Source organism: Triticum urartu, chromosome 1A (genome assembly GCF_056163025.1).
Source record: "Triticum urartu cultivar PI428250 chromosome 1A, HENAU_Tu73, whole genome shotgun sequence".
In the NCBI taxonomy this organism is placed as follows: domain Eukaryota; kingdom Viridiplantae; phylum Streptophyta; class Magnoliopsida; order Poales; family Poaceae; genus Triticum; species Triticum urartu.
Genome location: NC_141873.1, coordinates 151912815 through 151984903, shown reverse-complemented (window position 1 = coordinate 151984903; position 72089 = coordinate 151912815). Strand labels below are relative to the sequence as shown.

The 72089-nt window shown below is 47.1% G+C and overlaps 2 protein-coding genes across 3 annotated transcripts; both read right to left on the bottom strand.

Moving 5' to 3' along the window:
• Nucleotides 1-23868: 23868 nt before the first annotated feature.
• Nucleotides 23869-33167, bottom strand: LOC125532783 (Actin-like ATPase superfamily protein). 2 transcript variants are annotated; one of them, XM_087516247.1, is made up of 4 exons: nt 32461-33167; nt 25592-25747; nt 25065-25467; nt 23869-24585 (listed from the first exon to the last, which is right to left on the bottom strand). In XM_087516247.1, the coding sequence occupies exons 1-3, from the start codon at nt 33046-33048 to the stop codon at nt 25066-25068; spliced, it is 1146 nt and encodes a 381-aa protein (XP_087372373.1). In that variant the 5' UTR covers nt 33049-33167; the 3' UTR covers nt 23869-24585; nt 25065. The 2 variants fall into 2 exon arrangements, with proteins under 2 accessions (XP_087372373.1, XP_087372371.1); XM_087516245.1 differs by having other exon boundaries at nt 23869-24535; nt 32461-33164.
• A 5078-nt stretch (nt 33168-38245) lies between these two features.
• Nucleotides 38246-57274, bottom strand: LOC147990428 (uncharacterized). The gene is made up of 4 exons (XM_087538219.1): nt 56808-57274; nt 39301-39325; nt 38621-39215; nt 38246-38364 (listed from the first exon to the last, which is right to left on the bottom strand). The coding sequence occupies exons 1-4, from the start codon at nt 57272-57274 to the stop codon at nt 38246-38248; spliced, it is 1206 nt and encodes a 401-aa protein (XP_087394345.1).
• Between the last annotated feature and the right edge of the window lie 14815 nt (nt 57275-72089).

Genomic DNA, 72089 nt, shown 5'->3' with positions numbered 1-72089 from the left:
AAGCGGCTCAAACAAAGCGGCTGCAGATTTAAAGGCCGAGCAGGTCGCCCACCGCCAGTATGAGGAGAGGGTGACCGAGGTGGAGCAAGAGCTCAAGGACGCCACCGACAAGTGCAAGACCTTGGAGGAGAAGAATGCGGCCCAAGCGGTCGATCTCGCCAAGGCCCTCCAAGAGGCCAAGGAGGCGCGGACCGAGTCCCGGGCGGCTCGCGAGGAGATCCAGCAGGCTGAACAGATAGTGGCTGATAAGCCCTTTCTTTTGGAGAGTAAATTTGGCAGTCAGAAATATGCGTTGCTCACTCAACTATGGAGTTCTCCAGACACCTTTGTGAATCTTCCGAAGATCGCTGCTGACGCTGCGTAGTTATTCCGGGCCCAAGAGGGAAACACGACGGAGAAGCTCTTCTGGTCACAATACCTGGCACTGGAGCGTCCGGCGCTGTTGAACAACCAGATGATGCAGCTGGCGGAGCTGCATAGGATGTCCGGCTTGGCCATGAAGGACATCATAGTCCGGTTGTGGCCAGCCAAACCCATTCCTAGCAGCTACTTCGGCCTGGTGAAGCGACTCGCCGAAGCCCTGCCCCGAGTCGAAGCTGTAAAGCGCTCGGCATGCATAGAGGGTGCGCGAATGGCCTTTGCCCATGTCAAGATGCACTAGGCAAATATGAAGGCCACCGTCGTGGCAACCGAGGGCCCACCCGAAGGCAAGGACCACCACAAGCCGGAGCGATATTTCAATGATGTCCTGGAGGGTGCCCGGATAGTAGAGGGCCAATGCTCAAAGGATATCATGTTCGAGTAGATGTATCTGGGTTGTCCAGACCTTGTTTTGTGAACCAACGCTTTGTAATATATTTATGCCTTTATCTGAAATTACTTTCCTCCTGTGCGGCCGTTTTTTTAATTCTAAGAGTTTACCATTCGTCGGCTTCAGCCCCCACGTAGATGCTACGGGGGTGTTCGGAATAGCGCACGATCACACTTGACCCAACCTCTTGGTCCGTAAAGGAGGTGTCTGCATAATGAACCAGGCAATCAGACTATGCAACTTTATCACTTTCACTTAGCCATAAGAGTTTGACAATGGGACTAGGAACTAGCCCCTGGTGCGTATGCGGCTATCCGAACTAGGATGCCTTAGGCACGTGACCGGACGGAGGCCAGTCCTTCGTATAATACGGAAGAAATCGCAAGAGATTTGTAGTAGGTCGCCGAATCACCGAGTAGCTCTTGTCGTATCATGACAGTAAGTTTTCAGCTTTCTCAACTGAGGTGTTTGACCAAACAAACCAGAAACACAATCACAGTAGTTCTCCCTTTACTACCCTAGCCGAACAAGCGGAACGTAAGGTAGTAATCACAGGAGCCGAGCAACCCAACTATTGACCAAAGACATGATTCAGAGCTGATGCATATAATGCCAAATTCGAGACGCCGAAGTATACTCTAGAAGTGTTCAGACTTTTTTTTTAAATATATGTGGCCGAATAGAGCCCCTGGTACTTAGGCCATACCAAACTATATATGGCAATCTGACGCAAAGGAGGAATAAAGATTTGAGGAATAAACCAATATCGAACATGAGTTGGTAAAAAATTGTTTCCATTATAATCTGATTGATACGTCAAAACATGTTTTACAGATAATGCCATAAACATCAAGGCTATTTTACATGCCGAGAGTTTGTAAACAAGGGAAAGTTGTATACTGGTCTAAAAAAGAAAAGGAAGTCTTGAAGATCCCTATGGACAGCTTGCCGCACGTCTGCGCTGCTTTTGCCTTGGTGAAAGATGCTTTGATAGGAGCAATCGACGATCGTGTATATAACAGGGGCCTGGGAAAGGGCCCTTGTGCAATCGCAAAGTGATTAGGTTTTAAAGAACCTGTAATAGGAGAAAATAGATTAAAGGAAAAAAGGTTAAGCTTAAGCTGGGTCAAGCCGCACTATAGACCTTTTCCGCAGTGTGCCTCCATCGTTTGCCCAAGGTATTTTGAGTGCGTAATTATGCACACGCGGTACATATACCGTGGTTGTGTGGGGCGATTGACGAAGGCGAGACTGCTAGTCTAGCTCTGGATTCACCGAGCTATCATTATGCGGAGTAGACCGGACTCGTTTAACAGTGTCCGGGGGCTTGATGGCCGATGAGGTGTTCAGCCTAATGAGGCCGCTCTGTACTTCAGCCGCAAGGGCCACGGTATGCTCCTCAGTGCGGAGGGAGCGCTCCATGTTTCCATTGACTATGATAACACCGCGGGGTCCAGGCATTTTGAGATTTAAGTAAGCATAATGTAGGACTGCATTGAAGCGGGTGAAGGCGGTTCGTCCGAGTAGTGCGTGATAACCACTGCGGAAAGGGACGATGTTGAAGATCAAGTCTTCGCTTCGGAAGTTATCTGGTGAACCGTAGACTACTTCCAATGTTAATGAACCCGTGCAGCAGGCCTCGACGCCGGGTATCACTCCTTTAAAGGTGGTGTTACTAGGCTTGATTCTTGACGGATCAATACCCATTTTACGGACAGTGTCTTGATAGATCGGGTTAAGACTGCCGCCGCCGTCCATAAGGACGCGGGTGAGATGGTATCCGTTAATGATTGGATCGAGGACCAGAGCTGCCGAACCTCCATGATGGATACTGGTCGGGTGGTCCCTGCGATCGAAGGTGATCGAACAATCCGACCACGGGTTAAATTTAGGGGCGACAGGCTCTAAGGCGTAGATGTCCCTTAGTGCATGTTTGTGCTCCCTTTTGGGGATATGCGTAACGTAGATCATATTCACTGTTTTCACCTCAGGGGGGAATTTCTTTTGTCCCCCTGTGTTCGATGGGCGGGGCTCCTCATCGTCCTTGCTTGGTGGCCCTTTCCCCTTATGTTTGGTATTTAACTTAGCAGTTTGTTTAAAGACCCAACAGTTTCTGTTGGACTGATTGGTGGGCTTGTCACGGGTGCCATGAATCTAGCAAGGCCGATCAAGTATTTTGTCCAAATTGGATGGACCATCTTTATTTCCTTTGAATGGCGTCTTCCGCTGACCAGATTTAGAGTCACTAAATCCGGCGTTAACCGTTATGTCTTCAGTTTCTTCATTGTTGTTACAACCCTTATGTTTGTTGCATCGTGGCCTGCCAGTTGCCATCCCTGGCTTTAGAGGTGCCAGGGTTGCTGGTACTACTGCTTCTACAGTCCAACCAGTTGTCCTCTCCTGCGCAAAAGCGGGTCATGAGTGCGGTAAGAGCTGCCATAGACTTTAGTTTTTCCTGGCCGAGGTGTCGGGCGAGCCACTCATCGCGGACGCTATGTTTAAAGGCCGCGAGGGCTTCGGCGTCCGGACAACCGATGATTTGGTTCTTTTTAATTAAGAACCTAGTCCAGAGTTTGCGGGCTGACTCTATGGGTTGCTGGACTATATGACTAAGGTCATTGGCATCCGGAGGCCGGACATAGGTACCTTGGAAGTTGTCTCTAAAGGCATCCTCCAGGTCTTCCCAGCTGCAATGGAGTTTTCTGGGAGGCTGTTTAACTAGTTACGTGCTGGTCCTTTCAGCTTTAAGGGGAGGTATTTGATTGCGTGGAGATCGTCACTGCGAGCCATGTGAATATGGAGAAGAAAGTCCTCAATCCATACCGCGGGATCTGTCGTTCCATCGTATGATTCAATGTTTACAGGTTTAAACCCATCTGGAAACTGGTGCTGCATTACCTCATCGGTAAAGCATAAGGGGTGTGTGGCGCCTCTGTATTGGGCAACGTATGATGGAGTACGGATGACATCCGTGTTCGGTTTTCAGCCCGGGTGAGGTTATGCCTATCGCGCCAAGCTTGATGGTTGTGTTCTCGCATTGGGGAACGCCCCCTTGACCCATAGATTGATCTAGCTTGACCGGCTCTATTGTCCAGCTCTTGGCGTAAGTCGTAGGTGTATCCGGGAGCCCCCGCCTCTTTGCCTCTACGACGAGGTGGTGCAGGTTGGTATTCAGCGTAAGAAGCCGCTTTGTCTCGCCCACGTGGTGGTCGGTCTGGTTCATCAGCGTGGTCATATCTTGATGGTATTGGCTCAAGGGCCTCGCCATCGAATTGTGGCAGTAGCCGACGCTTCAGATAACTCTTTGTTGGGCACTCAAGGCCATATTCTTCGGCGGCTAGGACCTGGGTCCATCTGTCATTGAGCGTATCCTATTTGGCCTGAAGTTGTTGTTGTTTCTTTTTTGGGACAATTGTATTTTTACCCCTAGTTGGTTCCTACCCATCGTTTTTGCCCTTACTTTTCGATCTTGCTCAGTTTTGCCCTTACTTTTTCCGTCGAGGTTCCTCTGATGCCCTTTGACCGTTTGACCAAAACTTTGAAAATTCATAACTAATTCATATGAACTCAAAAAATGCAAATAAGATATCAAAATGTTCAGTTAAACATTACCTTTATGTGCATATCATTTGCATTCAGGACAAAAGCAACCTTTAAACTACCTGAGGTAATTAATGTTATTAACATTATTAAAAATAAAAAGGTATAAACAATATTTTTTTCATGAATAAAAATTACATGCAAATGTAGGTGATGTTTTCTGAACATCCTGATATCTTATTTGCATTTTTTGAGTTTGTATCAACTTGTTATGAAGTTTCCAAATAATGGTCAAAGTCGTTAGAACATTCTTAATAGTAGCTTTGGTGGTGCTACTAGGTAGGGCTCACGCCGGCCTCCCTTTTCCTTGCTCATCTGAGCGCTCTGCGTCCTCGGGTCCTGACCCTCGAGCAAGACTCAGCAGTCGCTGGTATGCCAGGTCACGGTGTCATGGTCAAGGCCAGGGGTGAGGGCTGGAGAATCAGTAGGAGCTCCTGAGGCGCGATGCTCAGGAGCCCCCCCCCCCTTTAACGCGCAAGCGAATAGCGCGGAAAGGGGGCAGCCGGCAGGGGCCACCCATAGTTAAGCTCTGTAGATTCCTGTGAGTTAGTCCGGGGGGAGAATATAACCCAGAATCGCATTTGCTATCCTGCCGCTGATCCTTCCCCAAGAAGATGAGGGCACTAAGGACCTGGTGAGGTGACGTGCACGGGGCGGGCCGCGAGCCAGAGCTCGATCTCTCAGATTTGCCAGCGTTGCAGGGACGAACCCGAGCACAAGGGCCGTGCCAGCATGTGTAGCCCTCGTTGCAGGATGAGCAGGAGGCCGGTTAGCAACGCGGGGGGCGCGAAGGGTATTAAACAATCAGGTGAGCAGGTGATAATCATAAGTCAGCTTATGGGAGGAGGTAAGGCTAGTTTAGATAAATACAAGAACGACACATGCCGTAGGGACAGACCCACACGGCCTCGGGATAATGCAGCCCAAAGGGGCGCCCCCAATAGAACGACTGGAAGATGCAAGAAGGATACATGCCGTAGGGACAGGCCCACGCGGTCTGGGGGTAATGAAGCCCGAAGGGCGCCCCCAACAAAGCAAACCAGAAAATGTCACCTGGCATCGTTGCTGAAGAGATGTCAAAGTAGCTGAAGATGCCTGCTGAAGAGGTTTCTCCTCACGAGCCGCCTGGGTCCTGAACCTCGGGAGGCTCTGGAGGCTTGGGAGGCTCGTGAAGAAGTGTCGCCATCTCCACAAGGACCGCGTGGTGCCTGGCCTCCTGAGCAGCCATGATGCTTCGCAGGCGACGTTGGGGGGTAACAACCGCGTTCAGCAAGCTGAAAGGCATGCGAACATAGTTGTGAGGTGGACCCTCACATCGACCAACGCGCGAAGGCCAGAAGCGCTCCTGGGATGCAGCTCTGTTGAGCCCTGGAATGTTGACACAGACTCACAGCTCATTGTCCTCGCCAAGACAAGGGGCCACGCCAGGTGGTAGGCAGCAGTCGCCGCGCATGGCTCTCGCCTCCTGAAGCTCCTCGGTCGCCTTGGTGATGAACCCCTGAGCACCTGGCACCCCATGCCTTGTGCCCTCATGGGGGAAGTGTGTGACAAAGCACGCCTCCATGTGGTGCCCGAGCGGCTCCCTCATGACATTGGCTAAGTCAGAGGCCCTCTAGAAGAGAACCCCTGAGCCAGCCTAAGGAGGGCGTCGGGCGCGCCTTCCTATACACGAGAGGGAGGCGCCCCATTCGTGGGCGCAAGTCATGAGGTGGTGCCGCTGGAGACTCCACTATCCTGAGGCTCTTGACAGAGCAGCTGCTTGTTCTTCTTGGGGATAGCCTCAGGAGGGTAGATAGTGCCTTCGTTGTCTGGGTCTTCAACTGCTGCAGCATAGTAGGCACGCTCGAGAGAGCACACATCATCTTTCTCCTCACAGGCGATCGCGATGACGCCGCGGTTCCCCAGCATCTTAAGGACGTTGTAGCCATGGTGGGTCACCGCCGTGAACTTGGCTAGGGCTGGATATCCTAGGATGGCATCATACGGAAGGCGGATGTGAGCGACGTCGAAGTCAATGAGCTCGGTGTGGTAGTTGTCGCGTTGGCCGAAGGTGACATGGAGGCAGATCTTCCCTATCGAAGTGGTGTAGTCGTCGGTCACTCCTGAGAAGGGCTTAGTGGGCTGCAGCTGATCATATGGCACTTGGAGGCGGTCGAACGTCTCGATGGAAAGAACATTGAGCCCCGCACCGCCATCGAGGAGGGTCTTGGTGACAAGGACATTGCTGATGACGGGCGAGCGAAGCATCGGGAGGGCGCCGGCAGTTGTCGCGCACTTGAGATGGTCAGATGAGCTGAAGGTGATGGTGCACTTGGACCACCTAAGCGTATGTGTGGCCTCGAGCCTGGGGAGGGCCGCATTCACCTCACGAGCGAACTGCTTGAAGATGTGCTGGGAGGCTGGGGCCTGAGCGCCACCCAAGATGCAGGCAATGGCACGAGGCTCCTGGAAGCCCCCTGCCCCTTCGTCCTGGTGGTGGTCATCATTACTTCTTGGTGATGGTGGCAGCTTAGAGAGGCCAGCATTGCCCTGAGGACGGTCCTCACGAGACTGGTCTCTCCAGGCACCCTCGCGAGTCTGTCCTTGCCAGCGGCCCTCACGAGGCTGGTCGCGCCACTCCTGGCGGGGACCGCGGTCACCAACGTCCTCCACTTCTGCCTCCTCCGCGGCCGTAGCCTCGGTCGTTGCACTCGGGGCGTAGACCGAGGCGCCTGTCGCGGATGGCCCTGAGCTCCTGACAGTCATTGGTGTTGTGGCTGTGTACATTGTGGAAGATGCAGAATGGATGGCTGCCCTAGGATGATTCTGGGTGGTCGCAACCATGCTTCATTTCTGCTTCAGCCGCGAGCACGGCAGCCCCCTTGCACTTCACGTCCTTGGCCTTGGCCTTCTTGTCTTCTGTGTCGGCCGCTGGGAGTTCGAGGAGGGAGAGGTGCCCTTCCTCAGCTCTCGCGCACTTGGTTGCCATGTTGAACATCTCCAGAGCCTTGCACAGGTCCTCATGGATGGCGAGCTCCTCCTTCATCTTGACATTGCGAACGCCATCGGAGAACGCCAAGATGATGGCTTCATCCGAAACCTTGGGGATCTTGAGGCAAACGTTGTTGAAGCGTTGGATGTAATTCTGCATGGTCTCCCCTGGCTGCTGCTTGATGCGCCGCAGGTCACCCGCGGCATGCGGGCGGTCGCGAGTACCCTGGAAGTTGGCGATGAAACGCTCGCGCATCTCCCCCCAGGAGGAGATCGATCCCGCGGGCAGATGCAGGAGCCACGAGCGCGCACCATCCTTGAGGTCCATGGGGAACCATTTTGCCATGACCTTTTTGTCACCGCTGGCCGCCTTGATGCTCAGCTCGTAGAGCTACAAGAACTCCTCAGGGTCGGGGGTGCCATCGTAGCATGGAGGCGGGTCGGGCTTGAACTTGCCTGGCTGGACGACGCTACGTAGCTCAAGGGTGAAGGCGCGGCAGCCCGCTGTGGTCACCGAAGCCCGTCGTGGAGGTGGAGCATGATCTTGGTGCTCACGCACCACCACTGTAGGCAGCGCGCGGTCTTGACGTGGCGGTGGAGGGAGCGCTGGAGCACTTTCTTGTGGCTGTTGGACCTCTCGGCAGCTTTCTTCTTCGCGCGCGGGCGCCCTGTGTGGTGGGTCATGCCGTGGGGCCGCGCGTCTTGGACCGAGGGCGACGTCCTGACAAGGAGGTGGCGGAGGCGCTTCATGGGCTACGTCGCCCGCAGCAGGCGACGGTCGAGGCAGTGACAGGGACGATGCAGGGGAGCCCCCAGCTGCGCTCACAAGCTCGGCTATGCGGTCTAACCAGTCTTCATAGAGGTCATCGACCAGGCGGTAGCACAGGAGCTCACACGCCATGAGCAACGTAGCATGCGCGTTCGCCAGGCCGTGACGAGCGTGGGATGATGAGCCGGTCGGAGTCAGGGACGGGTGGCGGTAAGTTCGTCCCACCGCACGGAGGGGTGTAGCGACGAAGCTTACTGCTCGTGCCCCGCCGGGCCGGTGGCGGCGTTGGCATCGGGTGATGGAGAACGACGTGGAGGCCCACTAACAGGCACCGTCTGGGCGATGCGAGTGGCAAGATCAGCTCGACGCTTAGCACGGGATCGATGAGCATTAGCCATGTAGACAGTGGAGCAATGGCGAGTCGATCGACGGAAGAGAAGCTTTGAAGCACCCCTACCTGGCGCACCAAATGTTGGATTCAGGGTTCCGCAGACCCTTGAGAGGTTCGAACACTGGGGTGCGTGCAAAGAACTCCCTCTTCCCAACCTGTTGACTCAATGATTCCACAACCTAGCTTGACGAACCTGAGGAACAAGGGGCACAGAAGTTTATCCTGGTTCGGGCCACCTTGCGGTGTAATACCCTACTCCAGCTTTGTGGTGGATTGCCTCGAGGGGCTGAGGATGAACTAGTACAGTGGATGAACAGCCTCAGGAGGAGAGGTGTTTTTAAGCTCGATGAGCTGGTGAGGTGGTTCGGGTGGAATGGATCTGATCCTGTCTATCTGTCTCTCTCTCCCTCCCCTCTCTACGGTGGTGGCTAGGTCCTATTTATAGTGGCCCAGGTCCTCTTCCCAAATGTAGGCGGGAAGGGATCCCACAATGGCCAAATTTGAGGGGAGACAACTAGTACAAGCTATCCTGACAAAAGTAGTCTTCGCCTGCAAAAAGGTTGTGGTGGTGACACTGAAGTGGGCTCCGAGATGACCTCCGTCCTGTCGTCTTGGCGGTCTTGGTCTCGTTACACCAATACGGAAACCTTTGCTTGATTCATCGGGACTCCGCGCCTGCGCTTGCTTCCTTGGCACCAAAGGGGAAATTGGTACACTGCACTCGCTGGCGCCCGCCTGGCCTTGGTCGTCATGGCTCACGTCATGTGAACTTCACGAGGTGCACCTTGCATTGATATCTCCGCTCCTGGGGAGCTAGCCTAGTGAGGCCGCCCCTTAGGGAGGTCTTGGTGTTGTCCGCCTCGCGAGGCTTGGCCCCTCGCGATTGTCTTGGGTCGTTGTTGATGAAGCTGGGCCATACCGTGCCGTTGACGGAGCCACGCCATGGGCCGCAGGCAGGCAAGTCTGGGTACCCCCGTTCCCAGGACGCCGACACAAGGCATACTACGAACAACCAAAGATAGCATTTGAAACTGGACATATGATAACTACAAACAATCGAACAACCAAAAACCTTTAAAAGAGGCATATGCTAGCTATAATAGGCTTAACAACAAGCAAATATATGCATTCCTATCAGTATGTTTAAAACTGGTATTGATGAAAATGTACAACACAGTAAATAGTTGCACATATACAGCATCACATTGTGAACAACTGAAATAAACAAGACATACTGTAAACAACCAAATATGGCAATTAAAACTAGACATATTCTCACTACACTAGAAAAGGGACTCTACAAAACAAATCATGGGTTCCCCTGTGAAGAGGCACAGCAAAACAAATCATTGGTTTCCTCACTTGTCATAGATGGGCTCGTTCCCGTGGGAAGAGCACGAACCCTGGGTGTTGTGGAATTGTCACGGCAGATGTCCTAGTGTGAGGACTTAGTCGTGGAGCCATCGCAACTAGGTAAGCTTAAAGGGGTTAAACGGGACAAAGGACACAGGGAGTTTATACTGGTTCGGCCCCTTATGGTGAAGGTAAAAGCCTAATCCAGTTTGAGGTGGTATTGCTTATGTCTCGATTACCAGGGAGCGAATACGCTTGACCTAGCTTTCGATCTGATATCTCTTGCCTTAAACCGCCTCCGGGTCGTCCCTTTATATACACAGGTTGACGCCCAACGGCCTATAGAGTCTCGGTCGGCTCATAAACGTGTCTGGTCCGGTGACTAACTACACTTGCCTTATAATACAAGTCATACATATATGGCGGTTTTATCCCTATGGGCCTTAAGCCCCCCTTGGGCCTTGGGCCCTTTAGTGAATCTGCTTCATGAACCGCCAACGTTAACACCTTCATGGGCTTCAGTTTGATGAACCACCATTGGGATAACCCGGCCCCTTCTGGGCGGGTCATGCCCAATAGTCATATCCCCAACATTAGGCCCCTGGTTGATTTGAACCTGTTCATGTCAATCTTCAACACTTTAGAAAAAATCCTTCTTCACCTGCTTATGTAAGACATTGTAACCCACCATGACATCATCTCCTAGAATTTCGGAGACCCGCCATGACGTCATCTGTCATTAATTTTGCACAATACCCAACATATCTTAACGGATCCTTATCTTTAATAACCATCCCAAAAATCGAGGCGTTTCCATCGTCACATATCCATTTTTTAGTCTCCTCGATTCCCGCGCATGTCACTTATCCTTCCATCCTTATAAATAGGGCCAGGGGTCCCTTTCTTTTCTCCCCCTTGCCTCTTCGTCTCTTTCTTCTTCCTCGCATCACTCCAGCACCCAATCTCCACCGCCGTCCTCGACCTCCGCTACTGCATCGACAACGGACGCTGCATCAACCTGATCTGTCCAGAGTTTTGGTCCCGCGCCTCCGCTGCTTAACAGCTCAAGTACGTTTTCCTCCTTCCCTTTCCTTTAGATCTCATTAGGGTTTCCTGCAGTTAATCAGAGTTCATCCTTGTTCTTCGTTGTAGCTTGTAACTTTGATTCGTACTTAGCACTCCTCCTACACGGCGGCATCCGTGATACTTGTTTTTGTTGTTAGACCATCCCCTTCACATAAGAAAAACCAATCTGAACATATGAACTGCTCGAGCACTGTAATTTGGGTCAAAAATATTTTCCATTATCCGAAGTATCGCAGATCCAAAATCCTAGCATCCATCTGTGAAACTTGTTTGCTTCAACACTTAGTAGAATTCACTCTTGATAGGTCTTGAATACCATTGCTGTCATGGCGGATTACATCACTAGTTATAATTTAGTCATATGGCATTAGGCCCCGTTTAAGCCGCCAACCTGATTATATACTGCAGCATTCATTTCCAACTTTAATGAAAACAATCTTAAAACCGGCAAATTTTCTTTCTTTTAGGCTTCCTCATTCACAATGCCGAAGACGACCACTTCATGCATTTGGGTTCCTCCTATCGTCACTGAAAACACGCTCAAGGATTTTGTTAAAATCGGCTTCGTACCAGCAAAAGATGTCATGCATTGGCGTGCCCCCAAACCAAGCGAAGGAAGACCTCAGCCAAAGGACGGCGAGGTCATTGTTTTTACTGATCATATGAATCGGGGCTTCTCACCGCTCGGTTGTAAGTTTTTCCGGGATATTCTGCACTTCTTTCAACTCCATCCTCAAGACATCGGACCCAATTTTGTGTCAAACATGTGCAACTTTCAAGTTTTCTGTGAAGTGTACCTTCAAGAGGAGCCCAGTGTTGAACTCTTCAGGGAATATTTTTATCTGAACCGGCAGAACGAGTGCACTAACGGACCCAGCTTAGAACTTGGCAGGGTCTCAATTCAACGAAGAAGAGATGATGTCTTCCCCTATGCTCTCCTACCGAGTCACCCCAAAGATTGGAACCAAACAAGGTTCTATTGCAAAGATACTTCTCTGACTAATGGAAATCCACTGCCGGGTTATCGTGTCTAACGGCTCGACCCAAAGCTTGCACCCACTTTTGCAAAGGTCAAGGCCCTGCTAGGAAATAGGATAACCGGTATTGATTTGGTTCGGTGCTGGGTTTCTTGGCGAATCATACCCTTGAGCCGCCGACCCGGCTTAATATGCACTTACTCGGGTGATGCGAAAGATCCACTGCGCCACAGCTCTGTGTGCCTCACTGATGATGCAATTAATGAAATGACAAAGACCCTTCTGAACGAGAGCCTGGGGAGCTGCAACAAAGTGGGGCTGAACCCTTTCTGCAAACTTAACCTGCCACCAGATTTGAGGCTCTAAATTACTTACTTCACCTTATTACTCAATGTTTTGTTAACTCGACCTTGATGATTTTCACAGGCTGCATCTGATTTTTGGAACAAGGAGTATGACCATGAAGCTGCTAAAAAGTCAAGGGCCAAAGTGAAAGTCGTCAAGAAAACCGCTGAGGTAGTCCTGGATTACGGGGTCCTCGGGTGTCCGGGCTATGCATCATGGGCTGGACTAATGGGTCGTGAAGATACAAGAATAAAGACTTTCCCCTGTGTCCGGATGGGACTCTCCTTTGCGTGGAAGGCAAGCTGGGCGTGTGGATATGAATATTCCTTTCTCTGTAAACCGACTCTGTACAACCCTTGCCCCCTCCGGTGTCTACATAAACAGGAGAGTTTAGTCCGTAGAGACAATCATAATCATATAGGCTAGACAATTAGGGTTTAGCCATTATGATCTCGTGGTAGATCAACTCTTGTAACCCCTATTCTCGTCAAAGTCAATCAAGAAGGACGTAGGGTATTACCTCTATCAAGAGGGCCCGAACCTGGGTAAACATCGTGTCCCTTGTATTCTGTTACCATCGATCCTTAGACGCACAGTTCGGGACCCCCTACCCGAGATCTGTCGGTTTTGACACCGACATTGGTGCTTTCATTGAGAGTTCCTCTGTGGCGTCGACAACAGGATTGATGGCTCGCCTTGTTATCAAGGACAGTACAACTTCCGGAGAAGCCCTCGCCTCAGGCCAAACCCTCCGGCTGGGCAGCTTTACCATGGCCGCCCGTTCAGCCTTTAAGCCGGTGATGACTTCCCAAGTCATCGAAAATCGTCTCCGTGTTGACCCTGAATACTCCAAACGGATGGATCCGGCAGATTTGTCGTCTTTAAACGAACTCCTGGATTGCATCACCGCCATGGGGATCACTACAGACTATGATCGGATTGGGCTTAAGCCCGATCAGAGAGAAATCAAATCTCCGCCGGTCACCCATCAGATAGCGGCCGTAGTGGCGCAAAACAACAACTATTCCCCTATGCTGAAAACAAGTTACGTTCGGATTTCTGAGCTCGGAGAGGCGGATACCCGTCTGCGGGGTGACACTTCTAGTCCTCTGAACTTAGAATCGGGCGTTGGGCCTAAAGAATCATTGGACACCCCGGAGCCTGAACTGATAAACTCGGAAGTTTTTCAAACTCCAGACTCCACATTGGGCCAGGGTTCGGATTTAACGCCACCCACCCACCACAAGCAATATTCGCCAAGCAATTACGGTACCCCAGACATATGCGACCTCATGTACGTATGGTAGCAGCCTCAGGAAACAGTCCATCACTTTTCGGCAAGATTCCTCCTTGTCAAGGACAAGATTAAAGATTGCCTCGACGAGGACGCGATTTCAGTATTCTGCAATAATTGCACGGACGAAGGAATCCTCAACGCCCTCAACCGATGTCGCGTACTACACTTCGCTGACTTGGCAACCATAGTACAGAAGTATTGTGCAATGGAAAGCGCCTGGAAAACTCAGACAGCTCGCTGGGAACCACCGGCGTGCACGCCACCTCCCTGGCGGGCAAAAAGGATGCACTCTCGTGGGGCACCCGACCCCGTAGGCAAGAAAATTAAACCCATTACGGGACGCGGAACCGTCCTTGAGGGATGGCTCGATAAGCCATGGAAAATACACACGACATCGGATAACGAACCAACCCACAGCCTCAGAGCATGTTGGATACTCCGGCAAGTGGCCAAGAGCGGTGAGGATATCCTCATCAAAAACATCTCAAATCAGTGCTCTCCGGAAGAAAATGACCTCAGATATTGATGGTCTTCGAGACTTTCTCTTCAAACAATCAGCGCAAGAGGGCACTCCGTGACCTCGCCGAAGTCTGCCAAGTCGCAACAATAAATCCCTGGAATGACACGGCCATAACTTTTAATGCCGGGGACGAACCAAAAGTTTGGTCAGTCCGGGAACCAGTCGCCTTGGTTCACAATCCAATTGTGGAGGCTTTCGGTTCACTAAAGTGCTCATGGACAGCGGCAACGGGTTGAACCTCATCTACAAGGACACGCTCAATAAAATGCAAATGGATAGGAGCTGCATCGAGCAAAGTAATACAACCTTTCGAGGAATCATTCCCAGTCAGGAAGCAAGATGCGCGGGAAAAATTAAACTCGACGTGGTATTCGGCAGCCGGAGAACTATCAGTCCGAATAGATAACCTTCCAAGTGGCCCCTTTCAACAGTGGATATCACGCCCTATTGGGGCGAGACGCATTCATGCGCTTTCAAGCCATACCTCACTACAGGTATATGAAGCTCAAGATGCCCGGGCCAAACGGTATTATCACTATTCCTAGTGATCCAGGCATAGCGCTCCGTGCCGAAAACAAAACCGAATCCCTGGACCTCGAAGCACTATCCGAGGCCCTTGCGGCTGAAGAATTAACCGCACTACACTCCACGATGGATAGGGACGACATAATCCTTGATAAGCGAACCAAATCCACCTCCTTCAAACTAGCGGGCAAAATAGTTAAATTTCAAGTTCACCCGACGGACCCCAAGAAGACAGCTTCCATCGGAGCACAGCTAGGCCTGACGGTCGACGCCGCATTACGCGCGTTCCTGCCCGAGAACTGGGATATATTCGCCTGGCACCCTTCTGATATGCCGGGAATCCCATGCAGATTGGCAGAACACAGTCTCAATATATTAAAGGGATATAAGGCGGTTAAGCAAACACTGTGGCGCTTTTCCAAACCCAAACGACAAGCTATGGGGGGAGGAGCTAGCCAAGTTAAGTGAGGTCGGGTTCATCAGAGAAATAAAACACCCGGACTGGCTAGCAAACCTGGTAATGGTACCAAAGAAGGATAAATCCTGGTGCCTGTGCGTCGATTTCAAAGACCTCAACAAGGCCTGCCCCAAGGATCCTTTCCCCCTCCCCCACATCTATCAGATCATTGATGCTACTGCAGGACATGATTCACTGTGTTTCCTCGACGCATACTCCGGATACCATCAAATCAAAATGAAGGAGTCTGATCAAGCCGCAACGGCATTCATTACCCCATACGGGCCTTTCTACTTTAACACTATGCCCTTCGGGCTAAAAAATGCTGGCGCCACCTACCAACGCATGATTCAAACATTCGTGGAGAAAAAATCGGCAAGACGGTCAAAGCATATGTGGATGACGTTGTCATCAAAACTAAGCACATCGAGTCACTAGTAGACGACCTGCGTCTCACATTCAACAACCTCCGTATATATGACATCAAGCTCAATCCGGAAAAGTGTGTCTTCGGCATCCCCGCCTGAAAACTGCTGGGCTTCATCGTTTCAAATAGATGAATTGAGGCAAACCCAGCCAAAATCTGAGCTTTGTCACAATTGGCTACACCAACAGACCTCAAACATGTCCAAAAACTAGCCAGATGCGTGGCAGCTTTAAGCCGCTTTATCTCCAGATTAGGAGAAAAAGCATTGCCACTATATCGCCTGCTCCGATGCACTGACCGCTTCGAGTGGACAGACGCGGCAACGGCTGGACTGGAAGAAATAAAAGCTCTTTTAGCGAGAAACCCAATCCTGGTCGCGCCGAACTTTGGCGAACCCATGTTATTATACATCTCTGCAACACACCAGGTGGTGAGTGCGGTGCTCGTCGTCAAACAAGAGGACGGACATAAATTCCCACTTCAGAAACCGGTATATTATGTATCCACTGTCCTCACACCATTCAAATCCCGGTACCCTCATTACCAAAAGATAGCATATGGGTCTTCATGGCATCCCGGAAGCTACGACACTACTTCCAAGAGTGCTCGATCACGGAAATACCACTCAATGACATAATAAACAACCGCAAAGCTACAGGGCGGATTGCCAAGTGGGCCATTGAGCTCTTGCCATTTGATATAACATACAAACCACGCCGAGCCATTAAATCCCAAGTATTGGCTGACTTCGTCACCGAATGGACAGAGGCCGAACTCCCTAAAGAGTACGGTACATATTCCAATTGGGTCATGCACTTCGATGGCTCTAAAATGCTGGCCAATCTAGGAGCGGGTGTTGTCTTAATGTCCCCCACAAGAGACACAGTCCAGTACGTACTCCAAACATTATATACAAACTCCAATAACGCAGCCGAATACGAGGCCTTATTGCATGGTCTTCGGATGGCTGTCTCCATGGGCATACAATGCCTGCAGGTGCGCGGGGATTCAAACCTCGCAATATCCCAAATAAACGGAGACTTCGACGCCAAAGATCCAAAGATAGTTGCCTATCGTAATGTCGTACTCAAAATATCAGCTCGGTTCGAGGGACTCGAGTTTCATCATGTGGCTCGAGAAAGTAATCAAGCGGTGGATGTCCTTGCTCGCATGGGCGCCAAGCGTGGCCCCGTCCCACCTAACATATTTTTGGAAAGGCTCTTCAAGCCATCCTCGGTGTGGTAGGATGAGAGCGGCAACACTAGTCCAGATCTGATTATACCCCAGACTCCGAACACAATACCGATGTCATCGGGGGCTCAGCCACCAAAATAACACCATTAGCCCATCTAATAATGGCAGTAATTGCCCCATGGACCGAACCCTTCTTGGCCTACCTTAATAGGCGAGATCTCCCTGAGGATCAAAATGAGGCTCGATGCATCGTTAGGCGTTCGAAAGCCTACAAGGTTCATGAGGGAGAGCTCTACAAGAAGAGCGCTACCCGAATACTTCAAAGATGTATCTCCAAAGAAGAAGGACGATAGCTCCTGGCCGAAATCCATGCTGGTCTTAGCGGTCACCACGCCGCGGCTCGGGCTCTTGTAAGCAAGGCCTTCCGTACCGGTTTCTTCTGGCCAACGGCCCGAGCAGATGCACATGACCTTGTCCAACATTGTGTGGGATGCGAGCTTTTCACCAATCAAAGCCATATGCTGCCTACCGCCTTACAAACAATCCCCATTACTTGGCCTTTCGCGGTCTGGGGGCTTGATATGGTCGGACCCCTTAAAGGGGGAAGCCATAAGAAAAAACATCTGCTGGTCATGGTAGATAAATTCACTAAGTGGATAGAGGCCAAACCAGTTAAACGGCCGAAGCCGGACCAGTGATAGACTTTATATCCGGTGTCGTACACCGTTATGGTGTCCCACACAGCATCATCACAGATAACGGCTCCAACTTTACAGCCGACGAAGTGAAAACATGGTGTGCTAACCTGGGCATCAAGCTCGATTATGCCTCCGTCTATCACCCCCAAACAAACGGTCAAGTCGAACGAGCTAATGGTCTTATCATGAGCGGCATTAAGCCTAGACTAGTACGGTCTTTAAAAGAGTCAGGCAAACACTGGGTCGAGGAGCTCGACTCCGTATTTTGGGGGCTGCGGACCGCGCCCAATCGCACTACCGGTTACACACCATTCTTCATGGTGTACGGTGCGGAGGCTATTTTGCCCTGCGACATCATTCATGACTCACCTCGAGTGCGCATGTACGAAGAGAGAGAAGCCGAGCTTGGTTGGTAGGACAGTCTAGATGCCCTGGAGGAGGAGCGTGATGTTGCAAAATCCCGTTACGCATTTTATCAACAACAAGCTCGCAGATACCAAAGCAGAGAAGTGCGGGACAAGACTTATAATGTTGGTGAACTCGTTCTACGCTTGCTAGAAAAGAAAAATGACAAACTCACGACCAAGTGGGAAGGTCCCTTCATTATAGATGAAGTTCTCACCAGAGGTGTGTACCGTCTGTGTGATGCATCGGATAATCGCTTAGAGCTGAACCCGTGGAATGCGGCCAGACTCCGAAGATTCTACGCCTAGAGCCAGACTCATTGTTCGTTTTCTTCTTCTCTATTTTCATTTTCTCTCTCTTTAAAAATTTTCTTTAGCTTTATAGCTCTTGTGCGACTAGACCACACACTTATGAGGTACACATCCTTAAATGTACACGCCCATAATACCTGGGGGCTTCTTTTACAGAAGCTTATTATCATTTTTCAGAGTATCAAGCTCACCACATATGTGTCCTTTTATGATATGTACCTTTTCTTCACCATTATATGCACCTTTATGACTTAAGTTTTTGCCAAGCTGGGTTGCCTGGCTCCTGTACGTATGCCCTACATTCTCGTTTGTTCGGCTAGGGCATAAGGGAAGCACCTCTGCGATTGTTACAGCTGGGTCATCCGGACTTGTACCTCAGACTGGGTGAAGCCGAAAGCTAGCATTCTTAAGGGAATGATTTGTCGGTGAGTAAAAGATGAACTGCCCTTATGGCACTACAAAACCCTAGAGTATAAATGCGTACTGTGATTTTTCAGCATCACAGCTTCGGTATGCACAGAGAACCGCATACCAGCCCAGGGAAAGGAACCCTTAATGGAACTATTCTCTCTGGAAGATGTTTCTTACAATCAAATGTAATATAACATAACTCCCCGAATACAACTTGTCTGTTCAAGCAATGATGACCGGACTGCCTGGTTTCCGAACATACGTTGGTGTTTACCTATGGTATAGTATTCGGAAACACTCCTAACCTAGGGTTCTCGGAGGTCGAAGCAGAAAGTCTGCCATGACAATCGTTTTACAAATTCGGTTGGAGACAAGTTTGTTGACAAAAGTACATTGCTACTTAGACTCAAAAACTTCTTCTTCCTCTAGACCCTCTAACAGGCTGTCTAGTTTACAATCTTGTTGGGAGAACTTGGCGGCCACCTTCACTTGGTCGTACACCAGGCTGACCGGAATTTCCTGTTCGTCGGAATCTCGAGGTCCGACCCAGGCCATATGATTGGGATCAAGCCCGGTGTACCTTGTTTTCACCATGGCCCAGGCTTCCCGAGCACCTTCTCGGCATGTCGATATCTTCCATAGCCCAAAACGGCGCCGAGCTCCCTTGAATAAATTCACAAGGTCCTCCATACTTCCTAGAGGAGAATCGGCTCGCCATAAAGCCTTAGCAATGCTTCTCATCGCCTTCCATGCTCGCTCATGCACCTTGGATAGCTCTTGTAGCAGGTCGCCTTGAAATCCGGACACCTCTTCTTTGGGCCGCCCAGTCAACTCACCTACAGGTATAAACTTGTTAGGATTCGCATCAGCAAACTATAAGGACAATAAGTTAAAAGGCATACTGAATATGTCGCCTCTTTCAGCTCTTCGCCGAGCTGGGTGTTGGCGTCCTGCAGCTTGTTCTTCTCATCCCTGGTCCGCGTCAGTACACGATGACCAGTGGCCTCTTTCCTTTCGGCATGTTCTTTGTCCGCCTGCGCGGCCTTCAGTTTCTCTTCTAGTTGTGCCACCGATCCTGCCATTGTAAAATGCAACAGTGTTCATTTGCATAAACATGACTAGCACATGATTATTTTTTTCGAACAAAAGGAAACATTACCGGTTGGTGCCTCCTTGGACTTCTCTAGTTCAGCAGTAACAGCAGTCAGCTGGGTCCGACACTGCTCCAGCTCCCGAGATAGCACGATGTTCTTCTCCGTAAGTATCTAATTATATGTTGATCCTTAAAATCAGTTGCTTCAACTATTTTTAAGTCTCGGGGGCTACTAGTATATGGCTATTAAATCTACACAAAATGATCTTACACTCATATCCTTTGAAAGTTGGCGAGTTTCCCCGGCAAGCCCATCTCGAGCAGCCCGGATATATGCATTCGCCGAACTAAAGGCATTGAATGCCTCTTCAGTAAAATTAGGATCACGCATAGCTGCCCTCCGGCGCCGATGGTTCATGGCACTCTCCACCTCAGAGTTGGTAACGGATACATTATCCGAATCATCGGAGAGAGGACAATCCGACATGGCACTCGTATCGACTCTCGCCCTAGAGGCAGGGTCCGGGGTCGGATTGATGGACGTATGTCCGGTGAAGTCTCTGGATATAGTCCGATGAGTGCTCTTCCTGGAATATGGGGAAGGAGAAAAACATCACAGTTCGGCATGTTTGTCGCAGGGCATATCAAAAGTTGTACCTTTTCGATGAAGGTCGGAGCTTGGAAGAATCGTTGTCCACCTTTCTTTTTGAAGATCCGCCTTCTGACGGCATACCCTTCTTGAGGGACGATCCATATGTGGCGTGGAAAGACGAGTGCCACCCCTTTTAGAACACAAGACATTGCAGTGGGTAAAGCGCAGTAAGAAAACTCTTTTTGAGGAGACACCTTCAGGGTACTTACGTGGGAGGAAGGGAGAAGGCCAGGGTAATCGGCTATAATGGCCACTTCCGTGCCATCATAACTCGCTTGATAGAAAAACCCCTCCTTGAGCTCTACGGATATGTCCGGATCCTCTTCGAATCTGGGATCCAGGTCCCGATTATGGTCCTCCGGCTGCGGGGCAGGGCTATAAATCTCCGCGACAACTTTCCTCCATTCCTGTCAAGAAATGGTGGGGTTAAGTTCAGCTGGGTACGACTCGGGAGGAGCATTAAGTAAAATTATTGGGCGAAGGCTTACCCAGCTGGGAGGATTGTACATGGAAAAGTCATCTCGACACTTGAGGCGAGTGAATTCCTCTTTCTCCCCCTTAAAAAGAACAGCCAGCATGGCAGCCAAGGCGGGGAAGTTGTCCGGACCCTTACGTCCGCATCGTGATGGGTTGTCTTCTCCATTGTAATGCCACATGGGGAGTCCTCTGGATTGGAGTGGTTGAACCCCCCGCGTTATTGAACTCGTCGTTACCTCAATTATGGTTACACTTGTTGCCACCAAGCATTTGTGTGAATCGTGTACAAGTGTGTACGAGCATGTTGTGATTGAGTGAACATTATCTGGAGGGGATCTCATGGTAGTTGTTTGTGAAACCATGATCATGGGGGATCTCACGGCAGTTGTTTATGAAACCATAATCCCAAGGGGCTCTAATGGCAGTTGTTTGTGGAACCATGATCCCGAGGGGCTCTCATGACAGTTGTTTGCGTAACCATGACCCTAAGGAGCTCTCATGGAAGTTGTTTGTGTAACCATGATCTTGAGGGGCTCTCATTGCAGTTGTTTTCTTAACCATGATCTTGAGGGGCTCTTATGACAGTTTTGACTAATGACGATCCTGAAGGTTTCTCGTGACAATGATTGGGTGATGTGATCCCGAGGGCTCTCATAGTCAGGTGAATTAGAGAAGACCTAAGTTGTTCACAAGTCAACTGTGGTTGGTCGAAACTTGACTAATAAGCAGAAGCAAGAGGAAATAAGTTTTAGAAATATTTAGAACCACAACCCTCCTTGTCATGCTTGAGAACTTGTAGGGTTGCTATATCATTAGTTGGAACATTGTCAATACATTAAATGTATTGACCCTTGTGGCCACAACGTATCATGTTGCGGGATTGTCCGTATCGAAGGAAAGATACAAAGTAGGTTTACGATGTTGTGCTCAACTACTGCTTGTGAGTAGAAGGATGCCACAAAATATTATTGCATTTCCGTTGCATGATATTATAAGCTAGCCATGAGCTAAGCAGGTATGTGATGTATTAAAGACTGCATATGTGATGTAATACGGTGGCATGTGATATTTCTTGTTATTTCATTGTGTACTGTGTGTTATAGCAATGAATTGAGGGATTAGAATGGCAAGTACGGAGATTCAGGCCCCTATCCGGGACCGAGTCGTTACATATGGTACCAGAGCACATGTTGTCTACACGTCATGACCCTAGGAAATGGACTAGGAAAACTCATAGGATGAAAATCTATTTTGACACCTCCTTGTACTTATTATGCCTTGATCTCATACTTCTTACCTCTTGGCCTTTCCAATCCTCTCCCTTCCAAACTTGGATGACCAATCTTATAGAATCGGTCAGAAGGGATCATTGGTCGCCATGACATTGGAGTTTAAGACTAAGTTCTCAAGGGCACTAAAGGATTCAAGTTAAGCATGGGACTCAAAGGAGTTGTGCATAAAGGATTTCCAATCATGAATGAAGTCTAGGAGTATTGGTAGAGTTAACTGCATCTGAGGAAAAACAAGGATGATGGCCACAAGTAGTTTAGACTCTACATGTTCACCAACTCAGTGCCTCTTATGTCATTCTTGGATTCAACATGAAGCAAGGCATTGAAAGCAACTAAGAAGTTTGGAGAAAGATTTAGCTTCAGACTGCAGAGTACCCAGAAGTACCTCGGGGAAGTAGAGGAGGAACTGGAAACACTCAAGGAGGAAATTGGACAGGAGAGTGCAAGAGTGGCACCAAGGAGGAAGCAGAATGAGGAGGCGACAGCTCGATGATCTATATGATTAGCTCAGCTAAAGCAGGAGTGAAGCTTAGATTTGACCAACAGTACTATGTTTATCTGAAGCAAACACTTTATGATTAGTCCAATGAGATCATAGAATGATGCCCTACATTGGATGGTGATGTGTGTTGTGTGAATGAAATGCTTGTGTGAATAGGATTAGTATGTCATTTGACCCTCACCACCTAGTAAGACTAGAAGTCGAGAAGACACCACTGGAGGAGTTAAGTCATCCATATTGGAGACTTGGAAATTTTGAAAGATAGTGAGAACATAAGACCCCGACTGTACCAACAGACGTTAGGTGTAAACTATTATTTCTGGCAGGCCGCGACCACGTAGGGGGTGCTGGCTGGCATGCGAGTAATCCGATCTGGCCACGGACGACTCAAATCTGGCACTGGGGCTAGCTGCCTATGGGTGGCGACGCCAGATTTGGAGGGGTCAGACCAGGTGATGGCTAGCACTGAAATTTAGGGAGGGGGGGATGTCTCTCCAAATTTGGGGTTGGCTCAATTAGAAAGGAGATTGGCTTCTTAAATAGGATGGGGGTTTGGGGGGCTTTTGGGCTAGTTTTTTGAGGAGGTTTAGGTGGGCTTTAGGCTTAGAGAGAAGAGGGAAGTGGCTAGCATGTTTCCAGAGAAACGGTGAACTAAAATAGGGCTACAGGTTTAATGAAACACCCGAACAAACCAATACGAAGACAACATGCTGCCAATGCAGTACTAATGATGCAAAAAGAATTCTAATTTTAAGAAAACCCTAGGCTGTTACAACACGTCAATGTCATTGTGAGACTCAGACATCTCAAAGAACGAGCATCAAATCCAAAGGTCTTGTGATGCAATTACTTTAAGAATGACGGTGGACGTCTTGCAATGGTACTAATATTTCCCTTGTAGAGTATACGAGCAATTCTTCCATTTCTAATGTACGCGATCTAGGGATCTGAGCATATCTCTCCACCCTCTTGCTTCCAAGTTCCAACAGTGCCATGCAGTTGGTTCTTTCAAGTACTCCGCTACAAAAAACCTTGACCACTTCAGTAGCAAACCTGGCCATGCTTCGAGACATGTGGTTTAGACATCCATAGGTACTCATCCCACAAATCTACGGTCATGCCATAGGCAAACATCCTCAAGGCAGCCGTTACCTTCTGGGGCATCCTCAAGGCGCCAAGAACCAGCGCGAGGCACATGTGAATCAGACAGCCCACAAGGGCGCGGATGCCCCAGGAGGCTCCGAACATCGTTTGAAGGAATAATACTGCTGCTCCTTGTAAACAATCGGTAAAACAAAACTGCAATTTTCAAAATGGGAACAGTGCTACCAACATGATTTTTCAATTTTAAGTTTACTTCTACATCAAAGACTAGTGTCACACACATAGCAGGGCAAGGTACAGCTTTCAAAATGGGAATAGTGCTACCAACATACTTTCTCAACTTTTAAGTTAACTTTTTCATCAAATACTAGTATCACACACATAGGAGCGGAAGGGTAGCGTCAATCAACAGATCCATATTACGAGATACTCCATCTGTCCCAAATTACTCAAAAGTTCTAGCTTTGCCTAAGTCAAACTCTTACAAGTTTGATAAAGTTCATAGAAAAAATTACTAATATCTACAACATCAAATATGTATAGTATGAAAATATATTTTATGATGAATCTAATGAAGCTAATTTGTGTTGTAGATGTTGGTTCATTTTTCTATAGACTTGGTCAAGCTTAACAAGGTTTTAACTTGGGACAAACCTAGACCTTCAAATAATTTGGAACAGGGAGAGGAGTTAGCAATGTCTTTTTGCAGATCACTTGCAACTGGTGAGATATTCCAGTCAGTCATGACGAACAAAATGTACGAGGCACTCTGCCATTAGCCTTCCAGGCTTTCTACAAATCATCAAGCAAAGCCTCATATCTGCAGCAACATAATCTTTCCGAAATAATCAACAAAAGGCACCAGCACCTGTGACAGAATGGAGAATGGCAATCATTTGGTCAGGATTATGACAGTACCTTCATTCAAAAGCAAACAATACACCAAATGCGTTAGATGGATCAAAGATTAAGAATGTCACAAGTTCAAATTATAACCTAACAGTTTTTGCTCCAAGGAAAGTATAAAATAGGAACCAAAGCAGCACAATAGCATTGCTGTGCAAAGCATGCATTGCAGATTTGTGTCTACCAATATTCCCAAGTCCTTAAATGTTAACAGGAAATATGTAATACAGTTAGATTACCAGCACAAAGCAAAAAAAGGGATAACAATTCATTGCACACATAAAAGTTACGACTTTACAGGAATTGAATTATCGCTGAATCAGTCAACTAGAAATCAATGCAAGGGAAATGTATATAAAATGAACATGGTAATGTCATGTAGTTGGTCCAAAAGTTACAGGACTGTTCAAACAGCTAACCGTGTCTAAATTACATTAACTGTCGCAAGAAAGCAATCAGCAGTAGCATAAAATTGGAAAGATCAATTGTACCTCAGGAATCTACAGCAATTGGAGTCGGCCCAGAGGTTCCATCTATGGATACTTCAGCCGCTGCATCAGAATCTGTGTTATTTAATACTGGAACCTCCTTCTCCCTCCAAATTGCATGAACTTCATCAGTTCGGAACCTTTGAGTAAATGTGGAGTCCTCCAGGGGTGTGGTCACACCATGTGCATATGCCAGTAAACCAGTGTATGCAATCATCGCACCATTGTCTATACAATATCGATCATCAGTTGCAAACAGCCTACCCCCTCTCTCTGAGCACATAATCCTCATCATCTCTTGCAAACGTTCATTGCATCCAACACCACCAACAATAAGAACATCCTTCGAATCACAATGTGCCATGGCACGTTCAGTGATTTCAACAAGCATAGCAAAGAGAGTTTCCTGGATATGGCCACCAACTGCCTTAATTAGAACATATACAACTTATCTTCAATCAAAGTAAGCTTAATCATTACCTAAATACTTGTACAAGGATAAACTAAAGGAGTTCAATAATAAATCATACCTGCAATGAGTAGCACAGGTCTGCTGGTGTGCACTCGTTATTTTCAAGCTTTTCAATCGCTGCAGCTTCGATGAAGCTCAATATGCCACTAAATGACACATCCATACCCTTTACAACATAAGGGAGGTCGATGAACTTCTCTCCCTTCTTTGCAAGCTGGAAGAGAGGAAGACATGTAGAGTAGACTGAATAAACATGCCACTGGGAAAGATGAAGACTACATGACACAACCATACATCTGTCGCAGGAATGGGAATAACCTTTTATTTCAAAAAGAAAGGATGGAAGGGACAGGCCAACATGAGATGGAAAGTACACACCAATATCACACTTGCATTGCACAACTGCTTTTAGTGTTTTAACATTCTTTTCTCACATCCGTTGCAGAAAGCATTTACGTTGTATGTTCGTTTTCATTTTTTATCTGTACATTGAGTTGTTAATGAATCTGCTTCATTCGTTCACTCTATTTCAAACATTAATTTACTCCTGCATTTCACGGAAATTGGCAATGGCTCCTAGGTGCATATGCACCCATTGTCTAAATACACATTTTGAAAAGTTGAAAAATTCCGAACAAAAATCCCGCGTGTATATCCGGACATTCTATGTGTGTGCACAAAGTTTTCGGTGAAAAACAAGGTTTTTGTGGCTTGTGTAAAAAAGGCAATTTCTGATGCTTCATTACAACTATTCATTTTGCATTTCTTTATCTTTTTTACACAAGCCACAAAAAACGTCGTTTTTCACCGAAACTTTGTGCATGCACATAGAATGTCCGGATACACCCGCGGGATTTTTGTTCCGAATTTTTCAACTTTTCAAAGTGTGTTATTTAGACAATGGGTGCATATGCACCTAGGAGCCAAAACACCTTTCTTTTTCATTTGCTCAATACAGCCTCTTTGATTCAAATGATTACTTACTAGAGAATTTTGGAGGATTCAAATCCTTAGGATTTTTCCCTATGTGGGTTGTTTCATTTGTAGGATTACAATCAGAAAATTTTCCTTAGGAATTATTTGCACTAAGTTTTCGTAGGAAAATTTCCATCCACTCCAACCTCAAGTGAAGAATCCTACTTTTTTCCTGCGCACAATCAAACGCCCATACTAATCCTGTAGGATTGAAGATGGCATACCACTCCATTCCTGTGTTTTTCCTGTTCATGCGTTTTGGAAATCCCGTGAATGAAAGAGGCCCCAAGTGTTAATAAAAGAAATAGGCTTCCACAGTTCAAACCCAACATCACTTAAATATTTCTGCATATCATACATAACTTAACTTATCAAGATTTTCTACTTTGAGCCTATGGCTGGATTTTCAAAAAAAATTGCAGGATATTAGTCAAGATCCTTAACACTGCAAAACAATGAAAATTGGACAATGTTTATGATTTGAGCACATTTAACAATTTAAGAAAACTCAGTCCTGTGGTCTACTGATGTGCAAGGAATCTTGGTAAAAGGCAAATATATTTTTGACGGCACAAATAAACAAGCCCATATATCAAATACCATATGAACTGTATGGTTGAAATATGATATTGTAGGTCATGGCTACTACTGAATCAAAATTACCTGACTAAGTAACGTGATACTTCTGAATTTCAACAGAAGCAAGAAGAGAATTGACAAAGAACAATATAGCAACAACTTCAAAGTTCCGTCAAATTTATCCACCGATCTCTTTTATGAAGTCTGATCTACCCCAGGTTTTGCAACAGCAACAACAACAAAGTCTTTCAACCCCAAACAAGTTGGGGTAGGCCAGAGTATTACAAAAAAATTAAAAATAAGTACGAGAACCTATACGTTAAGTCAAGTCCATACCTAATCTATTCTTTACACAATGAAGTGTATCTCACCTAACAGGCATCACGTCCATGCAAGGTAAACAATACTGTCTCTTGTAATAAATCAGCGACACTTATTTTGGGACGGAGGGAGTAGAAAATAGCTCAATCATTAAGGGATAGTCGGATAAGGATGGTCAAATTGGCAGGGTATAGAGGATTGGAGAATATTGAATATACCATAATTTGGGAGGATGACAAAGAAAGAGATTAGATTGATAAACACTTTACCACGGCTTGATTGGCAATAGATACATGCTCCCCTTTATTTTATATAAAGATGGTTTACTTGGTCCTCAATTAATATCTTATCATTATGGAGCATCTCTAATCTTGCCCAACTAATTAACATTGCATGTGCATAAACATAGAATTAGGCATATCAATTAGGAATAGAGATAAAATTAGAGATAAAGATCAGCTTAGTATTCATTGAACAAGCGATAGGGTTTCTAGAGACAAGATTCTATTTGTGAAGCATGTAAGCATCATTGCTGGTGTTATCATCATGTCGGCCCTACACTCTTGTCGTGCTTAGCTATGCTTAGGGTTGTGAGTCTTGATCCATCTGGGAGATGAACCACGTTTGGTACATACACATGATAAGTGGATTGTGGTCTGCTTCTGGGGATAATTATGTTAATATGACTAAAGGCAAAGGTGAGTGGCCATGTTGGAGAACATGGTGGGTTGTCTCACTTACGCCACTATTAGGACCTGACCTCTCATTTTCTTGATCCGAGACTGAGCGTGCTAACCACACGGGGTTATATGGGTCACCCCTTGGCCTAGTGCGGTAGTACCTTACCTCAGACCACTCCAAGAGTCACATAATTCAGGGTTTCCATTTGGTATATGCATAGAAAGATAATTGGCAACATGGTAGGATTGTAGCACGGCTTGCCAAGTGGATAAAACTATATTGTGGGAGATAGGCTTGGGTCCTCCATACAACAGTTGATGTTGTATCAAAGATTTGGCCGGACTCGCGATTCAGGTAAAACTCAGATGGGTGACTAGCTGGACTAAATGCAGCATAGGGGAAGTGTTGTGGTCCATGACCCTCTGTCAGCACCCCAATGGGCGGGTGTGATGTGATGCTAAGAGCCGATTGACACGTGTGTGGGTAAATTGGTACACCCCTGCAAGGTTAAATCTATTCGTATAGTCATGTCTGTGGTTATGCCGTTATGGACAACTTGGAGATTGTTGCTTGATCATAGACAACTTTAATGGTTACCTTAAATTGCCAAGATAAGTGCGAAAGCCATGGATTGCTTCCTTGCAGGCGAGTCATGGGCTATGTTACATGGTACGGGGATACAGATACGGGGATACGGGTACGGCGATACGGGAAAATGGGATTTTCTGAAAATAGACTTACGGGGATACGGCGAGTATCTGTACAAATGCATAAAAAATCAGCACTAATAGAAAATATTTTGAGAATGATAAAATTGAGGTTAATGAAGTAACCTGATCTTTTGAGGATGATAAAATCAGCAGTGAAGAAGTTGCTGCATTTTTCAAGTGTCGTGCGTGAGGGTTTGTTTTAGCGATCAAAATTGCATATGAGGCAGCCCACAATCGGCCTCCTGATGGGCTCTGGTTCAAGTCATAACAGCCCTATACGTATCCATGTGGTATCCCCATCGTATCCCAGCCGTTTTGCATTTTGCTCCTTTTATTTTAATTCAGAAAAAGGGGATACTTAGGGATACGTGTATCCCCTGCGTATCCATGCGTATCCCCGTTCTGGCCACGTTTTTTGCACTGATACAGCACCTCCCAGCCGTATCCCTGCAACATAGGTCGTGGGAGGGTTCAAGGTGGTGCATTACTGTGGAGGTTAACATAGATGTAGCTAGTTCTGATGTAAGTCTTGCCGAGTACAATTGTACTCACCCTTGTTGTTCATTAATAACTTGTTGCAGAGTAGGCTTACAACCCCGATGGTGGTTACTACGTGGATCTCAATGTCGGCGTGTAGTTTGGAGGTCCAGACAACAATCTATGCCTTTGGAAGGGTCACTGTATTTTGTTCATCCCTCTTAGGCTTTCATTAAACATGTTTTATACTCGGACATATTTCGTTTCCGCTGATGCTTGATGTACTGTTGGATCATGCAACCTCTGCTTTTAATATACCTGCTATCTTTGCTCTCTTATGAGACTTTGTTATATATATGCTTTCAAGGGTAGAGTTGTGTTACTTGTTTTCACACACACGGCGTGCATGATGCAAGTATTGATATAAAGTGCACGTTCTGTGTAGGGTCTTGGAATCTATGTTATGCATGTGCTAGCGGATGATCGAATACAGGGTGAAGCAATTCATGTACTGAGAGCTTAGGAGCTATATCACGCTACTCCAACCATGTGTCCATTTTACTGGTTGTGGCTGGGTATGTATTGATGCTTCGGCTCAGTTAGATCAATTGAAGGAATGTTTGAGACCACCCCGCTCGGACGAGGTGATCCAGTAGTGGGGTAGTGGCTTGAATGTTTCAAGCTCTCCAAGACTATTAGGAGCTCACGGCCCATCAAAGATTGGTGTCGTTGTCCGAGCGTGAATCTCAGCTTTATGCATCATTCTCTATAGCTAGATTTGTGTAATTTTGGTCCTAGGGTCCGACAGCGTTTGTATCAAAGTCGGGTTTCGATCCCGAGACCTGTGGGTTATGGGCCCATGTAAGCATCTCTAATGTCTATATCTCTACATATTTTGTAAAATGCACAAGGAATTATATTATTGCACAAATGTATGCATGTATACAATCTAGCACTGCATTTTTTGGTAATTTCTTTGATATTCACATGTATTCAAACCCTATATGGTGCACATAAACATATGCTTCAGCTTTTGATATTCACATGAAGCCAAGCCAATACAAGTCAAGCAAGCAACCATGATCAACAAGTCAAATGAAAGAAAAAAGATAAGACCAAGTCAAAGAGGCCAACTAAGGCAAAGAAGCCTAAGTGAAGAATCCCATCATGGTGGAGGGATGAGAGGGATTGGTCCACCATAGGCTATGGACGTCCCCTCCTAGTACACCATGGACCCATGGACCAAAGATTAGGTCCACTACCGCTCCACCTACCATCTCAATGGTAGTCTTGTTCATCTGTGAAGGACCCATAGGCTATATAAAGCCCCCATGTGCATGTAACTCGGTCACTCTCAAGAGAATCAAGTGTAGTGCACGGAGGCTCAAGCCTCGTGCGGGGAGCTCTAGGGCCATGTCCGAGGAGCCTCGTTCGACTAGGACCGACGTTCAGGAAGAGAAGTTTGAGTGTACAGCGTTGTTCAAGTCGGGCTTCCAGCCAAACCTCCCACGATGCCTCCCTAACATAGGGCTAGATCACAGTCCCTCAAGGCAACTGAAACTATTAAGGAAACATTGAAGTGTCAATATTGTCGGTGTACAGCCACGTTCGTTGTAAGGCCGTCGTGCACACCCCCAATTAAATCATTATTGTGCTCCCTTTACTAATGACATTCATGATAATCACGATTGCGGACAATATCTGTAATACCTAATAGATAAAATATGAAACTACTTTTCATGATGAATCAAATGATATAAATTTTGTATTGTGGGTATTGATATATTTTTCTAAAAACTTGGTCAAACATGCATCCGTTTGACTTTTGAAAAAACAAATACACCTTATATAAAGGAACGGAAGGAGTATTGTATAAGCTAATCTAGAGGGCAGTCCAAAGGACTTGAATATCAAAATGGCATCACAAATCCAATTGTTTATTCTGTGTTATGCAATCATCCTACATGGCTACATTGGTCATATGCAATAATACATGGTCCTCTCATTTGCAAATATTATCTCATACAGGCAAGAATCACCAGCTCGGCACATTGAAAATCAATTCGCAGATCAACCAGATAAAAATCCCAATTTTCCACATTCTCAGTTTAGTTCATATATCTCATAATTAATCTATTTATGTTATTACCCATACAGATCAAAGTGCTTGAAGCAACTAAACAACTCATGCAGTTAGGCCTGAATCACAATTGAAACTAGAAATGAGCATATATGTGCATATACAGCTACAAATACTCTATAACACTAAGCTCCCTAGTTTTAAAGAGCCCACATTCAATTGAGGTCTCCAATTGGGATTGGGTCATCTGATTTTGACCGGGTCAACAATTTCTCAAAGCTCTCTAATTCAATTCTTTTATACTATACACTATGGTTCCGATTTTTAAGGCCTCGCGATTAACTGAGGTCTTCAATTTAGAATTGGTCAACATTTCTCAAGGGCTCTCTCATTCGTGATTCACTATGTTCCCATTTTAAACAATTTCATTCAATTGAGGTATTCAATTTTGGATTTGGTTTACGATTTTGACCAGGCCAACGATTTTTCAAATCAATCAGCAGCAACCGGCCTATGAGAACACATCAATCCCGTGCACTCTCCAACCACCTACAAAAAAGAATCGTCACCATGTGATACTATGGCACCAATATAGTACATGCAGCCCCTGACGTGAAAATTTCCCCACATAAATATACGTTAGTTGGCGGATAACACAGAACCGCACCACGAAAGGCCCATCAAATCACCGCACTATAAATAAATATAAAACACACTCCATCATCGCTCCCATCTGTCAAACTAAATATTCCATCAGCTCCACAATATAAGGGGTATTATTTTTTGGAAGTCAAATTTCTTTAATTTTCACAAAGTTCAGAGCAAAAAATATCAACATCCACAATAATAACAAATGAGTACGGAAATTCATTTCATGGTGAATCTAATCATATCGATGTGATTTATGAATTTTGATATATTTCTCTACAAATTTGATCAAACTTAACAGGTTTGACTTTTCAGAAAAGTAAAAGACCTTATATTTTGAAACTTTTTTTAAGAAACCCAACAACACCAACTGCGCAGCAAAGCGCACCTAGCTTCTAGTAACATTGGTAAACTGGAAGTCATATATAGAGAATTAGCATTTGACGAACCGGTTACCTGCTCGATGTTATACCCAGGGCTGGGGTCATTCGAGAGCTCGAGGATCCGCGCAAAGCGGTCGAGGCAGTTCCCGACGGCAATATCAATGGTCTCACCGAAGATCCTGTACCTCCCTTCGCTATACGCGATGACCTGCGTGTTGCCACCTGAGACGTAGAGCACAACAGGGTCCACGGCGCCGGTGACCGCGCGGCCCATTTCAATGTGCGCAACACAGTGATTGACGGCGACAAGCGGTTTCCCCCATAGGAGCGACAGAGCCCGGGCCGATGCGGCGGCGACCTGGAGAGGCCCGCCCATGCCGGGGCCCATGGTGTAGCAAATGCAGGCGAGGTCGGCAGGAGAGGCATCGGCCTCGGCGAGTGCTGCGCGGAGTAGAGGGAGTAGGTGGACGAGGTGGTGCTGCGCGGTCTCCCGGGGCAGGAAACCGTGGCCTGGCGGGGTGATGTACGTATGGCGCGGGTTGGAGAGGATTTGCCCGGAGATGGAGACGACGCCGATGCCAATCTTGTTCGCCGAGGACTCCAACCCTAGAGCAAACGGGCCAGGCGGGTGGCTACTCGCCGGAGACGACGACGAGGCCATGGCGGCGGCGGCGAGGCGGTAGGGTTTGAGGTAGTGGGCGGGGAGAAGGGACTGAGTTGTGCGTTACAAAGTGCAGATAAGCCCAGATTAGACAACCCGGCGTATCCGCCGCGCCCATGCCTATAGAGGCCCATAAGGCCTTGTAAAATGCTAAAAGCATGTCTAAGGCCCTGTTTGGTTCGGCTGTGAATTTTTAAAAGAAGCTGTGAAAAAAAAGCTATGAAAAATCTGATATGAAAAAGATGTAGGTCATTTGACAAACCAGCTGATACAGCTTTTTCAGATTTTGGCCAGCAGCGGAATCAGATTTTGTAAAGCACGTCCTGGGCTGCTTCCGCTTTTGGTTCAAATTTTGGTAGCGGATTTCTGGAATCGGATTCTGCTGGATTTGCCCTTTGGTTTACATTCTGCTGCGCGGCAGCAGAATCCATCGATAAAAACTGAACCAAACTAGTCGTCAACCCGTACTTTCGCACGGGCTAGTTTTTTTTAAAAAAATAGTGTTATATTGTGAGCATCCTTTTAATGATGGAAATTGTAGTACGTGTATCAAAATTATTGCTCGAACAACAATTCCACTATCTGTTATCAACAATATATAACCAAGACAATATCACGTGTTTGGTATTTTGAATAATTTTCAGCTGACTTTGCACACTTTAACATTGAATGGGAAGGAAATTTTGAACAATCAAAGCCAACACGCACTTGTAATAAAAAAAAGAAGAATCTATTTAAGAACTCAATTAAGCACATAGTAATGCTAGAATGGAAATGCTTAATCAACCGGAAGGAATACCATGCAACAAGATTATGCAGCAACCATAGGCATGCTCATAAGTCTTTCTTTTGTAATTTCTCCTTGATTCTGTCAACATTAACGCTCCATGGAGAGATGGATCACTGTTACACATACCTTAAGATGCATTTGCACATGTCAAACAAAGTTAAAAATCATTATCTATGCCAAATCAATTGACATTATAGCTAATAATTAAAAAGGATAATTGCAATGAATATGGGACAGACTACGATTTTACTCCTTGCACCATCATGATAATACCACACAGTTAAAATAGTAAATAGCACTTTGATAGACAAAACAACCCAAGACACCATTGCAATACAAAGCTCTACGAACAATGGTTAGAAGTTAAAATAACAGGAACAAAATGTACAAACACCCAAAATATACTAACTCAACGTCAGAAAGAGTAAACAAATATATTACTTCATTTCAATATATCATATGCATAAAAGAAAATATATAGAAAAGTAGTTCAAAGATCACGAAAATTAATGGTTCAACATGACAAATGTGATATTGATCAGATTTTGTAGAAGCATTAGGACATTCACGCAATATGTTGATACTTCATTTGCCATTAAGAAATCCTGTACAAATGGTCGATGCCAATTAGTCCATTCAGCACACAATAACTCACATAAGCAAATATTTGTTTAGAAAAAATATATAGAAAAATTAGCAAAAAGATTCGGGTTAACTTGGAAATTTTGGAAATATATTGATAAATGATCTCATATTTAGATAGGACAAATCGATCTATTTGCATCAATCAATGTTTGCAAACAAAGGACAATACATTATCAAGGAATTCTTGCAGAAGTGTAGAAGCGGAAGTGCATAACATTGTGCTAAAAAATAGGCTCATATGGTCATTCCAACCAATTTCTGTGTACGAACAAATAATTTCATTTAATCTAGCATGTGCACGTACATCCAAAAATTATCATTTCATACGAAGACATTATAATTTCATGTCCAACAATCTATATAGAGTTATAGACAAACATGCTATTTTTCCATCCATTATAAATTGTTATCACCTGAAAATAGAAAAGAATAAGAGCTGCCATGAATAATGTACTGTTGCCCAAAATTCAGCCAAGTAGGCCTTTAATTAAAATATCACCGGAATAAAAAAATGACTTCCCTACTGTACTTCTTGATTTGATCAAATTAAATTTTCATTAATTGGGTCATGTAATATAAACAGCTGAGACAAATCTGGCATACAGGAACTCAAGAGCATTCTATGTTTACATACCAAGGATCTCTTCATAATCATCTGACTGGTGCTACACATGCGACACATCTTGTACAGTAGTTTTGCACAACTGTTGGATTCTCTGTCGAACAAAAACTGTAGCACCCGACGTAGTACGTGGAATAGTTACATAATCATCCTGTCTATGTAAAAGAAAGACATTGGCTATCCAAGATGATGTCAGAATTAATTTAGGCATACCCTCCAACCTTCCATTTATATATAAGGTATTAGATCATATATACATCAATGATTCTTACGATTATATGAGAATGGAAATACACGCATGCAAGGCCATATTTTCTGCTGAAGGAAAGAAATAGAGACTGAACTTTATCTGTGCACAATGCGTGCTAGTAAAAAAAATTGCGGGTTCTTTTTTCCTTGTCTATTAAAGTTAACATGGAAGCAATGAATACATATAAATTTATTTGCATGTTCTTGGTATTACTAATCAGATATTAATTACATAGCAGCTAGTACCAGCTCCATACTATAGAATACATAGACTGTACTTAAATCGACTCACATATGTTCTTAATTATTTAGTACATGAATTTATAAAAGGAACGACATTAAATTAACCAAGTAGTAAAAAGCGTATGAGGAAGAACTTCCAAGAAGGTAACTTGAGCATCATTTTTCAACGTCCCTTGTTGCTTTGAATAAATACTGCCGTAACATCACCTTCTTGACCTCGTGAATGCTTATACGCTCCATTAGGCAAAGAGCACTATTAAAAAGAATACCATCCAAACTGCGTATTTTGTGCTTCTATGATATGCAAATGTATTTTAGATCATTGTGTGACCATAAAATTGAAAGAACGGATCCAAGTTAATAGAACCATAGTGTACATCTTTGGTCAATTGAATCAAGTAATGCTCCCAAAAAAAATCCCTTATCCAATAAGTTTAGAAGGGATGCTTAAGTTCAGTGCACTGATGTGCGTGTACCTCTTTGGTCAATTGAATCCCCTAATTTGATTAAATATTAACTACAAAACTCATGGCGATAATACATGTGTAAGACTAAGAAATGTATGAAAATAATGAACGCCTGCCATTAGAATCTCCCCAGAACAGAAACCTAGACTGTACATGATCATTAGAGACCAAGTCTGAAGCTTCAGGATGCACAGCACAAAAATCAACAAAAAAGGAAAAATCTACTCCAGTATTGCTCCTTGCGGTTGCAGAACTTATTGGATGAACTGATGCAAGCGATGGCTAGCAATGGAATGGATGTGTGCTAAATTTCTATGCAGAAGTTGATTTGTCCAAGCTATGGGTAAATCGTGGCACATACGTGCATATGGGAAGGAGATTGAGGTATATTATCGTGGGAGTCCCATCAAATAGGAGGGAGAGAGGGACGTGTGTAATTCCTGGATGGAAAGAGTCTTTGGGAGGTGAGCACAATGGTAAAAGTCATCATGCTCGCGTCCGCTGTAGGTTTCATAGAATATTTTACTGGCTATTTGAACATTGACAATTGAATAAATACTACCGCAACGTAGCCTTCCTGACCTCCTGAATGCATATACGCTCCATTAGGCAAAGATCACTATTAAAATGAATACCATCCGAACAACGTATTCTATGATTCTGTGATATGCATGTGTATTTAGATCATTGTGTGACCATAAAATTGAAAGAACAGATCCAGGTTAATAGAACCATAGTGTTTTGGTTGTAAGAAATACAGAGAAGTAGATTTAACAAACCAAGTAATGCTCCAAAAAAATTATCCCCTATCCAATAAGCTTAGAAGGGATGCTTGAGTTCAGTGCACGGAAGTACATGTACATCTTTCGTCAACTGAATCCCCTAAATAGATTAAATATCAGCTACAAAACCCATCGCAGTAATACATACGTAGGACTAAGAAACGTACGAAACTAATGAACTCCTGCCATTAGAATCTCCCCAAAACAGAAACCTAGACTGTACATGATCATCATAGACCAAGTCTAAAGCTGCAGGATGCGCAACATAAAAAAAAGGAAAACTTACTCCAGTATTAGTATTTCTCCTTGTAAACCTTATTGGATGGACTGGTGCAAGCGATGGCTAGCAATGGATGCTTGCTCAATTTCTATGCAGCCGTTGATTGGTCCAGGCTATGGGTTAATCATAGCCAATACGTGCGCATGGGAGGGGGATTGAGGTATATCAGCGTGGGAGTCCAATCAGATAGGAGGGAGAAAGGAACTGTGGCGTGTGTAGCTCTTGGATGGAAAGAGTCGCCATGCTTGAGTCTGCTATAGATTTAACGGAATATTTTACAGGCTATTTGAACATTGACAATTGAGATGCAACGTCAAAAGATCTTGGAAATTTTTTAAGGGAGCTATAAACATCCATAGCAGGAAGATCATCAAAGAAGATATATCATGACTGGAAAGTTTACCTGTTCGAAAGAAATCTTTCCGGCAACGGACATGGACTGATCCGGGGATGAATGAGATTACCTGAGGAGCAACAGAAGGCGATATCAAGGGGATCAAGAGAGTCGTGTTCCGGCAGGCCGGCATTGATCACAAAAGGAGGAAACATTGCTTAGAACCGGGCTGGGGAGAGAGATGATGGAGAAAGAAGGCAGGAGGACGTGCTGACCTGCAGAATCATTGACCCCGGTAAGAGAATTGATTAGAGGGAGGGGATGGGTGGACAATGGCAGCAGACGGAGGAGGCGACCGGTACCGATCGTCCATGGCGGACAGATGCCCTGCACGTGAGAGATTCCGCGAGAGGTGGAGAGGATGCATGCGTGAGAGGTGGAGAAGGGGCGTTCTCTCTTGGGACCATCTAATTTCCAGCGATGATTCCTATGATAATCTGGTGGTTAATACGGAGTAGTAGTTAGTTGTTTTTCTACTAATAACTAACATGGATTTTTGTGGGACATCTACACGTATAACTTGATTCCATGAGTTGTATGGCTCCTATTTTTTTATGAACGTGGGATTTTGTAGGGGGTAAATAACGTGGATATTTGGAACATCTACACCGTAAAAAATTGGCCCCACCTGATTAACGGCTCCTAATTACTGATTAACGTGGGAATTTCTGGGGAGTCCGTAACTAGTATAGGTATAGATAGGGTCTAACAGAGCCCTTAAAAACTCAACCTTCAAAACCAGTTTGAGGGCTGAAAAAATGTCGATTTAAAGGCCGAAAATCCCTGGCGCATTCTGTTTTAAGGGTTGGTTTGAGAGCACTGATCTGTGCCTCGGCCTTCAAACCTTCAAAACAGGACAGCAACATAAATCACTCTCAAATTTGCAAATAATCATGATCACATACATGAAACAAACGTGCAAATCATCATCATCACATAGTAAATCCCATGGATATCATAGAAAAACATACAATGTGCAAATGTTCATCATCACATAGTCATCGGAGACATCATTTGCAAAACATAAAACGTACGAACAACTCAAGCACCGGTGAAGTTGTCCACACCTCCATCGCCTCCACCACTCATCGGAGACTCACCTCGGAGAGTAGATGACGCACCACCACCAGCACCACGCAGTAGCATCTTCCTGTCCGCGATGTTCTCCTTGTACTCCTTCCACCATGCCAATTGCTCTTCATCCATGTCCTTTCTAGACATCATCATGTGCTCCTTCTCCTCGGCCATGAGCTCCTTCCATGCTTTTGCTTCCTTGAGCTTGATCATCCTCTCCTCCATGTCGGCCTTGCGCTTGGCATCTTCTCGCCTTGCTTCCAATTGTGCAAATTTCACCTCTTTCTTTCTCTCGGTGATAATAAGCTTTGTCTCCAATGCCTTCGTTGTCAATGTCTCCTTTGACTTAATCATTTGATCAATCTTTTCCCTCAAGTTTGATGCCTCCGCTTCCATCTTCATCCTTTCTTTTCCCTTCTTGGTTCTGTCGGGCTTATCATGGTTTCTTCCTTCTTCATCACTATCATCCATTTTGAGCATATCCGATTTCTTCGGTGCACTCTCTTGATCCCTCAATTTCCATTTGGCAAGATGTTGGAGCAATGCCCAACAATGCTTGAATGGGAAGGATTTGCCCTTGGAACCGGCCATGTCCTTGTACCTCAAGTCGGCATATTTCTCCTAAAACATATCATCACAACCAAGCATAACCAACAAGTAAATAAAGCATGAACAAACAAGTAATAAGCATGATATTTGTACTCATATAATCACTCTCAACGCAGCCACTTGGGGGTTGACGACCCACAAGTATAGGGGATCTATCGTAGTCCTTTCGATAAGTAAGAGTGTCGAACCCAACGAGGAGCAGAAGGAAATGATAAGCGGTTTTCAGCAAGGTATTCTCTGCAAGTACTGAAATAAGTGGTAACAGATAGTTTTGTAATAAGGTAAATTGTAACGAGCAACAAGTAACAAAAGTAAATAAGGTGCAGCAAGGTGGCCCAATCCTTTTTGTAGCAAAGGACAAGCCGGAACAAACTCTTATAATAGGAAAAGCGCTCCCGAGGACACATGGGAATATCGTCAAGCTAGTTTTCATCACGTTCATATGATTCGCGTTCGATACTTTGATAATTTGATATGTTGGTGGACCGGTGCTTGGGTGCTGTTCTTACTTGAACAAGCATCCCACTTATGATTAACCTCTATTGCAAGCATCCGCAACTACAACAAAAGTATTAAGGTAAACCTAACCATAGCATGAAACATATGGATCCAAATCAGCCCCTTACGAAGCAACGCATAAACTAGGGTTTAAGCTTCTGTCACTCTAGCAACCCATCATCTACTTATTACTTCCCAATGCCTTCCTCTAGGCCCAAATAATGGTGAAGTGTTATGTAGTCGACGTTCACATAACACCACTAGAGGCTAGACAACATACATCTTATCAAAATATCAAACGAATACCAAATTCACATGACTACTAATAGCAAGACTTCTTCCTTGTCCTCAGGAACAAACGTAATTACTCACAAAGCATATTCATGTTCATAATCATAAGGGTAATAATATGCATACAAGATCTGAACATATGATCTTCCACCAAATAAACCAACTAGCATCAACTACAAGGAGTAATCAACACTACTAGCAACCTACTAGCACCAATCCCGGACTTTGAGACAAGAATTGGATACAAGAGATGAACTAGGGTTTGGAGATGAGATGGTGCTGGTGAAGATGTTGATGGAGATTGCCCTCTCCCGATGAGAGGAGCGTTGGTGATGATGATGGTGATGATTTCCCCCTCCCGGAGGGAAGTTTCCCCGACAGAACAGCTCTGCCGGAGCTCTAGATTGGTTCCGCCTCGTGGCGGCGGAGTCTCGTCCCGAAAGGTTTCTTCTTATTTTTTTTCTCATCGAAAGACTTCATATAGGAGAAGATGGATGTCGGAGACCCACCAGGGGGCCCACGAGGTAGGGGGGCGCGCCCCCCACCCTCGTGAGAAGGGTGTGGGCCCCCTGGCCTTCATCTTTGGCATGGATTTTTCTTTATTTCTTTTAAGACGTTCCGTGGAGTTTCAGGACTTTTGGAGTTGCGCAGAATAGGTCTCTAATATTTGCTCCCTTTCCAGCCCAGAATTCCAGCTGCCGGCATTCTCCCTCCTTATGTAAAACTTGTAAAATAAGAGAGAATAGCCATAAGTATTGTGATATAAAGTGAAATAACAGTCCATAATGCGATAAATATCGATATAAAAGCATGATGCAAAATGGACGTATCAACTCCCCCAAGCTTAGACCTCGCTTGTCCTCAAGCGAAAAGCCGATAACAATAAATATGTCCTCATGTTTAGAGGTAGAGGCGTCGATAAAAATAAAATACGGACATGCAGGCATCATGATTATTCTTATAACAACAACATATATAGGTTTTTTCATATGATTACTTATGTTCAAGCGATGATCTATTCACAATGCAAAAGTATAAATCATAAACCTTATTGGGTTCCAACAAACTATAATCTCAGTCACTGAAGCAACTGCAATTTATTGTAACATCGGAAAGAGTCTATGTCAGAGCTAAAAAGCAAGTCCACATACTCAACTATCATTTAGTCCTCCATAATTGCTAACACTCACGTGATACTTGTGGTTACAGAGTTTTAATCGGACACAGAGAAATATAGGGGCTTATAGTTTTGCCCCACAACCTTTTACCTCAAGGGTAATGTCAACAATAATGGTTCATGCTCCCCTACATCCAATTAGATATATATATATATATATATATATATATCATGTTCTTTCCAACATGCTGAGCTTGCCAAAGGATAAAATGAAAAAGGAAAGGTGAAGATCACCGTGACTCTTGCATAAGGTAGAAGATAATAATAAAGGATAGGTCCTTCGCAGAGGGAAGCAGAGGTTGCCATGCGCTTTTATGGTTGGATATATAAAATCTCAATGCAAAAGAACGTCACTTTATATTGCCCCTTGTGATCTGAACCTTTATTATGCAGTCCGTCGCTTTTATTACTTCCACATCACAAGATCGTATAAAGTTTATTTCTCCCACACCAATCAATCATACATATTTAGAGCATTTTTTATTGCTTTGAACCGATGACAACTTACTTGAAGGATCTTACTCAATCCATAGGTAGATATGGTGGACTCTCATGGCAAAACTGGTTTAGGGATATTTGGAAGCACAAGTAGTATTTCTACTTAGTGCTGAGAATTTGGCTAGCATGAGGGGGAAAGGCAAGCTCAACAAGTTAGAGGATCCATGACAACATACTTTATCTCAGATGTAAGAAAGACATAACTCATTACATTGTCTTCCTTGTCCAACATCAACTCTTTAGCATGTCATATTTTAATGAGTGCTTCCAATCATAAAAGATGTCAATGATAATATATCTATATGTGAAGCCTCTCTTTCCTTATTAATTCCTATTAATTGCAACAATGACCAAAGCTATGTCTGCCAACTCCCAACAACTTTTAATCATCATACTCTTTCTATGTGAAGTCATTACTCTCAATAAGATCAATATGAACTTGTTGTTTCTTTTTATTCCTTTTCTCTTTTCTTTTATTCACCCAAGATCATGACAAAATAATCAGGCCCTTAACTCAACACTAATATTTATTATATATAGCTCACGGACTCGATTACATAGAGAGGTCATAAAACAAAACTCAAAACTAGATCATGCCATAAACTTTATTCTACTAGATCAAGATACTACTAATAGGATCAAACTAAGAAAAACGGTAAAGATAGGAGATGTGATTGTGATACGATACCGGGGCACCTCCCCCAAGCTTGGCAGTTGCTAAGGGGAGTGCCCATACCCATGTGATTATATCTCCTTGGTCGGTGAAGAAGGTGGTGGTGATGGATAATCGCACATCGAGCGTAAGAGGTCCTCCAGCTTGCGGATAATGCCCTTGAGTGCGACAATATGCTCCTTCAACAAAATATTTTCTTGTGTGAGATACTTATTCTGTATACGAGCTAACTAAATCATCTTGAAAGCTTCGATCTCAGTTGGGGTAAGAAGGTTATGATCAAGTTGAAGGATGTCTTTTGCTGCCGGAGCTTGATCCTCCGTGGCCTTCTTGATCCTTTCATCCTTGTTGACCTTCGTGGGTTCTTCCCCCTTCAGATCTATCCTCATTAGCCAAGCATCGTTGTCACCATTGTTGGAGGAGGGGGACGACATGATGCCTGGCCTTGAAAACCCTGACAGAAAACAGCTCGAAACAAGAACAAAGGAGATTTGCATGATAGGGGAGTCAAAGCCTTCGGGAGAATATATAATGAATTTTTACCAACCAAAATACGTATCGTACAAGAAAAAAAGTCCGGAAGGCACACGAGGTGCTCACGAGGTAGGGGCGCGCCCAGAGGGGTAGGGCGCACCCACCACCCTCGTGGGGCCCTCGTGTCCTTCCCGGACTGCTACTTATTTTTCTATTTTTCTAAATATTCCATAACGGAGAAATATTGCCTTAGAAATTGTTTTTGAGTCGGTTTACTTACCGTACCACATACTTATTCCCTTTCGGAGTCTGAAACGTTCTGGAAAGTGTCCCTTATGTATTCCTCCGGGGTTACGGTTTCAATAATATTGGTTTCAACATTTATGGGATTACCTGAGATATAATGTTTGATTCTTTGACCGTTTACCACCTTCGGATTTGTGCCTTCGAAGTTGTTGATTTTTATTGCACCGGAACGATAGACCTCCTCGATAACATAGGGGCCTTCCCATTTAGAGAGAAGTTTTCCTGCAAAAAATCTTAAACGAGAGTTGTATAGCAATACATAATCACCTACATTAAACTCACTCTTTTGTATCCTTTTGTCATGCCATCTTTTAACTTTTTCTTTAAATAACTTAGCATTTTCATATGCTTGGGTTCTCCATTCATCAAGTGAGCTAATATCAAATAACCTCTTCTCACCGGCAAGTTTGAAATCATAGTTGAGCTCTTTAATAGCCCAATATGCCTTATGTTCTAGTTCGAGAGGTAAGTGACATGCTTTTCCATATACCATTTTATATGGAGACATACCCAAAGGATTTTTGTATGCAGTTCTATATGCCCATAATGCATCATCAAGTTTCTTAGACCAATTCTTTCTAGACCTATTAACAGTCTTTTGCAAAATTAGTTTGAGCTCTCTATTGCTCAACTCTACTTGACCACTAGACTGTGGGTGATAAGGAGATGCAATTCTATGATTAACATCATATTTAGCAAGCATTTTACGGAAAGCACCATGAATAAAGTGTGAACCACCATCAGTAATTAAATATCTAGGGACACCAAACCTCGGAAAAATAACTTCCTTAAGCATTTTGATAGAAGTGTTATGATCAGCACTACTAGTTGGAATAGCTTCTACCCACTTAGTAACGTAATCAACAGCAACTAAAATATGTGTATATCCATTAGAGGCAGGAAAAGTTCCCATATAATCAAAGCCCCAAATATCAAACGGTTCAATAACAAGAGAATAATTCATAGGCATTTCTTGACGTCTACTAATATTACCAATTCTTTGACATTCATCACATGAAAAGACAAATTTACGGGCATCCTTGAAGAGAGTAGGCCAATAAAAACCAGATTCCAATACCTTATGTGCAGTTCTATCTCCAGCGCGGTGTCCTCCATAAGACTCGGAATGACACTTGCGTAGGATCTGTTCCTGTTCATGCTCAGGTACACAACGTCTAATAACACCATCTACTCCTTCTTTATAAAGATGTGGGTCATCCCAAAAGTAATGTCTCAAGTCATAGAAGAATTTTTTCTTTTGCTGGTATGTGAAGCTAGGTGGTATAGACTTAGCAACAATATAATTAGCATAATCATCATACCATGGAGTACTACGAGAAGTACTTATAACATTTAATTGTTCATCAGGAAAGTCATCATTAATAGGTAGTGGGTCATCAAGAATATTTTCTAACCTAGATAAGTTGTCTGCAACGGGGTTCTCAGCTCCCTTTCTATCAACAATATGCAAATCAAATTCTTGTAGCAAGAGAACCCATCTAATAAGTCTAGGTTTAGCATCTTTCTTTTCCATAAGGTATTTAATAGCAACATGATCAGTGTGAATGGTTACTTTAGAATCAACAATATAAGGTCTGATCTTATCACAAGCAAATACAACTGCTAAAAGCTCTTTCTCAGTAGTAGCATAATTTCTTTGAGCATTGTCTAGAGTCTTACTAGCATAATGAATAACATTTAATTTCTTATCAACTCTTTGCCCTATAACAGCACCTACAGCATAATCACTAGCATCGCACATAATTTCAAAGGGTAAATTCCAATCAGGTGGCTGAACAATAGGTGCAGAGACTAATGCTTTCTTAAGTATTTCAAATGCTTCTACACAATCATCATCAAAGACAAATGGTATATCTTTTTGCAATAAATTAGTTAGAGGCCGAGAATTTTTTGAGAAGTCCTTAATGAACCTCCTATAAAATCCAGCGTGACCAAGGAAACTTCTTATACCTTTGACGTCCTTAGGACATGGCATCTTTTCAATAGCATCAACCTTGGCTTTATCAACTTCAATACCTCTTTCAGAAACTTTGTGCCCCAAGACAATACCTTCATTAACCATAAAGTGGCACTTTTCCCAATTCAAGACAAGATTAGTTTCTTCACATCTCTGCAAAACTCGATCAAGATTGCTCAAGCAATCGTCAAAAGAAGAACCATAGACCGAAAAGTCGTCCATGAGAACCTCACAAATCTTTTCACAAAAGTCAGAGAATATAGCCATCATGCATCTTTGAAAGGTAGCAGGTGCATTACATAAACCAAAAGGCATACGTCTATAAGCAAAAGTACCAAAAGGGCATGTAAAAGTAGTCTTTGATTGATCTCCAGCCGACGCAGGTATTTGAGAGAAACCAGAATAACCATCTAGAAAGCAATAATGTGTATGTTTGCATAATGTTTCTAGCATTTGGTCAATAAAAGGTAAGGGGTAATGATCTTTCTTAGTAGCTTTATTTAATTTTCGGAAATCAATTACCATCCTATAACCTGTGATAATTCTTTGTGGAATCAATTCATCTTTATCATTAGGAACAACGGTAATACCTCCCTTCTTAGGGACACAATGGACAGGACTTACCCACTCACTATGAGCAACGAGATAAATTATACCTGCCTCCAGAAGCTTAAGTATTTCTTTTCTTACCACTTCTTTCATTTTAGGATTCAGACGTCGTTGAGGATCACGAACTGGTTTGGCATCTGCTTCCAAATTTATTTTATGTTGACATAGAGTGGGACTAATGCCCTTAAGATCATCAAGAGTATATCCAATAGCAGCACGATGCTTCTTCAGAGTTTTCAATAATCTTTCTTCTTCATGCTCTGAAAGGTTAGCACTAATAATAACAGGATATATCTTCTTTTCATCAAGATAAGCATATTTAAGATTATCAGGCAACGGTTTAAGCTCAAACACGGGATCACCCTTGGGTGGAGGAGGATCTCCTAAAATTTCAACAGGCAAATTGTGTTGCAGAATAGGTTCATGTTTAAAGAATACTTCATCTATTTCCCTTCTTTCATTCATGAACATATCATTTTCATGGTCTAGCAAATAGTGTTCTAAAGGATCACTAGGAGGTACGGCAATAGAAGAAAGACCAATAATTTTATCCTTACTAGGTAATTCTTCCTCACGATGTTGTTTACTAAATTTAGAGAAATTAAACTCATGAACCATATCATCCAAGCCAACAGTAACAACATTCTTTGTGCAATCTATCGTAGCATTGACAGTATTTAAGAAGGGTCTACCAAATATAATAGGACAAAAACTATCTTGTGGGGAAGTAAGAACAAGAAAATCAGCAGGATATTTAGTTTTCCCACACAAGACTTCAACATCTCTAACAATTCCAATTGGTGCAATAGTATCTCTATTGGCAAGTTTAATAGTAACATCAATATCTTCTAACTCAACAGGTGCAATTTCATTCTTAATTTCTTTGTATAAGTCATGAGGTATAACACTAGCACTAGCACCCATATCACATAAGCCATGATAACAATGATCTCCTATTTTAACAGAAATAAAGGCACGCCTTATCGGATTTCGGGTTCCGGCAGACCCTTGAGGTTCGAACACTGGGGTGCACGCGGAGATTTTGCCTTCTACCTACCTGCACCCCTCCGCCTCGCTAAGATCTAAGCTATGGAAAGAACAGCACAAGAGACACAGGGTTTATACTAGTTCGGGCCATCATTGTGGTGTAATACCCTACTCCAGTGTGTGGTGTGGTGGATTGCCTCTTGGGCTGATGATGATGAGCAATACAAGGAAGAACAGCCTCGCGAGGGTCTGTTCTTGGCTGAGGGGATGAACTGCTAGGAGGAGTTCAGTCACCCTTCCCTCTCTCTCTCTTCTCGATTCTCTCCCTGATTTCGATCCCAGCTTGTTTTTGGGTTGGCCGATTCTCGATCCCCCCTACCCTGAGGGTGGCTAGTCCTATTTATAGGAAAAGGCCCTGGGCCTCTTCCCAAATATTGAGCGGGAAGGGCACCAACAATTGGCCATTTTGAAGGGGAACATCTGGTACACTTATCCTGACTAAAGTTGGTCCTCGCCTGCCAAAGGCTCTGGTGGTGACGCTGGCTTAGGCTCCACAATGACTTCCTCCCTGCCGTTGGACTGTTCTTGGTCTCGTTGCACCGAAACGGGTGCCTTTGCTTGATGCTCTCGCCTGCGCTTGCTCCCTTTGCACCAAAGAGGAAAGGAGGACACTGCGCGGGCTGGCGCCCGCCTGGCACCCTTGGTCTTCATGGCTTGCGTCACGGGCACCTCGTGAGGTACCCCGCCTTGATCTCTCTGCCTCCTCGTGAGCCAGCCTGATGATGCCGTGCCTGAGGAAGCTCCGTGTCGTCCGCCTCGCGAGGCTTGGCCCCTCGCGAGGGTCTTGGGTCTGTGTTGATGAAGATGGGCCGTGCTGGGCCCCCTTTTGAGCCACGCCGCAGGCCGCAGGCAGGCAAGTCTAGGGACCCCCATTCCCAGAACGCCGACAGTAGCCCCCGGGCCCAAGGCGCGCTCGGACTTGGCCATGCAGGGAGGCGAAAGGGCAAGGGCGAAGCGCCGTGGGCCCTAACAGCCCGCGGCCTCGGGCGCCGCGTGGCGGTTGATTGGGCGTGGGCGGCACTGTTCCCCCACGCCCCCTTATTTTGCACCATGCTAGCAAACTCGTAGTCATACACAGCCGCTCCCCTTTCTGTTGCTCTAACGCCCTCTGTCCTTCCTCCGCTCGAACTCCAGCTTCTGTTTTCAACCCAATCTCGAACCTCCGCCCCTTCCCATCGCCATGGCTCCGACGAAGAAGGGAAGAGGGAAGAAACCCATGCCTCCGCCTTGCTCGCCGCCGTTGGCGGCCCCCGCCGAGGGCTTGGGAAAGGTCAGCTCGGCTCTGGCCACTATCTTCAACGAATGCGGGAGGACGACGGCCTGGCCCGCGTCTCACTTCTCCATCGACAGGATAGTCACCGAGGTCCAGTATTTCGCTGACGCCCTATGGGCAGGTCTGGTTCCCCCCTTTTCTGACTTCTTTAATGCCGTGCTTTCCCACTATCAAATCCACATGATGCATCTGGGTCCTGAATCCATCACCCTTCTTTCGGTCTTCGCCTTTGTTTGCGAGGCAATGATGGGCATCCTTCCTTCGGTTGCCTTGCTGCGCCACTTCTTCTCTCTGCGTCTTGTCGACCCTACCCAATGTTGGGCGTGCGTGAGATTCGTTGCCGCGTCTGAGACAGCGGCCTCAGGGATTGACTTCAGGCTCCCTCTACCCGCGGCTGGGTTCCGCGAGCGGTGGCTGTATGTGGATGCAGGGGTGCCCAGCCCCCTGCTATCGGAGCCAACTTCGCCTGCCGTCTCCAATTCGGGCTGGGGCCAGGAGACGCTTGAGAGCCCCCGGCTCGTCTTCGTCTGGCACCGCTTCGCGTTCTTGAGGTTGCTTGGCGTGACAGCGCCCAAGGTGGTGAAGGAGTTCCTGCTCCGCTGCATTGCTCCTCTCCAACGCCACTCCCGCTGGATGTGGGCCTTCAGCGGGCGTGATGATCGTATGAGGCTCCAGGAAGAGGACCTGACGCCTGAAGTGCTGAGGACAGTGCTCTTGACCCTGATTGGGGACCCCAACCCTGGCAGCATCCAGCAGGAAGGGGCCTTGCTGTACCTCTACCAGAACAGGGCAATTTTGTGAATCAGATGCCTATCTTTGATGAGTGGGGGCCGCGCCCCGCCGGCCTCCGGGGGCCTCGCGAGAACCTAGTGATGGTGACTGCCCTTCTAGTTGGCCAAGGCGACTCTTCCTCAAGTGGCAGAGCAGGGAGGCATGAGGCGCCAGAGGCCGAGGGGGCTCCCGGCGGGGTGACAGCGCCGGACGATGCTCATGAGGGAGCAGCTCTTGGGGCCCGTGCCGCTGAGGCTGAGGGTGGCAAGCAGCTGCCCTCAGCGTCTGCGACTGAGGCCCCTGAGGCTCCAGCCGCTTCTCTTGGCGAGGCGATTGGCAGCGCGCATCAGGCAGGCGCCCCTGACGCGGATCGCCTTGACGCTCCGTCTTCATCGCAGGTTGATCCCTGCGCTCAACTCTTGGGCCGCTTTCGCGTGGACTTTGAGGCCCTCCGGAAGAGAAGGGAGGCCCTGGGCGACGACTACCCTTGTCGCCTGCTGAAGCGTAGGAAGTACTTCGCCACTGATGAGTAAGCCTTCTCCTTTCCCAGCTCTCGGTCCTTCTGTTGCTTTTACTGATCCTTGCTCCGCAGGCCCCTTCCAGCCGAGCTCGCGGAGATGGCTGAGGTGTCGTCCCCCTTGGCTTCGCCCCATCCACCGTCCTCAAGCGCTCCGAGTAGCAGAGCCCTTGTGGTGAGGGCGATCGAAGAGGCGAACCATCCCGAGGCGCATCGTGGCCCTGCGCACCCCGCGATCCTCCTTCGCGGGCCTTCTCGTGGCATAGCCAGCCTGCCATGGGCTTCTCGCCTGGTCGTGGACTGCGATTGGCTGAGGCGCTCCCCGCGCTCTTCATCTGGGGACGGGCTGGCTCCAGGCCGGGCTTCTGGCGTGACGTGCCCGGCCGTCGCAAGGGTGCCAGCCCCCAGCCCCCTGCCTGGAGGGGGAGTGCTGATTCGTGGCCCCCGTCACTTGCTTGGGGCAGATGATGGCGTGGAAGACGTGCTCGAGCGCGCCCGGGAGCGTCGTGCTCTTCGCCAAGGATTCCTTCGAAGGGCGGCTGACGCGGTGAGCCTGCTTGGTGAGGAGCTTGCTGATGAAGACGCGTGCCTTGAGGCCGAGGGCCTGCGCCTGGCTACAGAGAGCTGCGAGCTGGAGGGCGCCATCACCCTTGCGCGCTGTCAGCGCGATCTTGACGACGCAGAGGCCAAGGCGTCGCTGGTGGCCTCTCGGGAGGCCCGATCTTGGGTCGCTGAGGAGGCCCGGGAAGCCGACCGGTGGTGAGAGGCGGCGGAGGAGCGGGCTCGGGAGCTCTTGGCCTGGTGCCACTCACTGGAGGAGCAAGTGGAGCTGCGCGAGGCAGCCCTCGCGTCGATGAAGGTGGCCTCTGGCGACCCAGCAGAGCTCTAGAAGCGTGAGGAGGCGCTGACGCTGGAAGCCGCCTAACGTACCCGCGAGTATGAGCATCTGGAGACGAGGGAGCGCTTGGTGACGCAGGCGGAGGATGATGTCGCTGCACAGGAAGCCCGTGTCCTGGAGGAGGTCGGACGTCGGGTGGCGATGGCGCACTTGAACCTCAATCACGAGTTCGAGGAGAGGCTGGGGTTGATCCGGGCCGAGGCTGAAGGTAGGACTGCTGCCTTGAGGACCAAGCTGGAGGAAGCGACGCGGCGGGCCGATGCTTTTCGGGCCGCCCTTGAGGTAGCGCAAGGGGAGTCAACCACCTCCCAGGCCGAGGTGCTCCTTCTTCGCCAGCGGGTGGAGGAGGCTGAGGTCGTCGCGTGCTAGAATGCGGACGAGATATGTCAGCGGCGGATCCTGGAGCATGAGCACGGCCCCATGCTCACCACGCTCCGGGAGAGAGCCAACACAGCCTTGGGCAACATCTGCGAGGCGGCTGTTGGCGAACCGCACGTAGTCAACTACATCGGCAACCTTCAGTTCTTCACCGACGTGGTGACGCAGCTGGAGGCGCGGTCGGTCAGGGCTGACAGGTTGGTGGAGGAGAGGAGCCGCGCCCTGCTCGGGCGCGCCTTTTCTCACGTCTTCAGCCATCTCCAGAACATGGATCCCCACTTCGATTTCGACGCCGCCATCGCCCCAGTCCCCCAGGCCATCCGAGACGACCTGGCGCACTGGGTGGAAGACAATGTGGATGCTCTTGTCAGGGCCTTCGCTTCAGACAACAACGGCGTGATCGTGGCTGCCGACGAGGGCGGTGTGGTGAACGGCCCTGCCGCCGCTGGCGGCGACGCAGACAGCGATGGCGAGTCCAGCGACGCCAGCAACGGTTCGGGTGGTGCTCCTGAGGATGCATCGGGGGATTCATCCGACTGATTGTGCATCGTTCCTGCTTCCTTACCCTGCATGAATAGAACTCAGGTTTTGGCCTGATGGCTGTGAGAGCATTTTGGAGGGGGAGCCCCTCATGTAAAACTTGTGTTCATCGTATTAGTAGACGTTACATTGCCCATGCGCCCGCGCCAAGTGGTCGGCTTAAGCGACACGCTGGTCGACTAGTTTACCTTTGTCCCGTGCGGGCCCTGAGGTAGCCTGTGGGAGGCTGTGGTGTCCCGAGTGTTCCCTGAACGAATCCGTAGGATCTGCAGTAAAAAACCCTCCTGAGAGGACGCGGCGGCGGCAGTCTGGGCTGCGCGCAAGCTGGGCCTGACCCGGCTCGCGAGGGGCTCACGAGGGGAGGCAGCTGAGGCGAAGTGGCAATCAAAACGCGAGAAATTGCTCGAACGAGACTAAGCACCCCTTCCCCAAACACACGCAAATCTCAAATTCGAATCCAACTTAAATCCAGCGGGGGAAAGTGACAACCAAAGGGAAAAGCAATGAAAGCAGACAAAAGGCCGCGTCCGGCACCTAATCTAGTCTTGGACGTCTTCTCACCAGCGCGGAGCTAAGTGCTGCCACTGGGCGTGGGAGGGAGCCCCAGGGCCTGAGGCCGGCACCCCTGAGACTCCGGGGCGTGTACAACCCCACTCATTATTACGTGAGAGTGTCACGGGGCGGCGAGCTTCACAGGCACTGGGCCTTCTTCACAGGTACCGGCCTTGCTTCATATCGCCAGACGAGGGCCCCGCCTTGCGCCACACTCTAGTGCCATCAACGACGACCAGAAACCAGGACGCCGCCGATGGGGTAGAGCGGTCGCCGGCGGTTCCCCCGACGACCACGGGTCCTCCGCTAGGGGCAGGCCCTGAGGCACCTCCCCAGCAGAGGGCCTACCTCCTGAGAACACCTTGCTCCGAACGCCGCGGTGGTGATGTCGGATCTCGGCCCCTCTCCTGCAGCCCCCTGCGCCCTCCTCCCGAGGGGTAGGAGACTGTGGGAGTGGGGCAGCTGCTCGCTGTGGCGACCTGCACCTCCTGCGATCCAAGATTAGCGTATGCCTGCTCCTGAGGAATTAGCGGTACCCGATAATCGTTGCCTCCGGCGTGGCCAGTGGGACCGTCCCGGGGCTCCTGGAAGGGTTTAGCTTCTGGCGCCTCGTCCCCCCAGCTTGGGCTGAGGAGCGAGCCTTGTTCGCCCTCGTGAGGGTGTCCTTGGTCCATCATGAGGGGCATGTATTCTTCTGGCGCCATCATCCCGAAGGCCACGCCGTAGTGCTCCGCATGCCACGCAGTCCTGCTTGACGTGCCCACCGTGGGGTGGTAGCGCGGCTGTCCACTGGGGCCGTGGGTCGCGTCGAGTCCTTCTTCTTCGCGGACCGGGAGCAGGGGCAACGCCGCCGCCGGTCCGGTGCCGACAGCTTCGCTGGCATTGGAGTAGCCTTGGAGCCCGCGGGCGCGCGCGGAGCCCCGCGCGGGCTGCCCTGGGCTTGAGATGGGAGCTGGGTGCAGAAGGGGTGAGCCCCTGAGGCGGCGAAGCCCAGGAGCTCTGCCACCCGCTCCAGCAGCACGTCGCGGCCGCCCTCCAGCAGCCCGCACTGCAGCAGCTCTCGGGCCACCGTGAGCGCGGCCCTCGAGTTCGCCTGCTCCTGGCGGGTGTACGGTGTCTTGGTCGCGGCGTGATTGGAGGCCCTTGCTGCCGATCGCGCCTGCCGCGGTGTGAGAGCTGTCGAAGCCTGTCTGCGTCGCCCGCGGCCCGCAGCACCCTGTGGACCGTGAGCTGCCTGGGGCATGGGGTCGCCCGAGGCGAGCGGCTCTGCGCGGGCGGGCCACGCCGCCCATGGATCTGGGTTGCCCGCCTGGTCGCCGGACATGGTGATGACGACGCGACGGGACACGAAGCGGTAGAAGGTGGATTCCGGCGCACCCCTACCTGGCGCGCCAAATGTCAGATTTCGGATTCGGGCAGACCCTTGAGGTTCGAACACTGGGGTGCGCGCGGAGATTTCGCCTTCTACCTACCTGCACCCCTCCGCCTCGCTAAGATCTAAGCTATGGAAAGAACGGCACAAGAGACACAGGGTTTATACTGGTTCGGGCCACCGTTGTGGTGTAATACCCTACTCCAATGTGTGGTGTGGTGGATTGCCTCTTGGGCTGATGATGATGAGCAATACAAGGAAGAACAGCCTCGCGAGGGTCTGTTCTTGGCTGAGGGGATGAACTGCTAGGAGGAGTTCAGTCACCCTTCTCTCTCTCTCTCTCTCTCTTCTCGATTCTCTCCCTGATTTCGATCCCAGCTTGTTTTTGGGTTGGCCGATTCTCGATCCCCCCTACCCTGAGGGTGGCTAGTCCTATTTATAGGCAAAGGCCCTGGGCCTCTTCCCAAATATTGAGCGGGAAGGGCACCAACAATTGGCCATTTTGAAGGGGAACATCTGGTACACTTATCCTGACTAAAGTTGGTCCTCGCCTGCCAAAGGCTCTGGTGGTGACGCTGGCTTAGGCTCCACAATGACTTCCTCCCTGCCGTTGGACTGGTCTTGGTCTCGTTGCACCGAAACGGGTGCCTTTGCTTGATGCTCTCGCCTGCGCTTGCTCCCTTTGCACCAAAGAGGAAAGGAGGACACTGCGCGGGCTGGCGCCCGCCTGGCACCCTTGGTCTTCATGGCTTGCGTCACGGGCACCTCGTGAGGTACCCCGCCTTGATCTCTCTGCCTCCTCGTGAGCCAGCCTGATGATGCCGTGCCTGAGGAAGCTCCGTGTCGTCCGCCTCGCGAGGCTTGGCCCCTCGCGAGGGTCTTGGGTCTGTGTTGATGAAGATGGGCCGTGCTGGGCCCCCTTTTGAGCCACGCCGCAGGCCGCAGGCAGGCAAGTCTAGGGACCCCCATTCCCAGAACACCGACACGCCTACCACAGGTCTATGTTTATCCTTATCACACGGTTTAGCAATTCTAGCAGTTTCACCTTCGAACTGAATAACATGCCCATCAATATTATCAGACAAGAGATCTTTAACAATAGCAATATTAGGTTCTACTTTAACTTGCTCAGGAGGTGTATAAGTTCTAATATTGCTTTTACGAACAACAGTTGAAGCTTTAGCATGATCTTTTATTCTAACAGGGAAAGGTGGTTTCTCAATATAAGAAGTAGGAACAATAGGATCATTATAAGTGACAGTCTTTTCTTCAACTTTAATAGGCGCAACTACTTTTACTTCTATGGGAGGATGATATTTAAACCACTTCTCCTTAGGGAGATCAACATAGGTAGCAAAAGATTCACAGAAAGAAGCTACTACCTCAGAATCAAGTCCATATTTAGTGCTAAACTTACGGAAAATATCGGTATCCATAAAAGATTTAACACAATCAAACTTAGGTGTCATACCCGGCTCCTTATCTTCGTCGAGGTCCCAATCTTCAGAGTTGCGTTTAATTCTATCCAATAAGTTCCATCTGAATTCAATAGTCTTCATCATAAAAGAGCCAGCACAAGAAGTATCAAGCATGGTTTGATTATTATGAGAAAGCCGAGCATAAAAACTTTGCATAATTATTTCTCTCGGGAGCTCATGATTGGGGCATGAATATAACATTGATTTAAGCCTCCCCCAAGCTTGAGCGATGCTTTCTCCTTTGCGAGGCCAGAAATTATATATATAATTACGATCACGATGAACAAGATGCATAGGGTAATACTTTTGATGAAATTCCAATTTCAATCTTTTATAGTCCCACGATCTCGTATCACATAGCCTATACCATATCAATGCGTCTTCCTTCAAAGATAAAGGGAAGACCTTCTTCTTAGCAACATCACCGGATACACCTGCAAGCTTAAATAATCCACAAACTTCATCCACATATAATAAGTGCTCATCAGGATGCTTTGTTCCATCTCCTGTAAAAGGATTAGCAAGCAGTTTTTCCATTATACCCGAAGGAAATATAAAAGGAGTTTCATTTTCAATAGGTTCTGTAGGTTGAGGAGCAACTCTTTGCTCTACTGTACGGGGTGAAGATACCCCGAACAAGCCCCTCAGAGAATTACTTTCCATAGTAACAAGTGACAGTAAATTTCAGCACACTATATAAATTTTTCCTTACCAAATTCTACCTACCAGAAGCGCTACACTCCCCGGCAACGGCGCCAGAAAAGAGTCTTGATGACCCACAAGTATAGGGGATCTATCGTAGTCCTTTCGATAAGTAAGAGTGTCGAACCCAACGAGGAGCAGAAGGAAATGATAAGCGGTTTTCAGCAAGGTATTCTCTGCAAGTACTGAAATAAGTGGTAACAAATAGTTTAGTAATAAGGTAAATTGTAACGAGCAACAAGTAACAAAAGTAAATAAGGTGCAGCAAGGTGGCCCAATCCTTTTTGTAGCAAAGGACAAGCCGGAACAAACTCTTATAATAGGAAAAGCGCTCCCGAGGACACATGGGAATATCGTCAAGCTAGTTTTCATCACGTTCATATGATTCACGTTCGATACTTTGATAATTTGATATGTGGGTGGACCGGTGCTTGGGTGCTGTTCTTACTTGAACAAGCATCCCACTTATGATTAACCTCTATTGCAAGCATCCGCAACTACAACAAAAGTATTAAGGTAAACCTAACCATAGCATGAAACATATGGATCCAAATCAGCCCCTTACGAAGCAACGCATAAACTAGGGTTTAAGCTTCTGTCACTCTAGCAACCCATCATCTACTTATTACTTCCCAATGCCTTCCTCTAGGCCCAAATAATGGTGAAGTGTTATGTAGTCGACGTTCACATAACACCACTAGAGGCTAGACAACATACATCTTATCAAAATATCAAACGAATACCAAATTCACATGACTACTAATAGCAAGACTTCTCCCTTGTCCTCACGAACAAACGTAATTACTCACAAAGCATATTCATGTTCATAATCAGAGGGGTAATAATATGCATACAGGATTTGAACATATGATCTTCCACCAAATAAACCAACTAGCATCAACTACAAGGAGTAATCAACACTACTAGCAACCTACTAGCACCAATCCCGGACTTTGAGACAAGAATTGGATACAAGAGATGAACTAGGGTTTGGAGATGAGATGGTGCTGGTGAAGATGTTGATGGATATTGCCCTCTCCCGATGAGTGGAGCGTTGGTGATGACGATGGTGATGATTTCCCCCTCCCGGAGGGAAGTTTCCCCGGCAGAACAGCTCTGCCGGAGCTCTAGATTGGTTCCGCCTCGTGGCGGCGGAGTCTCGTCCCGAAAGGTTTCTTCTTATTTTTTTCTCATCGAAAGACTTCATATAGGAGAAGATGGACGTCGGAGACCCACCAGGGGGCCCACAAGGTAGGGGGGCGCGCCCTAGGGGGGGGGCGCCCCCACCCTCGTGAGAAGGGTGTGGCCCCCTGGCCTTCATCTTTGGCATGGATTTTTCTTTATTTCTTTTAAGACGTTCCGTGGAGTTTCAGGACTTTTGGAGTTGCGCAGAATAGGTCTCTAATATTTGCTCCCTTTCCAGCCCAGAATTCCAGCTGCCGGCATTCTCCCTCCTTATGTAAACCTTGTAAAATAAGAGAGAATAGACATAAGTATTGTGATATAAAGTGAAATAACAGTCCATAATGCGATAAATATCGATATAAAAGCATGATGCAAAATGGACGTATCAGGGGTTGATCCCTCACTTGATCCATAGCCGCACTCCAACAAGCACAAGCGGGTTTCATCAACTCCCACCGGCCTTGAAGCGACCTGTAAGAACGAGCTCTCAATGTGGCAGTCTTGGGTTTCAGCTTGCAATACATGTCCTCAATGCGTTGCCAATAACGTTTCCCGTTTTGATCGGTGCCGGTGACCGCATCCACCCTCACTTGCGACCAAGCCTTGACCAAGAGGACATCTTCAACCTCCGTGTAGTTTGCCGTGCGAATTGGCCTTCGAGCACCACCTCCCGCTTCAAACACTTCCTCTCCGATCTCGGTGACATCTTCATCTTCTTCTTCCTCCTCACCCGCCTCCTCCTCCTCACCCGTCGGCTCCTCAACATGGAAGTCGAAGGAAGCAAGTGGAGGAGACCCAATGTTCACCTCCGCGTCCTTGAGCAAGGCCCTATATGACACGGTTGGTGCGGACATTTCATCGAACACGTCGGCCACGGTTGGCGGCGTTGGAGTGGCAGTGCTCGGCGGTGGCGGTGGCGGTGCCGCGGTATGCTTGGCACAATGGTTTGCAAGCTGATTCTCCTTGCGCTTGGTAGCAGCCGCGGTGGAGGTTGCCGGCTTGGCGGGCTTCGCCGCCTTCGCCATGGGGGCGGGCACGGGCGGCTTGCTTGACACGACGTGGGTGCTCGCCCGCCTCCGTTTTTGGCCGATGTGGGTGGCCGCCACCATCTCCGCCACGACGGCGTTGGTCGAGGTGGCCGGAGGCGGGAGGTGGGCGCGGCCACGAGCGCGGGCGCGGATGAAGCCAGCGGTGGAGGAGCGGCGGAGGGGGTGGCCGAGGGCTGGAGGGGCTCCATGGCCGGCAGCGGCGACAAGAACGGGCGGCGGCGGCGCGGATGAAGCCGACGGCGGGGAGAGGAGGCTTGGGAATTTTCCCTCCCGTGCACAGAGTTGACCAAGTGAGGGTTGGGCCTTCAACTTGCCCCAAACCCTCACTAGTGCAGGTTGGCCTTGAACTTGAGGGTTCGGCCTGGAATTTTTTTTGAGGGTTTAGGGATTTGAGGGTACTGATCTGCGCCTTTTTTTGCTCAACCCTCAAACTGGCAGTTATTTTGAGGGTTTGACCAGTTTGAGGGCTCTGTTAGACATGCTCTAAGCAGCTAGATTAGGGCCATTTTTTTTGAGTACCTATGTAGAAATAAGCTGCTCTCAAAATAAACACCAAACAAGACTGGTTTAATTTAGTAAAAAAGTCCCCTAGTTTACCTAGGGTTTTCTAGTCCTCTCGGCGGCCCGCCGCCCTGAATTCCTCCTGCCGGAAAAGACAGCCGATCGCACTCCCTTCAATCCTCATCGACTTCCTCGCATCACTAGGACTGCTCCAAGTCCTTGTTTGTGTCTTTAATTGCTGAGGCTGAAGGTTCCCCTATAGATGATAGATCAAGACTTCGTGTAAGATGGCTTTTTCTGTGGAAGGATCGGGATTAAAGGGCCTGGTGGACGAAGATCCAAGCAAGCTCCTGTAACGATTGCATCTGTAGGATGACGAAATTGACATACTAATCTGAGAAGATGAAGTTGATACAACCGAGGAGAAGCCCAAGTGGCTTGTGTCGGTGTCAAAACCGGTAGATCTCGGGTAGGGGGTCCCGAACTGTGTGTCTAAGGATTGATGGTAACAGGAGACAAGGGACATGATGTTTTACCCAGGTTCGGGCCCTCTTGATGGAGGTAATACCCTACATCCGGATTGATTGACTTTGATGAGTATAGGGGTTACAAGAGTTGATCTACCACGAGATCGTAATGGCTAAACCCTAATTGTCTAGCCTATATGATTATGATTATGACCTCCTCTACGAGCTAAACCCCGGTTTATATAGACACCGGAGAGACCTAGGGTTATACAGAGTCGATTTACAGAGAAAGGAATCTTCACATCCGAACGCCAAGCTTGCCCTCCATGCAAAGGAGAGTCCCATCCGGACACAGGAGGAAGTCTTCTGTCTTGTATCTTCATGGCCCATTAGTCCAGCCCAGTCACATAGCTCGGTCGCCCGAGGACCCCTTAATCCAGGACTCCCTCAGTAGCCCCCGAACCAAGCTTCAATGACGATGTGTCCGGCGCGCAGGTTGTCTTCGGCATTGCAAGGCGGGTTCCTCCTCCGAATACTTCAAAGCATCTGACCCGAAGAGTTATATTCGGCTTTTCATTTAATGTCATACCCTTTGGCTCCCGCGCCTCCGTCTCTTCTACTTCCATGTGTCGAACGAATACAAAAGGTCAGAGTATTTTTTTCACATAACACCATGGCCATAAAAAGGCGTCTATTTAAAGGAATTGGATCTCAGATGCCATTCCACACCAGGCGGAAAATCCTTAGAGCTCGCTAGGAGAAACCACTCAAACATGGCTAGCGCTCCCAGTTCTTCCTCCCGCCCTCATGGCTCTGAAAAAGGCGATTGGGAGAGATGCTCAGTATCCCATGCCCAGCTGACCAAGCTCTAAGCGCAAGGCTACCTTCCCCCTGCGGATCTAGTCCCGGTGCGAGTGGGATTAACTTCTTTTACGGGCGAAGCTCTGGCGGAAAATTTCCTGAATTCTTTAGAAGGGGAGCGAGTGTGCTTCGTTTCCTTTCTCTTCAGAGGCGTTGGATTTCCAATCCATCCTTTCCTTCGAGGTCTCTTGGAGTATTATGGCCTCCAACTGCACAATCTCACGCTGGGCTCCATTCTGCACATCGCGGGCTTCGTCGCTCTCTGCGAGGCTCATTTTGAGTTATGGAGGAAACTATTCTGCCTCGTCCCTCGCTCCCAAAAGGGGTCCATATTCGAGGTGGGTGGCACCGAGATATGGCGCATAGCCAGAACCGGATACCTGTCTGGCACACTGAAGAAGGCGTCCGAGGAGTGGCCCTCGGAGTGGTTTTATATTGAAGACGACGCTCTCCCCGACCCAGTCCGAATGGGCCTTCCCGAATTTTCCAGCAGTCCACTGAAGAAACGCCACAGCTGGCGCCCTCGGAGCCTCGAGGAGGAAGATAGCGCGGAAGTCAAGATGTTAATGGACAAGATAAAAATACTCGCCCAATCCGGACTATCCATGATTGAGGTCATGACAATTTCCATAACGCGAGGCATCCAGCCACTCCAATCTAGAGGACTCCCCATGTGGAACTACAACGGGGAGGATGATACATCTCGCTACGGGCGCAAGGGTCCGGGTGACTTTGCCGCCCTGGCCGCCATGCTGGCGGATCTTTATAAAGGGGAGAAAGAAGAATTCGCCCGCCTTAAGTGCCGGGACGGATTCTCCATGTACAACCCCCTAGCTGGGTAAGCTTTCAATCCAGAATTGTATTCGATCCTCATCTTAAGCCGCAACTAGTTGGACTCAAACTGACCATCTTTAACAGGAATGGCGGAAGACCACTACGGGGATCTATATCCCTGCTCCGCAGCCGGAAAATCATATTCAGGACCTAGATCCCGGATTTGAGGAGGATTTGGATATGTTTGTAGAGCTTAAGGAGGGGGTCTTCTATTAGGTGAGCTACGACGACACATAAGTGGCCATTGTAGCCGATTACCTCGGTCTCTCTGCCGTCTTCCCACGTAAGTGCCCAGGGAGAATCTCCTCCAAAAGAGCTTCCTCGTTATGCCTCACCCACCGCACTATCTCGTGCTCGAAAGGGGAGGCGCTCGGCACGCCATGCTGCACCAGAGGCATCTCATAAGAGAGCGGCGCCTGCGTCGGGTGGGTTTTCAAATAGGAAGGCAAATGAAAACACGGCCGAGCCTTCATCAAAGAGGTATGGATTCGAATACGCCCCCTGGCAGTCACATCGAACTATGACATTGTCAAGTGTGTTTTATCAGGAAGAGTGTTCGCCGGACTATGTCCGGGGATCCTGCCGGTCGCGCCTCTACCAATCAGGTTCCAGACCCTGCCACTAGGGCGGGGGCTGATACGGGAGTGACGCCGGATTGTCCTCCTTCAGAGGATTAGGATGATGTGTCCGTCACGAACTTTGAAGTAGAGAGCGCCATGATTCATTGGCGACGGAGGGCCGCTCTTCGCGACCCTAGCTTTACTAAAGAGGCGTTCAATGCCTTCAGCACGGCTGATGCATACATTCGAGCTGCTCGGGATGGGCTTGCCAAAGACACTGACCAGTATTTGAAAGATGTGCAGGTAAGTATGCATTGTATAGATCTGGTAACCATATACCAGTAGCCCCCGAGACTTGAAGCAGTTGAAACAACTGATTTAAGGATCATTGTATAATTAGGCACTCACGGAGAAGAACAACTTGCTATCTCAGGAGCTGGAACAGCGCCGGACCCAGCTAACTGCTGTTACCGCCGAACTGGGGATGTCCAAGGAGGCACCGACTGGTAAGGTTCCCTTCTATTCAGAAAATGTAATCATGTGCCAGTCATGTTTATACGAATAAACATTGTTGTATTATACGATGGCAGGCTCGTTGGCTCAGATAGAAGAGAAGCTAAAGGCCGCACAAGCGGAGAAGGAACATGCCAAAAGGCAAGAGGCCACTGGTCAACGTGTACTGACACGGACCAGGAACGAAAAGAACAAGCTGCAGGATGCCAATACCCAGCTCGGCAAAGAGCTGGAGGATGTGCGGGCCCAAATAGTGGACGCTTTAAAGGGGAACAAAAAGCTACGAGGTGGCATATTCAGTATGCCTTTCAACTTAATGTCGTACAGTTTGCTGAGGCGACTTCTGATAAGATTTCTCCTGTAGATATTTTGACTGGGCGGCCCGAAGAAGAGGCATCCAGCTTCCAAGGCGATTTGCTACAAGAGCTGTCTGAAGTGTATGAGCGAGCTCGGAAAGCGATGCGGAGCGTTGCCAAGGCTTCATGGCCATCCGCATCCCCTCTAGGAAGTATGGAGGAGCTTGTGAAGTTGTTCAAGGGAGCTCGGCGCCGCTTTAGATTATGGAATATATCTGCTTGCCGGGAAGGCACACGAGAGGCCTGGGCCATGGTGAAAACACGATATACCGGACTTGATCCAAATCATATGGCCCAGGTCGGACCTCGAGGGTCAGATGGACAAGAGATTCCAGTGAGCTTGGTATATGACCAAGTAAAGATAGCCGCCAAGTTTTCACAACAGGGCTGTAAGCTAGATAGCCTGTTAGACGGTATAGAGGAAGAAGTTTTTGAGTCTAAGTGACTATGTACTTCAATTAACAATTTTTTCCCTAGCCGAATTGTATAACGATTGTCATGGCAGGCCTTTTCGCTTCGAACTCCGGACCCGAAGGTGCGGAGTGTTTTCGAATACAGGACCGGCAATAAATACCGGGGCATGCGTGGAAACCAGGCGTAGGGGTCATAGTTGCTTGAACAGACAAGTTGTATTCGGCTAGCTATGTTATATTACTTATTGATTGTAAGAAACATCTTCCAGAGAGAATAGTTCCGTTAAGGGTTCCTTTCCCTGGGTGAACATGCGTTAGTATGCATGCCCAAACTGTGATTCGAAAAATCGTAGTATACATAATATCTAGGGGTTCATAGTGCAACGAGGGTAAAATGTCTTTAGTCCGCTGACCGATTATTCCCTTAAGAATGCTAGCTTTCAGCTTCACCCAGTCTGAGGTACAAGTCCGGATGACCCGACTGTAACAATCGCAGAGGTGCTCCCTTTATGCCCTAGCCGAACTAACGGGAACGTAGGGCATAAGCACAGGAGCCAGGCAACCCAGCTTGGCAAAAACTTAAGTCATAAAGGTGCATATCATGGCAAAGAAAAGGTATATATGAGAAAAGGACATATATGTGGCGAGCTTGATGCTCGGAAAATTATAATAAGCTTATGTAAAAGAAGCCCCCAGGTGTTATGGGCGTATACATTTAAGGATGTGTACCTCATAAGTGTGCGGTCTAGCCGCACAAGAGCTATAAAGCTAAAGAAAAATATTTAAAGAGAGAGAAAATGAAAAGAGGAGAAAAAGAAAATGAACAATGAGTCTGGCTCTAAGCGTAGAATCTTCGGATTCTGGCGGCATTCCACGGGTTCGGCTCTAAGCGATTATCCGATGCGTCATGTAGACGGTACGCACCTCCAGTGAGAACTTCATCTATAATGAAGGGATCTTCCCACTTGGGCTTGAGTTTGTCCTTTTTCTTTTCTGGCAAGCGTAGAATGAGTTCACCAACATTGTAAGTCTTGGCCCGCACCTCTCTGCTTTGGTATCTGCGAGCTTGTTGTTGATAGAATGCGGAACAGGCTTTTGCAACATCGTGCTCCTCCTCTAGGGCATCTAGACTGTCCTGTCGATCTAGCTCGGCTTCTCTCTCTTCGTACATGCGCACTCGAGGTGAGTCATGAATAATGTCGCAGGGAAAAATAGCCTCCGCGCCGTACACCATGAAAAATGGTGTGTAACCAATAGTGCGATTGGGCGTGGTCCGCAGCCCCCAGAGTATGGAGTCGAGCTCCTCGACCCAGTGTTTGTCTGACTCTTTTAAAGATCGTACTACTCTAGGCTTAATGCCTCTCATGATATGACCATTAGCTTGTTCGACCTGACCGTTTGTTTGGGGGTGATAGACGAAGGCGTAATCGAGCTTGATGCCCAGGTTAGCACACCATGTTTTCACTTCGTCGGCTATAAAATTGGAGCCGTTATCGATGATGATGCTGTGTGGGACATCATAATGGTGTACGACATCGGATATAAAGTCTATCACTGGTCCGGCTTCAGCCATTTTAACTGGCTCGGCCTCTATCCAGTTAGTGAAATTATCTACCATGACCAGCAGATATTTTTTCTTATGGCTTCCCCCTGTAAGGGGTCCGACCATATCAAGCCCCCAGACCGCGAAAGGCCAAGTAATGGGGATTGTTTGTAAGACGGTATGCGGCATATGGCTTTGATTGGCGAAAAGCTGGCATCCCACACAACATTGGACAAGGTCCTGTGCATCTGCTCGGGCCGCCGGCCAGAAGAAACCGGTAGGGAAGGCCTTGCTTACAAGAGTCCGGGCTGCGGCGTGGTGACCGCCAAGACCAGCATGGATTTCGGCCAGGAGCTGCCATCCTTCTTCTTCGGAGATACATCTTTGAAGTATTCCGGCAGCACTCTTCTTGTAGAGCTCTCCTTCATGAACCTTGTAGGCTTTCGAGCGCCGAGCGATGCATCGAGCCTCATTCTGGTCCTCGGGGAGCTCTCGCCTATTAAGGTAGGTCAGGAAGGGTTCGATCCATGGGGAAATTACTGCCATTATTAGATGGGCCGATGGTGTTGTTTCGGTGGATGAGCCCCCGATGATATTGGTATTGTGTTTAGAATCTTGGGGTATGACCGGATCCGGACTAGTATTGCCGCTCTCATCCTACCACACCACGGATGGCTTGAAGAGCCTTTTGAAAAAGATGTTAGGCGGGACGGGGTCACGCTTGGCCCCCATGCGAGCAAGGACATCCGCCGCTTGATTAGTTTCTCAAGCCACATGATGAAACTCGAGTCCCTCGAACCGAGCTGATATTTTGAGTACGACGTTATGATAGGCCGCCATCTTCGGATCTTTAGCATCGAAGTCTCCGTTTATTTGGGATATTGCAAGGTTTGAATCCCCACGCACCTCCAGGCATTGTATGCCCATAGGGATAACCATCTGAAGACCGTGCAATAAGGCCTCGTATTCGGCTGCGTTATTGGAGTCTGTGTATAATATTTGGAGTACATACTGGACTATTCTCCTGTGGGGGACATTAAGAAAACACCCGCTCCTAAACCGGCCAACATTTTGGAGCCATCGAAGTGCATGACCCAGCTGGAATATGTACCGTACTCTTTAGGGAGTTCGGCCTCTGTCCATTCGACGACGAAGTCAGCCAATACTTGGCAATATTTGTTTATTTTGAGGAAGTCCTTTTATCCTCTCTCTTTTATTTTCATAAAAGAAATATTCAAAGAGAAAATAATTAAAATCAAATGATCCTCTTTTCAAAATTTGAGAAAACTCAAATATGAAAATAACGAAATTCCCAACTCTCTCCGTGGATCCTTGAGTTGTGTAGAATTTCTAGGATCAAGCCAAAATGCAATAAAATATGATATGCAATGATGACCTAATGTATAACATTCCAAATTGAAAATTTGGGATGTTACAAACCTACCCCCCTTAAGATGAATCTCGCCCTCGAGATTCGGGTTGGCTAGAAAATAGGTGAGGGTGATCCTTCCATAGGTCTTCCTCTCGTTCCCAGGTGGCTTCATCTTCGGTATGGTGGCTCCACTGAACCTTACAAAACTTGATAACTTTGCTGCGTGTAACTCGGCTGGCAAACTCGAGAATCTTGACTGGTTTCTCCTCGTAGGTCAAATCTCTATCCAACTGAATCGCTTCCAGTGGCACTGTATCTCTTAAAGGAATATCAGCCATCTCTACGTGGCACTTCTTCAACTGAGAAACGTGGAACACATCGTGAACTCCTGACAATCCTTCGGGCAACTCCAATTTGTAAGCAACTTCTCCCATACGTTCCAAAACTTTGTATGGTCCCACAAAACGTGGTGCTAACTTTCCCTTAACTCCAAAACGCTTCACTCCTCGAAGTGGTGATACACAAAGATACACTCTGTCTCCGACTTCGTAAACTGTCTCGTTGCATTTAGAATCCGCATAGCTCTTCTGTCTGGACTGGGCTACCTTGAGTCTACCGCGAATCAGTTTAACCTTCTCTTCAGACTCTTTAATCAAATCTGGTCCAAACAACTGACGGTCTCCAACTTCATCCCACAACAACGGTGTCCCGCACCTCCTTCCGTACAAAGCCTCGAAAGGGGCCATCTTCAAACTGGCTTGATAACTACTGTTATAAGAGAACTCTGCATATGGAAAATTGTCGTACCAACTAGATCCATAATCTAGCGCACAAGCTCTCAACATGTCCTCCAGAATCTGATTGACTCTCTCAGTCTATCCATCTGTCTGCGGGTGAAAGGCTGTACTGAACTCTAGCCTGGTTCCCAAAGTTTCATGCAACTGACTCCAGAACTTTGAGGTAAACTGGGTTCCTCTATCTGATACAATGGTCCTCAGAACTCCATGCAGACATACGATCCTGGTCATGTATATCTTTGCCAACTTAGCACTGGTGTAAGTGGTCTTCACTGGGATGAAATGTGCTACCTTCGTCAAACGATCGACTACAACCCATATCGAGTCATAGCCTGAACGAGTCCTGGACAATCCCGTGATAAAATCCATGCCTAGATTGTCCCACTTCCATTCGGGTATCGACAATGGTTGTAGCAATCCTGCTGGCTTTTGATGTTCTGCCTTCACTCTCTGACATACATCACAAACTGCTACATACTCCACAATATCCTTCTTCATTTCGGTCCACCAGAAACTATCCTTCAAATCCAGATACATTTTTGTATTTCCTGGGTGAATCGAATATGGCGAATCATGGGCCTCCTACAAAATTAGCTTCCTGATATCCGGGTTATTAGGCACATATACGCGGTCCTCAAACCATAAGGTATTGTGCTCATCCTCACGAAATCCTTTAGCCTTTCCTTGCTCATCTTTTCCTTTATCTCGGAAATCTCCTGGTCCGTCTTCTGAGCTTCTCTGATCTTATCCATCAAAGTAGACTGAATCTCCAATGCTGCTACATAGCCTCTCAGAACTATCTCCAAACATAGCTCGCGAAGATCGATCTTAGAAAATACTTTAGCTCCTTGCAGCTGATTAAACAAATCATTGATCATCGGCAATGGGTACTTTTTCTTGATCGTTACTTCATTCAATCCACGATAATCAACAATCATCCTCAACGGTCCATCCTTCTTCTCCACTAGAAGCACTGGTGATCCCCAAGGTGACGAACTTGGGCGAATATAGCCTTTATCCAGTAACTCCTTAATCTTCTTCTTAATCTCCTCCAAATCCTTAGCGGGCATCCTGTACGGTCTCTTAGATATTGACCATGTGCCTGGCAAAAGTTCAATAAAAAATTCAATGTCTCTATCCGGTGGCATGCTTGGCAACTCTCCTGGAAATACATCCGAGAAATCCTTCACCACTGGTACTTCCTCCTATACAACTCCTGATAAGGAATTTACTTGAGTCCTCTTCGGCACATGCCGGGATACATACTTAATCCTTCTCCCTTCTAGGGTGGTGAGCAAAATCGACTTACTGGTGCAATTGATGTTTCCTCCATACATCGATAGCCAATCCATACCCAGAATCACATCCAAACCTTGCGACTCCAAAATTATCAGGTCTGAGGGGAAAACATGCCTACCTATGGTCAATGGCATCCGAAAACATCCTTGGCTTGCCATATACTCCGCTCCTGGCGAGCTCACTAACATAGGTGTACTAAGAACTTTGGTGGGCAGTTTATACTTATCCACAAATCCCCTTGATATGTATGAATGCGATGCACCAGTATCAAAAAGAACGATTACAGTAAATGACTTAACCAAAAACTTACCTATTACTGCATCGGGTTGCGCTTCAACCTCCTCCACGCTAACGTGGTTCACTTGTCCCCTATTGAAAGGGTTGGGCTTCTTCTCAGAGCTTCCATTGCCATTTCCATTCTTAGCTTCAGGACATTCATTGGTGTAATGTCCAGTCTTCTGGCACTTGTAGCAAGTAACGTGGCCTAGATCTTTCTTGGCGGGTGTTGCTGGGTTGGAACGGTTCTGGCCATTGCTTCCTCCATTACCGTTCCCGTTCTTGGGGCCACTATGGTTGTGCGAACTTCCTCCATTGTGATTGTGACCTCCATGGTTATGCTGAAAAGGTCCTCCTGAGTTTGGGGTAAAACAGGGTCTCTGCTGAGCTCCAGAATTATACTTCCCTTGTACATACTTCCTCTTGTAGCTGTCAATCTGTTGCTGCTTCCCTTCGATCATGAGAGCTCTATCTACCAACTCATGGTAGTTGTTGAAAGTTGCAACCATCAACTGCATGCTCAGCTCATCATTCAGTCCTTCCAGAAACTTCTCCTGCTTAGTTGTATCTGTAGCAATGTCATCTGGGGCATAACGTGCTAGCTTACTAAAATCATCCACATACTGGCCAACTTGCGTCCTCCTTGGCGTAAGTTGCGAAACTCGCGCTTCTTCATGGCCATAGCTCCTGTTGATACATGGGCAGTGCGAAAGGCCTGCTGGAACTGGTCCCATGTAACAGTGTCGACATGGTAAGTGGTTGTGAAATTCTCCCACCATGATGCTACGGGTCCATCAAGCTGATGTGTGGCAAAACGCACTCTCTCCGCATCTGTGCATCCTGCAGTGGTCAACTCCCTTCCAATCTTGCGGAGCCAATTGAACTTGCTCTTGAGATTGATCTTGCCCTTGGTCTTGTTCTTGAGGTTGAGGGCCCTCACTTTGTTCTTCGGAAGCGTGTGGGTCTTGGATTGGTGAAGGTTCCACTTGAGTAGAACATTGTCCTTCTCCTTCGGCCACAAGGGGTTCCTCAATGGGTAGGATATGACCAATACCCATTCTTCTTATGGCTTGGGGAGGAATTTCATCACCTACATCACAAGTACCACTTTGCTCCACTTGGGAGCCGTTATTCTCATCAAACTCCACGTTACACCTTTCCTCAATAAGTCCCATGGACTTATTGAGAACACGGTAAGCATGAGAGTTTGTAGCATAACCAACAAATATGCCCTCATAAGCTCTAGCCTCAAATTTAGACAAACAGACACCTTTCTTGAGAATGAAACACTTACACCCGAACACCCAGAAGTACTTGAGGCTGGGCTTGTTACCGGTGAGTATCTCATATGGAGTCTTGTTCAAGCCTTTGCGGAGGTAGAGCCGATTAGATGCATGGCACGTGGTGTTGATGGCTTCGGCCCAAAAGTTGTAGGGAGACTTGAACTCCGCCATCATGGTCCTTGCCGCATCCATCAACGTCTGGTTCTTCCTCTCCGCTACACCATTTTGTTGAGGGGTATAAGGTGCAGAATATTGATGCTTGATTCCCTCATCACTCAACAACTCATCCAAGGTGTAGTTCTTGAACTCGGAGCCGTTGTCACTTCTTATTGTCAAGATCTTTGCATTGTGTTGTCGTTGAGCTTCATTTGCAAAGTCGATGACGGTTTGTTGGGTCTTGCTCTTCCTCTTGAAGAAATATACCCAAGTGTATCTTGAATAGTCATCTACAATCACCAAGCAATACTTTCTACCCCCAAGACTATCAAAGGATGGAGGTCCAAAGAGATCCAAGTGAAGGAGCTCCAAAGGCCTCTTCGAGTAGATGATAGTCGTGGGAGGACGAGCCTTCTCATGTAGCTTTCCTTCGATGCAAGCACTGCAAGCATGATCTTTGGCAAAACTAACATTTGTTAGTCCACGGACATGGTCCCCCTTGAGAAGACTTTGCAAAGATCTCATATTGACGTGGGCTAAACGGCGATGCCAAAGCCATCCCACATCAACTTTAGCCATTAGGCATGTCGCGGTCTTAGTGGGTCGCTTCGAAAAGTTAATCACATAGAGACCGTTCTTGACATGACCAACAAAGGCTACTTTAAGAGTCTTGCTCCACAAGAGGGCCACGGAATCAACATCAAAGGAAGTGGCAAAGCCCATGAGTGCTAGTTGTCAAACGGAAAGTAAATTGTATGCAAGGGACTCAACAAGCATGACCTTCTTGATCGTAAGATCATGAGAAATGACAACTTTGCCGAGTCCCAATACCTTAGAAGATGAGGCATCACCCCACTCGACATTGGTGGGCATGGATGGAATCTTTTGCACGTCCACCACCAAGTCCTTGCTTCCGGTCATATGATTAGTAGCTCCACTATCGAGCAACCATGATCCCCCACCGGAAGCAAACACCTACAAGAAATCAATGCTTGGTTTTAGGTACCCATTTTGTAATGTATCCTTTGATGTTAGTAACAAGGGTCTTAGGAACCCAAATAGACAATTCAATGTACTCATACGGAGAACCAACAAATTTGGCATAAACATGCCCATCTCTAGCGCGGCACAACACATAGGAAGGATTAAAGTTGCCGGCTTTGTTGGGAAGGGGAGCATTTCCCTTCTTGGCATCACTACTCCTCATGAAGTTTTTCTCCTTATCCTTAGTAGCACCCTCACCCTCCTTCACAAAGGTTTGCTTGAGAGGTGGAGGTCGTCTGGCCTTGTCATTCTTCTTCTTGTTCTTGGACTTGGGCACGTACCCAATCCCTTCCTTGCCCACAACTCCCTTTTGGTTGGTCAAGAGGTCGTTGAGGCTCTTCTCGCCTTGTATGCAAGACACAAGACCTTTCTCAAGTTGCACCTTTAGCTTAGCGTTCTCCTCAACAAGATGCACATGCTCACAACATGGGTTAGTAGCATTTGCATTATCAATTAACATCATACGAGGAAAAGTGGCTTTCTCCTTGGTTAGCTTTACTTGAAGTTGATCATGAGACTCTTTGAGGCTAGCATGAGCACCCTTCAAGACCTTGTGAGCCTTGTCAAGTAGATCAAACTCCTCTTTGAGTCTAGCAAGATTAACCTCAAGTTTGGCCTTCTCGGAGTTTAGCACACGAGAAAAAACAAGAGCATGATCAAAATATTTCTTTAACTTAGCATGATCAACGTTGTGTGACTCCTCAAGAGCCAAACAAAGACCACGCTCTTCCTCAAGAGCATTGGAAAGATCCGAAATCTCATCGGCATAGTCATGACTATGCCCCTCCATCTTGGAGATAGTATCTTCATGAGACTCGATCATGTCATTGGCTTCACCAAGTTGTTCCAAGAGAGCAACAAAATGCTTCTTGGACTTACCCTTGAGTTTACCCATAAAGGACTCAAACTCATTTTCTTCCATATTAGATCCCTCACATTCATCAATGCAATCCGTCAAGGAAGGATTATTAATGATGGTAATTTTGATGTTGGGAGTTACCTTGTTGGTGGCTTTAGCCATGAGGCACTTGGCGGTGATGTTCTCATTGGGTGAGTCGAAGAGAGATATTCGTGGAGTTTTTGCAATGGCAATGGAGGCCATGGCAACCGACTCACCATCTTCATCTTCATCATCATCATCATCATCATCCTCATGGTACTCTTCTTGAACCACCAACGCCTTGTGAGGGGTTTTCTTGGTGAAGTTGCTCTTGTTGGGGAAAGACTTGGCTTTGTCCTTTCGAATGAGCTTGCCACCATTGTCTTCCCTCTTCTCATATGGGCACTCCGCAACAAAATGACTCACATTGCCACAATTGTAGCAAGTCCTTACACGTTGCTTGCTCTTCGTGCCACTTGAGTTGTTCTTGTTGAAGTTTGGCCTTGAGTTTTTCTTGCTCCAAAATTGCCTTGAAGCAAGTGCCATGTGTTCATGATAGGCATACTTTGTATCTTCGGGGTTGCTGTCCTCTTCTTCCTCTTCTTCTTCTTCAATGCAAACGTTGGCCTTCAATGCAAGGTTGGGCTTCTTTCCCCTTTGAGAGCGAAGCACCGCATTGTCGGTGGTCTTGTCCAAGATGTTCATAGCCACAAACTTATCCAACACTTCACTTGAGGTCAAAGTGTGGAAGTCCGGCCTTTGATGAATGACGGAGGACATGGCCTTGTGGTAAGGCAACATTGCCTTGAGGAATTTGCGCTTGATCCAATTGTCATCCGTGTCCTTGCTCCTGTGATCTCGGAGTGAGACCGCGAGTTTGGTTACTCTCCGATAAAGCTCATGAGGTTCTTCATCTTCTTTCATTGCAAACTCATCGGCTTCATCTTGCACTACTGCATAGTTGGAGAATTGAATGCTTGTGCTTCCCCGGTAGAGAGAGACAACACAAAGCCATGCATCTTTGGCCAAGGCGAAGGGCCGAAGATGAGGTAGATCTTCGGGTGGAATTGCATCTTGAATGATGAAGAGAGCATTCTCATTGAATTGATTATCCGCGGCTTCTCGAGGAGTGAAGTTGCTTGGATCATGCGGATGGAAACCTTCTTCAACGATTCTCCAAAGATTAGTGTTCACATGATTTAAATTACGCTTAAAGCGATAAACCCAAGAATCAAAGTCCTCATTTTTCACAATCTTAGCGGGAGGACCAACATGATTCAAATGAGTGGAAGGAATCGGTCCACCATAAACAAGTGGTGGTTCCACATGGGCAAAGATGCCGGTGCCATTTTTACCACTAGAAGAAGGAACCTTTTCACTACTAGCTTCCCCCTTGTCAGAGATAGCATCCGTCACCTTGTCGATGGGATCACCCACTTTCAACGGTGCGGTGGGTAGTTTAAGC

Excerpts from the sequence above, each read along its gene's own strand:
- LOC125532783 (XM_087516247.1), bottom strand. The coding sequence starts at position 33,048 with ATGGCCTCGTCGTCGTCTCCGGCGAGTAGCCACCCGCCTGGCCCGTTT. Across the intron at positions 25,748-32,460 it reads CTGGGTATAACATCGAGCAG|CTTGCAAAGAAGGGAGAGAA; the intron begins GTAACCGGTTCG and ends CCTCTCTTCCAG. Across the intron at positions 25,468-25,591 it reads ACCTGTGCTACTCATTGCAG|GAAACTCTCTTTGCTATGCT; the intron begins GTATGATTTATT and ends GGCCATATCCAG.
- LOC147990428 (XM_087538219.1), bottom strand. The coding sequence starts at position 57,274 with ATGTCCGCACCAACCGTGTCATATAGGGCCTTGCTCAAGGACGCGGAG. Across the intron at positions 39,216-39,300 it reads GCTGCGTTGAGAGTGATTAT|GAGAAATATGCCGACTTGAG; the intron begins ATGAGTACAAAT and ends GATATGTTTTAG. Across the intron at positions 38,365-38,620 it reads TGCGTCATCTACTCTCCGAG|GTTTGAAGGCCGAGGCACAG; the intron begins GTGAGTCTCCGA and ends CCTGTTTTGAAG.